Genomic DNA, 72,089 nt, shown 5'->3' on the forward strand with positions numbered 1-72,089 from the left:
AGCCGTGAATAAGTCCCTCAATACAATCCTGCAAAGGACAATTGATAAAAATCGCTCCAATTGGCATCTCATGTTGTATCTGGCTCTTTGGGCGTACCGAACCTCGGTAAAGACTGCCAACGGTTTTACACCTTTTCAGTTAGTTTATGGGCTGGAATCTATCTTTCCTGTTGAATGCGAAATTCCATCTCTTAAACTAGCTGTTGAGCTCCTTCCAGAGACCTATAGTCTCGAAGAGAACCTCCTCCATTTGGAACATCTCGATGAGCAGCGTCGAGATGCCGCCACAATCAATGAGGCTCATAAGAAAAGGGTTAAAACTTAGTACAATAGAGCTATTTGTCCTTGAGTCTTTTCTGAAGGCAACCTTGTCTTGGTCTATGACCAAGATAAAGATGCCTTGGGGGCAGGAAAATTCAAGTCTATGTGGTATGGTCCCTTTATAGTAAAATGAGTTTTAGAAAAAGGGGCTTATGAATTAGTCGATTTTGAAGGGAACAAGTTGGCGGAGCCCCGAAATGGGCTCTACCTCAAGAATTACTTTGCTTAGGTTACAGCTGAGCAAATGGCTTCTCTGTATATTTTGTATTTTTGTACATATCTTATCGGGATTTTTTGTGATATCGACACTTTTTTGATCCGCTTTGGCAGGTGTTGATGGATGATTTGGTCTATTTCGGATTCGCCGATGGTGCTAGTCGGCACACTCGAAATCTTTCTTCCACAGCTTAGATAATTTATTATCCAACTAGTCAGTTGATGGTGTCAAGGGGAGTATGTATTGGTTCTCTGTCAAATAATATTGCCGAATATACTGCCGTCATTAATTTACTATCCGAAGCTATTTCTTGTGGAATTGATTCGTTGGTAGTGTATCTTGACTCACAGTTAGTGGTGTCACAATTGAATAACATTTATCGGGTTCGGGATCCTTATTTATATCGCCAATTTTTTAGAGTGAGGGTGTTGCAAAGATCAGTTGTTTTTATTACTTATTTGCACATTCCATGATCTAACAATTCATTAGAAAATTCTATCGCTCATCAAGCATTAGATTGGCATATCATTCATTCATCAAGATAAAATCAAACATCAAAAATCTGAAATTGTATATATATATCATAAAATCGCCCGTGTGTACATAAAGTGTTTCAAAAATAATATACAAAATCGGGACTAAAATGCTCATAATCATGTCCAGTACATCCAATGACCCAGCTCAGGATGAGCGGCTAAGTAGGTGACTACTGCTTTGGCCACATGCCAAAAAAGGCAAATCCAGTCGCGTGGCACTCCTACCACGCAGTGTTGTATATCCTCAGGAAGATATTCTATGGCCTCCATCGGTACTCGGTGAGTCAATCTCACCAAGTTTTGTTGGACCGCATATAGTACCCTCTCTGTCTCTGCAGCCGCCTCTTCAGCACCTCTTCTGCGACGCTTGTGCCGTGAAAATCTGTCTGGTCATACCGAACCCACATCTAGAACATGATCATTATATCAGTATTTTAATCCCATCAAAAATATCTTTAAGTTCATTTTCATATTTAAAAAACACAAAAAAAAAAAATCTTAAAAATTGATAAAATTTAAAAAATGGTTACCTATCTCTCCCCATGCTGCGTTTGGTGGCAGCACCAGATCTGGATCTCCTCTGAAATCCATGCCAGCATAGGGATAGTCATCCACAGCAATGATTTGTTGTTCCCACCAGGAGAAGAACTCATCATCGAAAGCAGTCTATGGCACGTCTCCACCTCCCAGGCGTTTCATCAGGTCAGCCCACTTGCCCATCCGAGGATCTCGTGGGGTACTGATAGAAACTGATACTCTGGGACGTAGCCCTGGAACCTTCTCGAAGAAGAAGGAGCACAAAATGGTCCCGTATCCAAAATTCTTGGTCTGTCCTTTCTGAATGGAGGACAACTGGCTCTTCATGTTAGTGAGAAGAGGTGTACACCAATCAAAAACTGTAGTGAGACACTCCACGGCCAAGCTCATGGATAGTCGTGACGCTTGGTGCAATGAGGCTGATCCATTTATCCTAGCTATGGTGAACAGTAAGATCCTCAAGGACAAACTCTCTACATGTTTGATTGGAATCTGGCTTCCAATCTTCTCCGGATGCCCCAGACAGTATATATGCACGTAGTCTTCCACTGTAAGACTACCTCGTGTTCGGCCAATCAAATGTACCACTTCTCCTCTCCAGGAGAGACCAGTGATAAAGTAAATATCTTCTACCTCTATCCTCAAAGGCATTTGATCAATCATAAAAGCATCATCTTCGATACTCCAGTAGTGGATCAACATTTCAAGCAAGCAGGTGTTGGCCTTCATATTTGGCATTTTGAAAAATTTTAATAAACCGCATCCCCTCAATGCATCTAAGGCCTGCTGATCATTCATAACTTCATTATCAATGGTAGTATGCATCCTCTCTCTCCAGGTGATTGTCATCCTGAAAGAAAATTTATTTCCAACCATTAGTTTTTTGTGTTTAAATTTCAAACCGCATATACGAGGGTCCCTTTCATACACAGTGGCGTGTAGGGCCTGCATATATGCAAGTTCATAATATCGAACCCGCGTATACGCCACGTTGAAATTTTTAACATAAATTCCTACGGTAAAATCCCAATTAAAATTTCTAAAAACAATCATAAATCAATGCAAGCTAGAATTGGGGGTTACCTGATGATTTTGATGCAAATTGAGCGGTCCAATTCTTTGGGGGGCAAGTTTGCTCCTTTTTTCTTCACAGCTTTTGCTCTCAACACAAATGGTACAAATGGTGAGTCAAAAAGTCATTTTATAGCTTTGAAAATGTCAAATTTTTTTTCAAAACTTGATTTTTTCTGTCTCATGAATCTTTTAACTTGTGAGCTTGGATTGTCGAGAATAGGTTGTTTTTTCAGGGCATTTTGGATGCTTCTTTGGAAATTTCACATCAGTTCCATGACTACTGACCAGTCATGGCAGGTATCGTTTAATCACTGGCATATAGGTTAGGGAAACCATTTTTCCGTTGCATTTTGCATACTAGCCTCCATTTGTCGATACACTTTCCATAGGGTCAATCCCATCGTGTTATGGTTAGTAAACCATGTTCACTCACCGATTTTTAAATCATGACATGATGGTAGAGCCATCCTTTACATGGGCATCATAGTTAGCACCTCACTAATGTTGGTTGCCCATGTTGTTTCATTGAGTAGGCTCGGGAGTCCTCTCTAGTCCCGCCATGACTTGTGCATTGAAGACTCATTCCTCTTTGCTTCTTCGCTTTGTTCTAGCCTTGTACCCTAGAGGCTCCTTTGTGTTGAGTTGTACTACTACATTGCATTTTGACCATTTGCACCCTTTTGGCCTTGAGTCGGCTTCACTTGGACTCGTGTTTAAGCCACTTTTTGACCATGTCTTCTGCAAAAATCAAACTTGCAATCCCTTAGCTTCTGCAACTTGACACACCCTCAGACCCGTGGAAGGAACATCCCTTTGAGTGTCCTTGACCAATGTCGCCTCCCTGCATTGAGCATAGGAATGTTCCTATCCCGGGAACTAGATCATCTGTTTCACTGGCACTCGTTCTTTCCACTGTACTATAGCATTCTTTTATTCTTTTTCTAGCTTAAAGAAAAGGAAAAAAAAAATACATATTCCAAAAAAGAGCGGGAACGGGACAACATTTCCATATATTGTTCACAACTAGAGTCAGTTGTGTCGCCCTTGAACAAAGCACTCAAAAGAAAGTCTCTCCTCCATTTGGACGGGATTTAGTTTGACTTAGGTACGCCTTAACCTTGTTATTGAGTCAGTTCTCCTCCGGTTGGTTATCTCTTCCAATCATATGGAGAGTTCGTTCGTGCCTCTTGCATGACGAGCTTATACAGAGTCATCATATGCTGCCACATGGTCATCATTGAGTCGTGCTTTTGTTCAAGGGAAGTAAGCCTGAGTCGGCCTCTCTGCGGTGTCTCTTGACCTATTTTTCAGTCGGCCATCCTTGGTTGTCAGTGTCTTGTCTATCATCACATCAGTTATATTGGTCCTTTACTCGTGCCAGTTTGAGAACGTCTCCATTGACTTCTTGCTAACAGGTCTTGTTCTTATCAATGATGACATATTGCTCTAAGGATAAGCCTAGAGCTGCACCTTGGCCCTATTTTCATTATTGATAGGTCACCTTGTACTCAACATTGATCAATATCGTGGGTCTTTGACTGAGTGGTTTCCCTTGTGTTCGACATCAGCTTTCATTATCACACATTGGGATTCGTGTAACGCCTTGATTTCCATTTGAACCTATTGGTGGATTCCTCACCTCTGTGTTAGCTTCCATTATTGGTTGGTTCAGAGGGTTTCTATCGTGCGCTAGCTACATCTTGTGTATGTCGAAAACGTGCTTTAGTCGAGTTACTACATCTTTTTTCATCTGATTCCTTCCACATCATTTGCCTACGGGTTACACTCGCGCTAGATTAATGAAGGATGCCTTAATTCCTTCCTTCTAGCGGATCTTTCCCTATCGACTACAACTCATTGCTGTGGGGAAAAGGTCTAGAGTCCATTCGGCAGTACCTTGGGTTTTGCAGTCATCAATGGCAGATCCTTCACTATCGACAGTGGGAAACCATCATTATCTCCTGATTGATAGATTCTTCCAGGTGTTCGACTTCAGTTCATCTATTCGCACTTGTTAGATTGTATTGGGTACCTTGACTCTCATTATCATTATCGGTGAGTAGTCTCGCGTTTGTTAACGGTATACATCAATGACCGATAATCAAATGACTTCTCACATGGTCGACTTCAAATCATTTATTCCCATTGTGTAGAAATGTACCGTGGCGGTCGGTGAAGACCTCAGGTTACATCAGCATTCTTTGGTTCACTTATCAGTTTCTCCTATTGCTACTAGTTGACACCATTCCACATTATATGTTGCAGTCCTTCACAACGACATCCTATATGCTGGCATCTGAGTTGCGATGTAGTATCATCTTATTCCATCATGTTCATTTGGTACTATTGGGATCAGTTTTTGACATCAATGATTAGCTTCATCTTTCATATTCATTGATCATCTTCTTATATGTGATATTCAGACATGTACTTGTTTGATCATGATCAGATGATCCGTTATGTACTTTCAGTTCCTTATACTTGTATACATAGTGGATCCACTTGTACTTGATATGCAGACATGCTTTACTTTCTTTGAGCATGGGTATGCCCACCTTAGACAATTGTTTCTTTCTGATCTTCTTTTGATGGCTTGGCAGGCTGAAATCTGGTGAAGTCCATCTCAGTTTTTGACAGGTTTCCTTTCCATATACTTAATACATTTCGGCCGTCATGTTCCCCTTCTAACCTCATATATTAGGGGGCATCTGTTATAGCTCCAAATATCACCCTTGGTATTTGTGATGCTTGGTTTATGGCCTAGGGAATCCCCTCCTTCCAGACTTGGTCCAAATATTTTAAATACAGTGTTTTACTCCCTGTACGCTACTTTTCCCTGTGTTAAAAGCATGTACACGTGGGTCAGTCTATACCCAACACACGTATATGTGTTAAACACTTTAAAAAATTAAATTTCCTTAACTATGGGTCGATATCACGGGTTTTACCTGTTGATTACCAATTAGTGCACGTGGCCCAACTGTTCCCAACTGTTTCCCAACTAAAAAACTAATTTCGGAGAAGTATAAAAAGACTTCAATGGGAAGGCCTTAAGGAGGAGAGAAGAGATAGAATTACTACACTGATATTATTCCCTGATCAAGTCTGAAGAATCCCTATGCTTCAAGCACGTCCTCAAGTTTAGGAAACCCTTGTTTCCTTGAGTGTTGATGTTATCTCATATGCTTGGAGATATCATGGTATTGGTTATGGAAGGAGGTTGTTGAAGACTGGGACTAGACGGACCTGGAGTACGGTTCCACTTGGAGCCGGAAGAGAAAGACTCATGTGAACTCTTTCCATGTTTTTATTATAGTTTTCTACAATAAAAGAAACGTTGTCTTGTTCCCAATATCAACTTTGTTTATGCATCTGATGTTATTGTTATGCTTTATATCTGAATGACTATTTCGATGTATAACTAACCATCTATATATATGAGTTGATTTCACTATAATGCTTTATCTATAAGCTACTATGTGTATTCGAATTGGCTGATATGCAGGTTCGAAGATCATTACGAGTTGCAGAGGGTTTGAACCCTGGCTGGAACCACCCAAACGAAGGACATCCGGGTATGTTCATCCTCGCATAGTTAGTTTGTTTAAGCATGTTTCCTGAGTTTAATGCTTGTTTCTTGCTCTAGAATACTCCTACTCTGCTAGGGTTCTGACCCAAAGCCCTAGGGGACTTATTCCCTTAACAAATTTTCCTTTATTTTTAATAGATTAAGAAGAATTATGCATGGTTTACTAATGACGGTTTGGCCAATTCAAGTTTTTGCAACTTAGTCATTTCTGTAGTTATCTCCATGGCTAAGGTAGTAGCACCATTCTAGAAGGAAATATAACACTTAGACTTTGTTTCTAGAAGCTCCAATATGGATTTGTATTGGTCAAATTCCACCCAGCTCACACGTGTGGACCTCCAGCAAGAGATCAAAGGAAAAACGCAGTAGTTTTGACTAGTCAACTTCAAATGTGTTTTTTTAGCAAATTCAAATGAATTTTGGAAAATGAAAACATGGGTTTTTTCAGCACAAGCCCAATTAGGTTCCTATCAAGTAGTTTCCTCAAATTCATTACTGTTTGAGATATTTTCATGGTTATTTGGAGCCCTATTTTGTAGATTATGTGAGCAAACAATTTGGTAATTTCATAGTCAACGCTCAGTCACTAAAAAGATTGGAACGAGATGTTCTTTAGAAAATTCGTGGCAAGGAGATAAGTGTGATCAGATTTGGACTGATATTTGATCCTAAAATCCTTCAAAATATATTTGATTTTATTTTCAAACTGATTTACTGAGATCTCATGGCCAGAATTCATGCAATGAAATTCTGAGTTTCTTGTTGCTTCAAAGCTCTATAAATTGCAATATCTTTGATGAGAGGAGGGATCAAATGCCAAGGATGAATCTTAATTTGTAATTGTTGTTGCTGATTGAAGGAGAAAAATCTTTGCTTTTTTTTTAATGCAATCTTTGTTGTGGCGCAATTCTGAATGTGATTGGCGATTCCAGCCTTGTGATCCAAGTTTCTAATAACTCGCACTCATTGGGAGGGTCCCTGAGGAGTGAGAGATAGTATAGATGTTATTTGATTCTTTGAATTAATTTGTTTACACTCTACAATCCAAGTTTCTAATAACTCGCACTCATCGAGAGCGTCCCTAAGGAGTGAGAGATAGTATAGATTTTATTTGATTCTTTGAATTAATTTGTTTACACTCTACAATTAGATTATAGTTTTTTTCTTTTTTTCTTTTTTTTTCTTTTTATTTTTTCAGTTAGTTCTTTAGTTTATTTACATGCTTTGTTTCCAATTCATTTCATGCTATGTTTTCAATTAAGAACTTTTCTCATTGCTTTTGTTTCTTGGCAGAACAAACGCTTGATAGAAATATAAAAACACCAAAAATATTTACCTCGAATGCCACATGTTTTGAATGTTTTAGCTTAGTCTCAAATTCATGATCAATTCTAGTTTTGTAGGTGCACATTAGTAATCTTTGAAGGCTTCCAACACTTTACTTGCTCTTTGATTCCTATAAAATCTTAGATTAATGTTGCTTTCACAAGTTCGATAGTTTAGACTGCCTTTCAAGTTTTATAGATTAAATTTACTTCCATTTTTGTAGAATACATTTCCATTTCAAATCAAATAGATTAAATTTCCTTTCAAACCATAATAGAGTAATTTGTCTTTCAATTTCATAGAATAAGATTTCATTTTCTTGTTTGATAAAATATGATTTTGAAGCTTTCACATTAATGTAGAATTCATTTAAATTTCAATGTCTTGAATTTTGTTATTTGTTAAATTTTGGTCTTTGAGAAAGAACATATGCATGTGCTTACCAAAATCACATAAATAGATTGCAAATTTCATTTTGAAATCAATTCATTAGGATAATCTCTTCTCTTTATAATTTAGATTGAAAGCCAACTGTGTAGCACATATAGTGCAAGTATGCTTCACAAGTTCACGAACCCTAGGTTTGACAATTTAATGACAAGTAATTTAACTAACATTTAAATTACCAAACACCATTCATACACCAAAATCTACCATGATTTATTTATTCCACCCTATGAAATCATGTTTAATGTACTGACTTTGTGCATGTATAAAAGGGCTAGGCAGGTGATGTCCAAAGTTGGTGATTGGTTTGTTGATTAGGATGGGACATATCTAAGGATATTTAGAGTGACCAATCCTCCTCAATTATTGTCCACATTTCTAACTGACTAAGTAATATTGTAGGAGATAACATATCATGTATACAAAAGGGTAGGTGGATCCTTGTCATGGGAGAAGAAGAATCCATGGCCACACATGCCATTACATGTAAGTTCCTATTAGTTGAAGGACATGAAAGAATCCAAAGTAGAATCTAACACCCTATCACTCTTTTGTTTTTGGGATTTGATGTTCCATATATATGATCCTACCTCATTAGTGAAAACACATTTCAATGCACACAAGTACAGGTGGTAATACCAATCAAATACATGGGCTAAGGAAGAGATACAAAAAAATCCTTAAATATATCAAATTTAAATTTTAGAATAGGCCATAACACTTCCTAAATGAAAAAGGAGAAAGCTCAAGTTGGTAGAGAATCCCTTGCTGGGAGGCATACTACCTAGCAGGAAGTAGCAGAAGTTGCATAGGAGAAGAAGCTAAAATAGGAGCAATAAGTGGCCTAGATAGCTCGAGAAATTGAGCTCAAGGAAAAATAAGAGGAAAGGATGAGGAGGGAGAAATAATGAAAGAGAAAGAAGAGGAAGAAAGGAGAAAACAAGAATAAGAATAGAAGAAACAACAACAAGAAGTTGAGGCCAAAGCTAAAGAAGAAGCTTTCAAATCCTAGCAAGAAGCCACAAGAATAAGATTCCAACTAAAGAATAGTTTCAATACATTGAACCAACTCAACTGGCATCCCCTATCATCACATGTATTCACTTACTAATTACAAATATGAGAATCACACCAAATAAGAAGAAGAAATTGGTTAACCTAGGCAAATTCATATATGATCACACTCTGAATAGGATAGTGGGCCATAAGGAGAAGGCCTTGTAAACTCCTCATCTGCCTCCAGTTTTAGTCACCACAGAAGGTCCCATTATGCTAAACACTATGAAATATCCACTTATTATGGCATCATCATGCATAACATTCTGTCAAGCCACCGAGAGAAATGTGAAAGACCTACGAACAATTGAATATGAAAGACAACCATATAGTATAACTAGAGCATCATGTCAAGATATTGAAGGATGAAAATAAAATGTTAAAGAAAGAAAGCACTAACATGGAGGATTACAGTTCTTGTGCTTTTGAAGTGCATGAGTCTTACAATTCCATGGGAAAACATGTTTACCCATGCCTCCAAAAACTCCAAAATATCTCTACCAAGATATTGCCAAAATTGGCTAAGGAAAGAGGTACTCAACTCTAAAAGGTAAGGAACATTGTGAATAAAATGGAGCAATATCCCAAGGAATATACCTAGGCCCCACAAAAAGTCCCTAGGATCGGTGAAGCATAACTGACATATGACTTCCCTACAGATTCGAGAAAATCACATAAATGTATTAATTGTTAATGTGTTTTGAACCAAGTAATTGTTAGAAAAACAAAAAGGAGGAAAGATTTTCTTATGTATATAATTACTTGTGATATTATTATGTTCTTATTAAAAAAAAAGTTCTTTACATAGCTTCTTCTCATCAAGAAATCATCAAATAAAAAACATGAAGATCAGGGACACCAAAAGTAGGCATTCAACTAAGTTTAAAACCCCTTTATAGGGGAAAACCCAATGAGAACTCTTCCTTCAATAAATTCAAATTGAGACAGACTAAGACACTAGACCCAAAGACCTTCCTTCTCCACCAAGTCATCTCTCAAACTATTCTTCCAACCTTCAAAGATTGATTGCAACGATATTGCATCAACACTGCTTCAATACTACATCAATATTGCATCAAGGACGGATTTTTGACCCTACTGTATCAAAATTTCAGCCCAACTTCAAGACTGCAATTTCAACCCTCGAGTAGCTTTAGTTCCTTCACATGTTTGAGACAAGATAGAAAGAATTTCAAATTCCTTAGCTAGATAACGACCTCCTTCTCCTTCGCTAGCCCTTTCCTTCTTCCTCCTTGAATTTCACACTTTTTCTTCTTCTAGCTACTGCAATTCAGAATTGTTGAGTGTGTGTCACCAAATGAGTTGAGTTGGTTTAATATATAGTGATTATGTGAGGTCAAATTTCTTTGTTGAGGCTGAATCCTCCTTTCTTGAGGCCGACTCGTCCTTTGTTGAGTCTGACTTGGTGGAGGAGGCCTAATTGACCTATTTTACATTAAAATAAATTTCTTTCTTGAAAACGAAATCCCAAGAAGGGTCTTTTACAATATGAAATGGACAAGGACACTTGACATAAACCCTAGAAGCCTGCAATGGAGGCTTTGACCTAAAAAAAATTGACCCAAGCATGAAAACCATACTTTAATAAGTCAATTTCTTTAATAATAAAATTTCTTCTTATTTTCTTTTGAAAAATGCATTACATGATGACTCAAATATAATTATGAAGACTGGCACTAGTTACATCCTTCAACACTCCCTCTTAACTAGGGAGGTATTCATAATTACATATATACAGAGGTACATGGAAGATGTCAAAATGAACTACGAAGAGTTCTAGCACACTCAATGTTGCAGACTAGATGCCTGACTAGGGTATTCTATCCAGGTGGGACTAAGGGGACTCAAGCATTTAGCCAACTCTAGTTACCATAAAGATTTTAATCTCTACCACCAACCTAGGAATCTAGGTGTGTATCCACAGTCCAAGCTCCATGACCAATGCCACCCTCCCTCTTTAAGATCTAGACATCAACACATAGATCAGTTGGATGTCCTCCCAAGCATCTTGCCATTAGATGCTTCATCTCACCCTAATAAACTAAATCAAATATATCCATTTGTCCAAACATGATTCCAAAGTCTTCAACCTTTTTATGGAGAGATTTACCTATAAAAACACAACCCCAATCAATAATAAACTTTAAAATATATATACAAGTAAACACAAAACTTTGGGGTTCTCATTCTGATGCTACTTTCATCATCAAGTTACAATTTTCCGGAAGCTTTCTTCTTCCTTCATTTCTTCAACAACACCAAATACATCTTCAGATATTCTTAAGTCTTTTTTTTTCAACTTCATGAACATTTATCGATAACACTTTTGCTTACTTCAAAGTATTCATTGTCATAATATTCCCTTCCTCTCAACTCGGAAGATATACCGTTTCTTATATCCAGAATCCCTCTCAACTTAGGGAGATCAACCACTTCCTTCTTCTATAACATCAAAGAACCTTTCATGTCTCTATTCCTTCTTACGACATCAAGGTCATCCTTATCATCATCATTCATATGACTTCCTTCATCATGCTTTACCAATATCATTCGAGTATATTCATTATCTTGAAGATTATGTACTTGCAAAACTTTGACAACAAGTACAACCAAATAGAAATATACAGAAGCATGAAGTTAGTTATATAAAAAACATGGAAGCACTTAGACTTTAGTCATAAAATACTCAAACCTAGTTAGGTTCATAATCAACAAGAGACATATCTTTTTACATATTAGACTTCAACTTCTTGCTAGGGTTTTGTCATAGACCCTAGACTCCATCTTCGAGTAACAAAACCTTAGATATCATTAAATCAAGAATTATACTATACATATAAGGTTTCAACAATATACTTTTATAATTTCATGTCATACTCTATTAGGGTTTGTTGCAAACCCTAGATTTTATCATCAAAACTAAATCATATCGCAAGACAATATCATCATATCCTAAAATATCAATCTTTACTAGGGCTTTGTTAAAAACCATAGAATTCACAAACTAAAACATGAGTATCAAAAATTTGGTTAGAATACTCGCATATACATATCTAGGATTTCATACACTATCATCTCATATCAATATTCATACGTACTAGATAAACCCAGGCCACAAACATCAATACATCAAAGTTAGATATACAACAATTTTTCTTCACGATAGGGTTTCATTCCTAGGATCTTACTATAGATATTGCAGGGATTTTTCTCATACACCCTAGTTCACCCTAAATATATAGGGTTTTAATACATAACTTAGACATTAACAACAAACCTTAAAGAACTAGGATTTCTATCATAACAATTCCAAAACCCTAAACATGAAAAGAATAGAATTTCTAGATTTCATCAACAACCTTAATAGAACTAGGGTTTCATAATCAATATTGACATGCCCTTAGCAACAAGAGGCTAGGGTTTATAGTGAACCCTAAACGTTAGGGTTACACAAGAATGATCAAATAATATCATGAGGGTAAATTCAATCTAATGATTAATCACCCTAACAAGAATCTTTGTGATTCAAAACCCTAGACACAGTGTTTTTAAAACCAGAACCGGTGACCGGACTGGTCCACCTAATGAACCAGTTTACCGACCGGAACCAGTCTAACCGGGACTGGTTTGGTCTAAATGAACCGGTTTTAGAAAAATACATTAAATAATTATTTTTTAATGAAAAAAACTATTTTTAAGATTTAAAACCATGATTCCAAGCCAATAGAGACAAAATATGCAAAAATTGCTCATTTATATACCATGTAAAGGTGAATATATCAAAATGGCACCGAGTGCAATACATATAATCGACAAAATACATAAGAAATGAGGCTCTAAATGGCCTCTAGAGTGCAAAAACAAAGCCTACAAACTATGGGGCCAGTGGCCTACTACAAGACTCAAGTCTACATATATGATAATACTATAATAGTGATCAACATTATCACTTGAAATTTCTCATGAGTCATCATGATCAAACTCAGTTGGTTGAGTCTCGACTCCCAAACTTTGAAGTCACAAACTTCTCTATTGGTTCAGTGACTTGAGTCTCAAACTTCTAAAGGTATTCTGCCCTAATATGCCCTATTATTTCATTTGGTGCTCCACATGGCTTTACATGGCCTCCTATCCCAGCCAAGTGTTGCTTGAACTTGTTAATACCCCCTCCTTGAATGGCTTTTTGGCAATATTTGCAGATCATTTTTCCATCAATCATATCACAATGAGCCCATGCAGTATCTCTGGCTTTTAGAGGCATAATGACTGCTACTTAGCTTAAACTTTGTTGTTCCACTACTCCAGCAAAAACTCAACACTCTCCAAGCTCCCAAGCAAACTCACCAACACTCCAAATGAGATGTGTGAGGCAAATGAGAGGGAGAGGGGCCTCTTAAAGGCTTGGAGAGGGTGTTTTTGGAGGGAAATCACCCTTAGTTTCCCTCCAAAACCCCTAAAACACTGTCAAAAAGTTTCTTTTTTAGTTGACGATGGGCATGCCTCCTAACTGGCCGGTTAGGACTGGTTTTTTGCAAAAAAGGAGAAATGCCCCCCCTGACCAGGTTTTTTGGCCGGTTTCAACCGGTGGGCCTGCCAACTGGCCGGTTAGACCAGTAATCGGTTAGCAAGGCCGGCTTTGAAAACTATGCCTAGACATAACGATGTCAGTAATGCAAAGAAAAATTTCAAAAGAGAATGAACATGCCTTTTACATGAAGAGAACTTAATAACATACATTTAAATTGTTTCTTAACAAACCTTGTAGGACATCAATTCTTGAATGGCTTCCTCTGCAAAAAAAAGTCTATCCTTTGAAGTCTCCTCCATAACCTTGAGCATTCAATAACCATTCCTAACCAAGGAAAATATAAATAGAAGGTTATTTGCATATAATGTAAACAAATCTTGATATGAAAGTGAAACCAAACACAAAAGAGGAGACGAATAAGAAGATACTTATCTTTGGTAAAATCGTGAGGGATCCCTCTTAATCCAATCTCAAGGGATACCTATAACTTAACAAAATAATTCAAAAATGTTTTAACAAGACATGATAGAACTACAAATTCTAGAAATCAAAATATAAAGGAAGACAATACAAGACTAAGAAGGATATGTAATACAGGACTTGGTAGTATAAGTTCTTGACTTCCTATTCTTTAGTCTTGTTCTTCGTAGGTGGAGCTTCATCGGTAACATATTCTTGATTCCTATCTTTCTTCTTATTCCTTGGATTTTCCAGACGCTAATTTTTGTAATGATCCATCTTGTGACAGTTGTAACATTCAATTTTGGATAGGTCCGCTTTCTTCTTTAGTCCTTTTGAACATCTTGAAAGTTCCTTTCTTCTTATGTTGAGCAAAATAATTATTGGAGGTGTTTTATTCTTCATCCTCCTTTTTTTTATTACCAATGATATTCGAGCTTCTTTTTTACTACATGCATTCCACAGTTGTTCAAATGTTGGAGTATCCTTCGAACTGTTAAGTCCTGATGCAAAAGGACTCCAAGATTTTGGTAGTCCTAGAAGAGCAATAATTAAAAGCTCTTTTTTTGGGACAACTTCATCTATTGCTTGGAGTCCATCTCTAATTCTAGATATCCTTATAAAGTAGGATGATATAATATTGTTTTTTGTCATCTTAATAGTCCTTAATTCACTCTTGAGGCTTGCTATTTGACCAATGTTCTTGATGGTGAATAATTTGGAGAAAGGTTCATACATTTCTTGAGAAGAATCTATTTTGGATATGTATGGAATTAGAATCTCCTTAACTCCATCCACTATTAGGTTCATAGTGAGGATTTCGATTTCTCTAAACTTTTCTTCCTCTGTTTCATTTTTCGACTTCTTGATTTTTCCTTGAACAAAACCCAAAACTTTGTTCTTTTCGAGGATGAGATCTATCCTCTGTTTCGAGACCCTGTATTTGGAGGCTCCTTCTAGTTTGTTTTCTCCCTTCATTGAGTTTGACATAGTTCCTATAGATAGTAGGCTTATCTCTTTATATGCTTCTTTTTCTTTAATGACCTTCCTTTGATCTCATTTTCCTCAATAGATATTCAACCTATCTTTTCTTCCTTTTCACCTTAGCTATGATACCATGTTAGAAAATCAGAAAGGAAGAAAGTTTTTCTTATGTAGATAATTACTTGTGATATTATTATGTTCTTATTAACTTATTTTTCTCTTTCTTTAGCTTCTTATCATCAAGCAATCCTCAAAGCAAAAACATGAATATCGAGGACACCAGTAGTAGGCACTCAGCCAGGGCTAAAACCCCTTTATAGGGGAGAACCCAGTCAAAACTCTTCCTTCAGTAAATTCAAATTAAGACAGACCAAGACCCTAGACCCAAAGACCTTCCTCCTCCACCAAGTCATGTCTAAAACTATTCTTCCAACCTTCAAAGATCGATTGCAACTATACTGCATCTAGGATAAATTTTCGACCCTACTACATCATAATTTCAGCCCAACTTCAAGATTGCAATTTCGGCCCTCCAATAGCTTCAATTCCTTTTCATGTGTGAGACAAGATAGAGATAATTTCAACTTCCTTAGCTAGATAATGAACTCCTCCTTCGCTAGCCCTTTCCTTCTTCCTTCTTGAATTTCACACTTTTTCTTCTTCCAACTATTGCAATTCGAACTTGTTGAGTGTGTGTCACCAAATGAGTTGAGTGGCTCCAATATATAGTGATTCTGTGAGGTCGAATTCTCTTGTTGAGGCCGACTTGTCCTTTCTTGAGGTTGACTTGGTGGAGGAGGCATAATTGACTTATTTTACATTAAAATAAATTTCTTTCTTGACCAACAAATCCCAAGAAGGGCCTTTTACAATACGACATGGATAAGGACACTTGGAATAAACCCTATAAGCCTGCAATGGAGGGTTTGACCTAAAAACAATTGACCCAAGCATGAAACTCATGCTTTAATAGTCAATTTCTTTAATAATAAAATTTATTTTTCTTTTCTTTTGACAAATACATTACATGATGACTCAAATATAATTATAAAGACTCACACTAGTTACATTCTTCAACACTAATGTTGTTCACGAACAAGACAATTAGATGAAAAGAATATAATCCAACATGGATATAAAAATAATTAAAAGAGAAAATCAAGAGTCAAATAAATTAACTCAAAAAAAAACGGTCTAAAAAATAATATATTTAATACAAAATTTTATAATAATTACCTTAAGAGAATTTATTGTTCTAATAATAATTCAATATAAATAATTATAATTAAGTGTCGAAAATTAATTCTAAATATTTTATAATTAAATACTAATACTTTAAAATAAATAAATATATAAATATTTATATAACTATTATATTTATAAGTATTTATTTAGTTAATATAAATAAAGTTAATAAGAGTAAAATAAAATTAGAATTAAATATCCAGTATATAAAAATGCTATTAATAAATAAAAATTATAAAGCAAACTAAAAATAATAACTAAATAAAGATAAAGAAATAATATTATTTAACCTTAAATAAAGAAAATTACATCAAATGAAATATAAATTTAATGATAATAATAAATATTAATATATAATAAAATTAATAGAAAAATTAACCTGGTGTAAATTAAATTAATTTTATTTAAATATTTATTTTAGTTTATCTTATGTTTTTTATTTATTAATAACATTTTTATGTATTAGATATTTAGTCTTAGTTTTGTTTCAACTTTATAAATTTTATTTTTATTATAATAGGTAAATAAATATGTTGACACCTAATCTTCATGATTGGGGGAATTTGTAAATAAATAAATAAATTAGGAATGTGAACAGTCATTGGGAGATGAACTGAACAATCACTCCTATTGTATATAACAATAGCCTACCTATGGAATAATAGACGAATCAGTTTTACTGCATTTGGAGAGTTACTGCCTGGCCTGACATGGTATCAGAGCCAGTTCTCAAAATAGTTGTAACTCCCTTCAGTTTTGTTACTGTGGGATATACGCTGGCCTGAGCTCTGTCCTCAAACGCCTCTGTCGTTCTGTCCACTGAGCATTGCTCTGCCTCTGTCCTGAAATAATTTGCCACTGCCATATTCCCTTCTGTCCTGATGATGGCCTGTCCGAGCTCATTTCGCTCTCTGCGCTTCTATGCTAAAATCTTTGTCGAAACTCTGCAAATCTCGTTCATTCTTGAATACATCCGTTGAAGCGTGTCATTGCATGCTGTGCTGAAGGGGTCGAAGAATTAGTGTGAGAGCCTGGTCAAAACTTGGAGGTGTTGCGGTGTTTAGATGATCGGATGGGCAGACCTGAATACTCCCTCTATCTGTTCTCGCTATCCTCGTAGGCGAACTATTGCGAGCAACAAGAGATCTTGAAGATGACTGCGAACTATTAGGTGAGCAAGGATGAAGGGCTTCGAGGGGAGACGAAAAGACATCGGCCTGCTGCATTGTTCAATTCTAAGCGGCATTAATGCTCTTGCTTCAGGGGTTGCCTCATCCATTTCTGCAGTCATTTGCTCCTGCATACCCGAAGATAATATAGCCGTTGGTTTCTGTAGGTTAAATTTTTCACCAGAACTTGCGCTTTGCCCTTGCTCTGAATTCAAACTGTCATGAATCCCTGAAGTATTGGGTTCTGAGCTTGCAGTTAAAACCTGTTCTACTCTAAGCGGATTCCAAAACTGGCTGTCTGGGCTGGACAGTGTTTCTGCAAAGAGGACAAGTGGATTGCGAAAGAACCCACCTGTCAATACAGTGTACATGAAAAATATGCTCATAGTTGGGTAGAAGCCGGACTTCCTCATCCTTCGGTCGCACTGTATTAAACTGGACTTACTTAAATACGTTGTTCCATATTACCTAAATACATTGTTCTATACATATATAATGCTGATATACATTAGTTAGTTGTTGCTTTTGGCTCCGGCGTTTGGCTCCCACGTTGTATATGAATGTTATTAACGTTGAACGATTGGAATGTTGTTGTCGTATTGGAATGTTATTAACGCTCTTGCATTTGGCTCTCACGTTGTCCCCCATATACCACGACAAAATAATACCTCTGTTTTTTAATATATTTGAGTACAATTTCACTGTACATCAGTAGAAGTTTTTTTATCAGCAGAAGTTTTTTTATCAGCAGAAGTTTTTTATCAGCAGAAGTTTTTTTTTATCAGCAGAAGTATTTTTTACAGAATGCATTCAATCATCTCTATGGTAGGAATAGTTCTCACTGGCAAGGAGAACTATCCTGAATGGTCCCGGATGATAAAACACACTCTCATCTTCAATGAGTTGTGGAAAGGAGTGTGTGTTGGAGAAGCAGACAATGACCCAGTGCAGCCTACATCAGACAAAGAGCTCGTCATTTGGGAAAACAAGAACAGCAAAGCCTATGCATTAATCGCAGCATCTGTAAATGAAGAAGTAAGTCGCCATATTTCATCATATTCAACTGCCTTTGAAGCTTTACAAAAGCTGAAAGAACTCTATGACTCACATTCTGCACTTGAAGTTGTTCAGCTCATGATTAAACTCTTCACTCTTGAACTGAAAAATAATGATCCTCTTGCTCTTGCATCTGAAGTAAAATCTATAATGCATGATATCAAATCCACTAAGGTTGAGCTGGATATCCCTCTTATTGCTTTTCTCAAGGCACTCTATCCTACTTACTCCAATTATCTTGAGTCTTTACAAGCAAATGGAAATCTTAAAGATATAACCTTTGACTCTCTTGTGAAAAAGTTTGCTGAAAGAGAGAAAGCCTTTGGAAAGAAGATAGTCCCTGAATCTTCTGAAGAGATTGTATGCCTTGCTCATAAAGAAAAGCATCTTGCTCAAGATTCTACAAGAGGAAGAGGTGGACGAAGAGGAAGAGGAAGATACTTCAGAGGCAGGGGGGGCAGACATTCTCAAGGAGAAAAGGCAGATCTGCATTACATTCGCTGCAAACGAAATGGATCACATGATGCTTCTACATGCAAGCTACCATGGGACAAAATTGAGCAGAAAAGAAACCAGCAGAAAGGTAAAACTGATGATACAGACAAAGGTAAAGCACCTGAATCCGCTCACTATATTGAGGCACAATGTAACATTAGAGTAAATGAAGATTTGTTTAATGCTTCACTTGCTTCTTCAAAAAATGATTGGTTGCTTGATTCAGGAGCAACCTGTCATATGACTCATAGAAAAGATTTTTTTGAAGATTTCATTGACAATGTTGATGGAGCAGTATACTTTGCAGATCAATCAAAAATCAAGCCATCAGGGCTTGGCACAATCAAGCTTAAACTGCCTGGTCTTCCAGACTTTCTTCTGGATCATGTTCTATATCTCCCACAGCTCAAGAGAAACTTGTTGTCCTTGGTCCACATCCGCCAGCAAGGTCACTCCATTCATATGTTTGATGGCAAGCTTGAGTAAGAAAAGCTTCTGACCACTCACTTGTCATGAGGGGAATAGAAGAAGAAAGGCTTCTCAAACTGCAAGGAACCTCTGCTCATGCACAACATTTCTCATATATTTCTCATCATGAAGAAGGTACACTTCCATCAAGTTTATTATGGCATGCTAGATTTGGACATTTAAACTATGACAGTCTCTGTCCGCTTATTGAAGAAAAATGGTGTTGCTGGTTTGCCTACAATTCCTAGGAAACATAAGCAATGTGATGCTTGCATTCTAGGAAAGCATAGCAAACAGTCTTTTCATGATTCACATTCAAGAGCACATAGGAAGCTTGAACTCATTCATTCAGATTTATGTGGTCCAATGCCTATTCCTTCTGCAAATGGAAATAAATATATCATGACATTTGTTAATGATTACACCAGAATGTGTTGGGTTTATTTATTGAAGAACAAATCTGATGCCTTTCAAACTGTTATCTCAAAATCAGGCCCTGGAAGGCTGCTGACCAGGAAGACTTTAAGTAACTATTTCATACCTACTTTAGGCTGAGGCTTAGCCTCCTCAACCTGAGAGGGCTCTCTCTAGAGGGGTTTATGATTTTGATTAAGATAAGATGACTAACTCTTTGTGAAATAACTGTGACAAAAATGAATGCTGGAAATATATTAAACAAGTTTCCATTGGGCCTATGGAGTCACTAACATTTCAAGGTAACAGTGAACTTAATCTTACATGGCAGTCAGGGCATTCTGCATTTGAAGTTCAGAACATAACACATATGGAACCACAGTTTATAGATGCATACAGGAAATCAGAGCACAATCAGTGAATTCTGAGTGATTATACATCTACACAACTGCAAAAAACATTAAGGGAAGGATAAAATCACACATTCTGAACATAGAAATCCTTCATGAATCCTGAGAAGTAAAATTGAAATTATATTACTGAAATGAGTGTTTACATAAGCCAAATACAAGCTGTATCATAAAATTTTCCAACCCTTATTACATTTTTGTTTCAGCTATATATAGAGCTCTTATTCTAATTGATCGAGATTCCTCCTCCAGTAAGAGGGGAATTCGATAACTACCTCTAATGACACCTATCAACTATTTAACTAACTAATAAATACAATAAAGTGATGACTGGAGATTTTCTAAGAGTTCTAAATTAACTATGACTCTAACTCCATTTTCCATGCATACTGGCTTCTCCTTGTTCTTTGACACCTGGTCTTCTTTCGATTTGGGTGAGCTGGATGTTTAATGCTCCATATTGACCTTGAACGCTGAATCTTTTAACTGCTCAGAAGTATTAGGAGATTTCCCTTGCTTCTCGGCTTCAGTTTTCCCCAAAATATTCGAATGCACAGAAACATGCTCTTTATCCTTTAATTACCCAAAATAGAGCAGACTGCCACGTCCTTGATGTGTTGTCCACCGTTTCATGTGTGAAGACAACACCTTTCAAAAAGATTTGTTGATTTGTCAATCATAATTGATCGGCTCAATTGTAACATGCAGCTACAGCAGTTTCGTAGCACGCTACGAAACTGCTGTATAATTTCAAAAACACAGTCTTAGACTCTACTCTGTTTGTATACCTTATCTTCAATTTCATTTCCTGAAAAAAGGAGCACCAGATTTCTCTTGTCTTTTAATATCTGAATCAGGATTGAGACAGTTACCATTGCCAAAAACCTGTTCAAGTATGCCAAAAAGCTCCTGCTGATTTTTTATTTATGAATTTTCCACAAAGATCCACCTCTGACTTATCCTTCAAACTATTCTGAAGCATCATCTTGCCCATATTTTCATCATTTCTAACACCAATGTCTGAAGCAAATTTCTCTGTCAACTGTCCAATTCGAAAATCCTTCCCCTCAGGCTTTTCTGCATCATTAAATTTCCTTCCCTTTTCATTTTCTATCAATAATTCCTCTGGCCCAATAACGTTAATGCTACTCACTGGACTTTGATCATATACTGGAGGACCAGTGGAGTTTAGGTTATTGCTTCTTGGATGTGAAGAAGATAACGCAGATGATAAGACTTGAAGTGATGTTGAAAGAGTAAGGCTATCGGGTAAGAAGAGCCTTGATGTGGTTCTAGGATGAGAACAAGCATTGTTAGACATAGTCTCATTCTTTTCCAAATTAACAAATGGATCAGGAGCCTGTTCCGTAAGGATTCTGGACTGCCTAGGCATCTGATGATGAGATGGAACAGTGATGTTTGAGCTCAAATCTTGATTAAATTCTTTCTAAACGCCTTGTTTTTTTTCCTCTCTTTCTTCTCTGGCATTGCGGAGTTTTTATCACCGTCAACCTTTGCTAACGACTTAGTCAAAGACATCATCTCTTCTTCACCAAACTCTTCTCCTACATCATCTGAGTAAGCATATCTAGTGGAGTTTTGAGATGGAGCCCAAAGTGCACAGATGACACAAAGCAAAGAAAATGAAAGAACATGCCAAAATGCCCTTATAACCCATGCACTCTGCCAACGCTCACTGAACGGATCAGTTGCCTTGAAATACAGCTTATATCCAATCCATGCCACGGAAACAAATACAGCAACTGCCAATGCATTAGTGAACTTCCTGTAAATGTCTAGCTTAGCAAGCGACCTCCTTGCCTGAAGTTTCTCCAATGTTTTAGACAAAGAAGTAAAAATCCAAATAACGATGAAAGCATCCACAATTGCAACTGGCAGAACAAGAAACAATCTGGTTTTTCCTGATAGATCATTGATGGACCCCACATTCTCCACAAGATCAAGCAACTCAGATGCCAGGAAGAATGTTGCTCCCAGAAGAAACACCTTCGAAGTAAGACCTCCTAGAGTGGGCCTTACTACACCATAGCCCATTGAAACAACCAAGATAATGAGTCGGGATATGGTTCTCTTGACAGCACCAAATGTAACAGCCCAAATAGTAATACCTGTGGACCTGATTCCAGTTGCATTGAAATTTGCGTATTCAAAGTACAACAGTGTCATTTCAAAAATACCCAAAGAAATAACAAGAGTAATACAGTTCTGAAGCTGTAAAATTTCTCTCCAAAATCTGGCATACTGGGAAAACCAAACAATCCCAAGGAGAAGGTATGCAAGGGACATTAGACCATAAAAGGTCATTAGTGGTGCCATCCTCCCAGGTAGATAACCTGTGGGATTTTTCCATATCGTCTTTCCAGTAATTACCAGCCCTTTAAGTTTAGGTTCACAGAATATAAAATACAAGTTATACATTCCTGTCATGGTAATTGGCACATTTATAGTTTCCACGGTGACTTCTGTAGCATCTCCATGAAAGCGGACGCTTGTCACATAAGGCCAGGTGGCATCTTTCGCTGAAGGCCGCCAAATGACTTCACCCTGTTTGCAACTTTCTAGCTTTGAAAGATCTGGAGTACAGCAAATAGCCTTCTGACCACCACAATTAAGGTAAATCACACATTCTCCAGTACATCCCTTATTGCCCGAGAATTGTCTTTGGTTTTGGATTGAAATCTCGGTTTGAATAGTACAGGCAAGAATCAAATTTGAAGGCTACAGAACACGTGTCAAGACCGACATGTAAGACTTTGCACATGTTATCCCAGTAAAATTCTTGTAGAAATTATGACAGCTGGGGTGAGATGTGCTGTGGATCAGCACGAATTCCCCATTTTGTAGCGCAGTTAGTGCAAAATCGGTGTTTTCAACTACGAAATCACCTAAAACGAGGTTTATGCGCTATGAACTTTGAAATAGGATTGGCATATGGAGCTTAGGTGCGGTGTGATACCAGTGATGGACTACAACAGAGAATTGACCCCATTTGACATACTAACAAGACTCTTAACAAGACACTAAAACAAGATGAAAAGACTAGGCCCAAAACTGACACCAACCTTTTGACAAATTTAAAAAATTGATGTTCAGAATTTAAACTATTTTTTCTTGAGTGATAACACAAACATTCAAGAATTTTCATAAATGGATTGAAAATGATGCACAATCTCATATTGGGTCTATTCGCACTGATAATGGAAAAGAATATACATCAAATGAATTTGAAAACTATCTTCGCCAACATGGGATCAAACATCAAACAACTGTGCCTTATAATCCCCAACAGAATGGTGTAGCTGAAAGAATGAATAGAACAATCTTGAATATGGTACGATCCATGCTTTTCTTCAAAAATGTAAAGATAATGTTTTGGGCTGATGTTGTTCTATGTGCTGCATATATAAAGAATAGATGTCCATCTAATGCTATAAGAAACAAGACTCCTTATGAATTGTGGTATGGACATGTTCCTTCGATAAAACATCTCAGGGTCTTTGGTTCCACCTGTTATGCTTTGATACCAAAGGTACATAGAAACAAACTTGGTGCTAGAAGTCATAAGTGTATCTTCCTGGGGTATTCAAACACCTCCAAAGCATACCGCCTCTATGATGAAGTAAATAAAAAGTTTGTTGTATCCAGAGATGTAATTTTTCTTGAATCATCCAAATCTGACAATGTTGTTGAGCGGCAACTTGATCGCTTGGATAGATTCGCAAAAACAAAATCATTTCAAGAGTTTGATAATCAGATTCCACATATTGAAGGGGGGATTCCTATACCAGATCAACATGTGGAATCTTCTTCTGAAGAACAATCTCCCCTGCATGAAACTCCAACAATGGATGCTGCTTTAAGTGGTGTAATTGATAGAATTGGGAGACTCAATCTTGATTCAGTCCCAACTCAATCAACAGATCAGCCTGGACCATCTCAGAAAGGTCCCCCGAAGTGGCTGACAAAGACACTTGAAAGTGTTCATCCTGATGAAATTGGAAAAACGGGAACCAGAAACTCAAACCAACAAAATGGAGGTGATATAGATGACTCTAATTTTCCTGTTGATATGGATGTTACTTATGATTGTGAATTGAACTTGTCTACAGATTTTGAACCAACTTCCTTCAAAGAAGCTGCTTCTCATGATGAATGGAAAGAAGCAATGCAAAAGGAGTATGATGCCCTCATAAAGAACGGCACTTGGAAGCTGGTTGATCCTCCATTTGGAACCAAACCAATTGGCTGCAAGTGGGTCTACAAGAACAAGTAAAAAGCTGATGGCTCACTTGACAAGAACAAAGCTAGGCTTGTGGAAAAAGGTTTTGCACAAAGGAAGGGGTCGATTATGAGGAAACTTTTGCCCCCACAGCAAAATGGGCCACCATCCGGACACTCTTTGCACTAGCAGCTCAGAACGGTTGGAAAGTCCATCAAATGGATGTAAAAACTGCATTCTTGAATGGAGATCTAAAAGAGAATGTTTTTATGTCCCAGCCTGAAGGATTTGTTGTGAAAGGACATGAACATAAAGTATGCAAACTTGTGAAGTCCTTGTATGGCCTCAAACAAGCACCGCGAGCCTGGTATGAAAAACTAACTAAGCATCTTCTGAAACTCAACTTCAATCATTTTGATCTTGATGATGCAACTTTATTTGTCAAGAAAGTTGGCAAAATAGTTGTGTATCTTGTGGTATATGTAGATGATCTTTTAATGACAGGGAACAATGAAAGCTACATTGCATCCATAAAGAAGGAATTGGGGAAAAGTTTTGAAATGACTTATTTGGGCTATGTTCATTACTATCTTGGCATTGAAGTAACCCAACATCCAAAATCCATATTTCTTTCTCAAAAGAAATACATTGGAGATTTGTTAAACAGATTTGGCATGACAGAGTGCAATCCTCTTTCTACTCCAATGGAACAAAACTTAAAGCTCACATCTGTTGAAGGAAAGGAATTTGAGGATGCAACAAAGTATAGACAGCTTGTAGGAAGTCTCATCTACCTCACTACTACCAGACCAGACATTTCATTTACTGTTGGAATCCTCTCCAGGTTCATGCAAAAGCCTTGTGAGGGACATTGGTCTGCTGCAAAAAGAGTTCTAAGGTACTTGAAGGGAACTCAAGACCTTGGAATCAAGTATACACAGGTGGACGACTTCAGCTTGATTGGATACTCTGATTCAGACTTCAATGGAGACAAAGAAACTGGGGTATCTACTTCAGGATATGCTATGAGTCTTGGATCAGGAGCTGTCTCCTGGAGATCACGTAAACAATCAGTTCCAGCAGATTCCACAACAGAAGCAGAATACATGGCAGCAGATGAAGCAACGAAAGAAATTGTGTGGCTCAGGAAAATTCTTGAAGATTTGCAGGTAAAACAAGTACAATCAACTCCACTCATGATTGATAACACCTCTGCAATAAAGTTGGCCAAGAACCCAAAGTTCCATGATCGAACAAAGCATATCAATACTAAATATCATCTGATTCGACATCATGTTGAGGCCAAAACAATCCATCTCCGTCATTGTTCCACAAATGAGCAAATTGCAGACATCTTCACCAAAGCACTTGGAAAGGAAAAGCTTGAACGATTCAGAATGATGCTTGGACTCACCAACATCCCTTCAGATTAAGGGGGGGAATGTTGACACCTATTCTTCATGATTGGCGGAATTTGTAAATAAATAAATAAATTAGGAATGTGAACAGTCATCGGGAGATGAACTGAACAATCACTCCTATTGTATATAACAATAGCCTGCCTACCTATGGAATAATAGACGAATCAGTTTTACTGCCTTTGGAGAGTTACTGCCTAGCCTGAAAAAACATTTATAAATATAATAAATACTTATATATTTATAATATTTATTTATTTTAAAGTATTAATATTCAATTTTAATTCGTTTAATTCTAATATTTTATTTTTAATTATTTTCAAATTTAAGCTTTTGTGATCTATATTTTGATTTGAAAATAATTTCAGAAGAAATCACATTGGTAGATTTAGACCGACGCATTTCAAACCAATTCATCGTCAAGACAAGATGAAAAATCAGATCATAGCGATAAGTTAAATAGGGAGTTAAGACCTTCTAACAACTATAGGGAAAACGACTATTTTTTACTTAATGGGAAAAAATGGACAAAAGATATATATATATATATATATATATATATATTAATTTATTATTTATGATTTATTTATTTATTATTATTATTATAAACTAAATTAAATAATAAATATATTATATAATTATATATAACTAACATGACCCTTAATATAAGAATAATAAGATAAAGGACTATAGCCTAATCCAAACTAATAACAGTGATCTTCAAATAAAAACAACAATTAAGTCAAAGGGAAAAAAATCAATTAGAAGGAAATAATATTGAAATATTATTAATTAGTTATAAAAAAAAAAAGAGAGAAAAATTAATTAAATTGGTTAAACATTAAATTTAAATGAAATATGTATAATAAAATTTTATTTTAATTTTAATTGTTTATTATTATATTATTTTTTAGTTTATAGTTATTCAAGAAGAAGAAAAAAAGAGGGATAAATAAACAAACCTCACCGGGGAAATTAAGAATAAAATAAAAGCCTAAAGGAGGACTCCCTATTTAACTTCCCAGTAGGTGTTAGAAGGTCTTGACTCCCTATTTAACTTACCGTTATGATTTGATTTTTCATCTTGTCCTGATGATGAACCATAGGTTGGTTCGAAACGCATTGGCCTAAATCTACGCATGTGATTTCTTCTCAAATTGTTTTCAAATATTAATTATCTTATTATAATTAGTTATATTTATTAATATTGAATTATTATTATAACATTAATTCCCTTAATGTAATTATTACAAAATATTGTATTAAATTTATTTTCTTTCTTTACGGTTAACTGGTTAAATTTATTATTTTTCCTAAAATTTAATTTATTAGACTCTTGACCTTATCTTTTAGTTTTTTTTTGTTGAAAATGCAGCAATAAAATCTAGTTTTGACTTTGTCTCGGTAAAACTAGATTAAAAATTGACTTTATATTTCAGTAGAATTATTGAAGGTAGTTAACTGAGGTGACATGGTTCTTGTCACTTAGTTAACTCAATAAATTCAAGTTGGAGACACTTTAGTTCAGTTCTACATGATTGATTGCTAATTTGTAGCAATCTATTTCAGTTAATTTGAGTTATTGTTAGTTTAACTAGTTCTAACTGTTAGAAAAACTAGTGGAGGTCAAGTTGTGGATGTGTAACTTCAACCACACTCAGTGATCAACTAGTTAACTGATCAATCAGCCCAAAATAATTGTTTCATGCAGAGAATTCGAGTTACCCAGTTGAGATGGAGATTCCAAGGCAGTGTACTATCAGTTGTAGCATATTCCCATGTGTATAGGTGGTGCATGCAGTCAAAGATTGACCTAAGGCTATTTCACAATTCCTTGGTGTGAAATTCCTAAAAAATAGAGGCAATTTCCCACGGGAACAACGCAATGAAATAGGAGCTTGGGAAGGCTTGAAATTGGCTAAGTAACAACGCAAGGAAATAGGAGCTTGGGAAGGCTTGAAATTGGCTAAGTGTTGGGCCAAATTCAGATAGTCTGGCAGAGGGATAGACTATACACTTGCAAGGTGTGCTCAGGTTTGAGTAAGCATTTGTATTTCTTCTCTATTCTCTGATTAATGCAATATAGATAGTAAGGGGTTTTGAGCAGTTTCTTTCCCCTAGATAAATCTCTATGCATGTGTGATGTTTTCTTTTGCATGTTTATGATTCTTGTTTTAGATGGTGAATTAACTTCCGCAGATGAGTAGAGTCGCTTCAAGTCTTGTGATTTAGTCAATTTCATGAGAAGTATTGAATCTACACACTAATTTTTACATGGTATCATAGCTAGAATCACTATAGAGAATAGATTTTGAAGTTTTCGTTGCAGGAGATTCAAATTTGAAGATCAGTGTTACAGGTTTTCTTTAGGACTGAGAAGATGGATTTCAATGGACTCAAGCTTGAGTATGCCTTGGAAGGAACCTCAAAATTTGTTGCATGGAAGGACAAGATGGAGGCAGTATTCAATAATAATGGGTTTCTAGAATACATCAAGACAGATGTAGCAAAACCCCAAGCATCTGATGCCCAAAATCTTGCTCAGTGGAAGAAGGATGTGGCCAAAGCGAGGAGAATCATATTGGAGGGAGTTCAAGATCATATTGTCTCGAATATCCATGGAAAAGAGACTTCGTTCGCGATGTGGAAAGCACTGACCGAATTGTTCGAGAAAAATAGTGACCACAGGAAGCTGGCACTCAAGGACAAGCTTCGAAGTATCAAGATGCAAAAGAACGACACAATTTTGTAGTACTTGATAAAGTTTACACAGTGTCATGATGAACTTGATGGGGTCGGTGTTACTATCCCTAAAGAAGACTTGGTAGCTCTAGCCCTTTTGGGCCTTCCCAAGAGTTGGCATAGCTATCAAGATTCGATAAATGGTAGAGAGAAACTACCAAGTTGGGAGTAGTTATGGTCTGATCTAGTGCAGGAAGAAATAAGGTGGAACACCAGAGATGGGACCTCATCCAAGGGCGAGGATGAGGAGAATTGTGCCTTGGTTGGAAAGGCAAAGAAGGGAAATGGAATAAATCCCAATCCAAAGTAGATTCGAGTCAAGGGGGAAAGAAGAAAGACTTGTCTAGAATCAAGTGCTTTCATTGTCATGAATTCGGGAACTATGCAACGAAGTGTCCACACAAGAAGGCAAGCAAGAAGACCGCAGGAGGATCCGTGAGTGGAGCCTTGGATTCACAATTCAAACTTAATTTTACCCTCATTGCATGCATGGCAAGCAAAGTGATGGGTAGTGTGTGGTATCTCGACAAAGGTGCCTTGTTCCACATGAAAGGGAATAAGAAATTTTCAGTGACTTGGAGGAGAAGTACCTACAGATGCACATCGATATGGGAGATGATGGAAGGTATAGCATGATTGATATTGGTACAATTACTTTTTAGAGGGAGTATGGCTCCCATCTCAGGCTCAAGGATGTGATGTTTGTACCGATTCTAAAGAAGAATCTAGTTTTCATAACTGTGTTGGAAGATCATGGATACAATGTGATATTCAAGAAAGGGAAGGATTTCCTTAGACACATTGCCACGAGACAAGTGAAGCAGATCAGGGTTCAAGTGAAGAACCTCTACAAATTAGATGTGGAAGATTGTGCAACATTGAGCACAAAAGTAGAGAAGGTGTAGAGTCGAGATGTCAGCGAATTATGGCATAGAAGACTTGGCCATTTTCATCATCAAGCTTTGAATATCATGTAGCATATTTCTACAGGCATCCCCAAAGGAGCACTAGAGTAGCATGATACATGCAAAGGGTGTATGTTGGGGAAGTACACAAAATCCACCTTCAATGATCAGGACAACAAGGCACATGCAGTCCTTGAAAGGATCCACTTCAATGTCTGTGGACCTTTCTTGACAACCTCCACTACCAAGCATAGGTATTATGTTATATTTGTAGATGATTTCTCATGGAAGTGTTGGATCTACTTCATGCAGAAAAAGACCAAACATTCTCCAAATTAGTTAAGTTTAAGGCACTTGTTGAGAAATAAACTGGTAGGAAAGTGAAGGTTCTCGGGAGCGATAACGATGGTGTTTACATGTGGAATGAATTTAAAAAATTATGTCAAAAGGAAGGCATTCGACGAGAGTTGATAACACCCCATAACCCACAATAGAATAGGGTGCTTGAGAAGACGAATAGAAGTATTGAGGGAGCACCAAGGGTGATGTTGCATGACCAAAGCCTACCTAACACAATGCTCTATTTGCAAAACAGGAGTCCTCGCAGGATTCTTGCCATTAGTACACCATAAGAAGCTTTTTCAGGGAAGAAACCAAATGCGTCACACTTCAGGATGTTTGGATCATTAGTTTACTATCATGTTTCCAAGGAAGCAAGGAAAAAGCTAGAATTGACAACAGAGTTGGGCATATTTGTGGGGTACACAAACATACCTCGCAACAATAGTGTGTACTTTCCATCTCTTAAGATGGTAGTGATCAAGAGGGATGTGAAATCTAATTAGGAGAAGGAAATGAAGTGTTCTCTTGAGAGGGAGCTTTAGTTGCAACCTGATCAGGAGCTTTTGGCTCCAAAGGAAGAACCTCAGGAAGCTGTGGAGTATCCACAAGCAAAGGAGTAGAGAGTGGAGATAGCCACTCAAGAAGAGACATCTAGAGATGGAAGGAAGCAAACCAGGGAAGCTGAAAGGTTATTGTAAGATGCCAGAGAGAATGTGGGAGCACCCACATCACAACGCAATCATAAGAGGTCATTGTATTGGTACACTGGATACATGGCTATGATGAGTGAGCTTGTAGAGATTGAGCCATCCTCATTTGATAAATTTGTAGAGAAACTAGTATGGATTGATGATATGGTAGAGGAATATGATTCCATTGTCAGAAACAATGTTTGGGAAGTGATCCTGAGACCAATAGATAAATTAGTGGTTGGTTCGAGATGGATTTGCAAGGTAAAACATGCAGCAAATGGTAGCATAGAGAAACACAAGACCAGATTTGTGGCCAAGGGGTTCTCTTAGGTTGGGGGAATTGAATATGAGGAGACCTTTTCTCCAGTAGTAAGGTACTCATCCATCAGGTCAATTCTAGCATTGTCAGCACAAATGGGGTGGAAGATCCACCAAATGGATGTGAAGACAACATTCCTCAATGGAGTTATTGAGGAGGAGGTGTATATTGAGTAGCTAGAGGGGTTTGAGACCTTTGACAGAGAGTCGCATGTGTGCAAACTCAAGCGAGCATTGTATGGACTCAAGCAAGCACCCCGTGCTTGGTATACCAGGATCAATAACTATCTCACCGGTTTGGGATTCACCAAAAGTGAAGCAGATGCAAACCTTTATCACATTGTGGTAGAAGGTAAATTATTGATTATTGTGTTATATGTTTATGACTTGATCCTCACTGGTGGTGAGTGTCTTATCAGATCTAGCAAGGAGGACCTTGCAAGAGAGTTCAAGATGAAGGACATGGGCCTCATGCACTACTTCCTTAGTTTGGAAGTATGGCAAGATGATGGGGAACTATTTGTCTCTGATGGAAAGTATGCTAATAAGATACTTTAGAGTTTCCACATGGATAGGTGCAAACCCATGGATACTCCTCTAGCAGGTAAATTGAGGAAAGAGGATGTTACTTTAGGTGAAGTAGTGGAGGCCACCATTTACAGAAAGCTTGTGGGTTCACTCATGTATTTGGTGAACACATGACTTGACATGTGTTGTGCAGTTAATCAACTTAGTCAAGCAATGGTTAAACCAACCAAACTGTATTAGAAGGCAACAAAGCATGTGTTGAGATACCTCATACACACTAATCAGTTTGGTCTTTGGTACAGATAGATAGAGGGAGTGAAGTTGCAAGGCTTCATAGATGCAAATTGGACGGGGAGTCCATTAGACAGGAAGAGCACACCAGGAGAAATTTTCAGTGTTGGGTAAGCAACGGTTTCTCGGTACAACATGAAGGAGAGATTTGTGGCGCTCAGCTCCGCAGAAGTAAAGTACATGGTTGCAAGTCAAGCAACATGTGAGGCTATTCGGATGAGAAATATTCTTGTTGGGTTATTTGGTCAGAAGATGGATCCTACCGTGATTTATTGTGACAATCATAGTTGTATCAAACTCTCTGAGAATCTAGTATTTCATGATCGATCCAAGCATATTGACATCCGATATCACCATCTACGAGATTGTGTGCAGAGGAAGATTATGTTATTGCAGTACATTCTGATAGAGGAACAAGATGCATATATTTTGACAAAGGCCTTGTCAAGAGGAAAATTTGAGTTCCATAGAAGAAGTATTGGGGTATCTAATAATCCCTTTCTTGCTGAGAGGGAGTGTTGAAAATGTAGCAAGAAAATATAGTTTTTACTTTTCCTTGGTCAAACTAGATTAAAATTCGAATTTTTATTTCAACGGAATACTTGGAGGCAATTAACTGAGGTGACATGGCTCTTGTCACTTAGTTAACTTAGTAAATTCAACTCCAACTTGAGTTTTGTTCTACATGATTGATTGCTAATTTGTAGCAATCTATTTCAGCTAATTTGAATTATTGTCAGTTTAACTAGTTCTAAAATGTTAGGAGAACTAGTGGAGGTCAACTTGTGGATGTGTAAATTCAACCACACTCAGTGATCAACCATTTTATTGATCAACCTGTTAGTGCCTAAATCTATCTCAGGCTGAAGGAACGCAGGTCTAGGGTAACATCAAACCACGCCTAACCTGGTAGCTAGCCCTACCAAGTTGGGAGAGGGCTCTCTCCTTGTCAATCTCAATTAGGATATTAGCAACTAGGGCTTGAGATGACTGAAATGAATGTTGATTTTAGGCTAGGTATAGTAGATTAGGGTTTCTGGTTTGATTTTAAGTTTTGGTTGCTGGATCAATTGGAGAAGGCAGATTGGGTCCGGGAAATCAACTCAGGGATACAGTCATGTCCTGTGGGGCAAGGTAGACAAGAGTTTATGTACTAGCAATGGATTGAGATGGTAGAGTAAGATAGCTGAGGAGTTGAGGAGGGCATAAGAAACTATGAATCCTCTTCAAACAGTGAAAACATTGAAAACCAAATGCATTCCCAAGACAAAGCATTGTAAATTTAGTGTATTTTTTCTATTCACCTTGATTCATTTAGTTTAGAAGAAAGAGAGAGATGTGGATACATATAAAACATCAGGAAAAAAAAAAAAACTCACTGTCACAAGAATCCCACAAAAATAGTTGTGAAACCTGGTTTTATTCCTTGCCAAACTACTGATACAAAATGTTTAGTGAGTCCAACACTTCTGCCAAAGTCCAACCTTTACAAATGAATCAAAAAGTACATGATATAGGCAAGGAAACTACTCAAGCTAGCTATCAAGGTCGAATCCATGAGAAAAGGGGTGGTTTCAACCATATCTAAACTAAGAACAGGAATATAGGTAGTGGAACAGCTTGCCTCTAAAACCAAGGAAACCAATTCATTCAGTTCAAAACCACCTTTGACTTGATGTATCTACCCTATTAAGTGTTTTACATCCATAATTACATCAAATTACACCATTTACCATGATAATCTCACCAATAGAGCAAGAAAAAGTCAACTACAAAGAAAACTAGGGGAGATCTGGAAAATCGGGCAAAACTGGCAAATTTCCTCCTATGTGCAGCGCTTTTTCTAGGCCAATTTCGGAAGGCTTCCCGGAGTCCAAATCAGGTGCAGGATAGCTCGTTGGAAATCTTGATGAGTCTACTTTCTGGAACAACTTGAATTTCTGAATTTGGAGTCCATTTGCCACTCCAAAAATTGATTCTCCCAAGACTTCTTCCTGTGTGGCAAAAAAGTGGCAGAGAGGGCACTTTTTGGGTGTTTTTTTCCCTTTTGGAGACCTAGAACTTGTCCAAAATTCTCAGCCATTTTTGAGCTTTCATATTTTTCCATGCTGATTCCAAAAATGTAAACCATTTTGCAAGAAGATGTCCCCAACAAAAGCGCAGCGCCGGTGGCATTGCGCACCTATTGGAAAAGCCTGTTTTTCAATTTCAAAAATTCAAAAATGACAAAAATTTCTCCAAATTTCTTGAAATTTGACATGAATGATCCTTGTTATGTGCTTTTCTGGGCCAATGATGCTTCAACCAAGATCTTGAGTTTGTCTTGCTTTTTCTTGTTCCTCAAACTCTTCTTAGCTTGGCCTTTAGCCTCTTTGTCCTTGCATTACAAATATTTTTCCTTGATGATCAAATCTTTGACACTCCTTGGATTTTGAGCATCCAAGTCCATGACACTCACCTCTTGTGCCACCTCATGGTCCACAAGGACAAATCTCCATAATCATTGTCCATTGGCTTGATTGACTGTAAATGTTAGTGAGGAAAGAAAGGTAGTGTGGGTGAATGATGAGTATGAAGAGATTTTCAAAAGAAAGGGAATGAGTGGGATGAGACAGGGATATGAGTGAGATTTGATGTGATGTAGGGTTTGAGGGAATAGGGTATGAAGGAGATGACTAGGGTTTTAGGAATTTAGGGAATAGGATTTCAGGGATAGTGTAAAGTTTGTGTATGTGAGGTAGGGTTTGGGAGTTTTATGTGTGGGAAGAGGGTATATGTAGGATAGGGTTTATATGGGGGTAGGGTTAGGGATAGTGTTGATGATGTAGGGAGAGGGAATGGGATTTGACAAGTTCAATATGGATGGAGTGAGAAAGAAGAGCAAATGACTTTCAATAACTTGCAAGAGATGATTTAGCAACTAGCTAGGGTTTGGGTTAACCATTTAGCTAGGGTTTGCTCTTCAAGAAACCCAAACACATCCAAGCCACCAAACATAAATTTCCTGAGCAAGGAGGAGTGATCTACTTACTTGGAACAGGCATCAATTTGTTTTATAGGAAGTTTGGAGGTGTTTTGAGGCAATTCTGCTTCTTGTAACAGGTGCGCAACGCCTTTTTGCAGACCGATTTTTGAGGTCTTCTCGGTGTCCAAATTAGGTGTAGGATAGCTCGTTGGAAATATATTCGAGTTGAATTTCTAGAAAATCTTGAATTTTCCAATTTGGAGGGAATTTTCCCTGTCAAAAGTCCAATCTCCCAAGACTGGTCAAAATGTGCAAAACGAGGCTGCCTAAATGCATAGTGTTGTTGCAGTCAACTTTTGAAGGTCTTACTCAACTCCAAATTGAGCTCATGATAGCTCATTGGAAAAATTTGTGTCTAATTATCATTTGACTCATCAATCAAGTCATTTTTCCAACCAAGCTAGGAGAAATCTTGATTTTCCCAAGGCCACTATAGAGGTGCAGCAATCCTCCTGAGGCAACTGTATTTTTGACATTTCTCTAAAACCATTACACCTGTGTAAAAAGTGAAGGAGATTTTTCTTCCTTGGCCTAGTATGGACAAAAACCCCTCTCACTTTTTCAAAATTCATTTTTTCATGCTCAGAAACATCATTTGAGTAAAACCTATCCCGATGTGTGGAACGGGGGATTTGTCGAAATGAGGTGAGATGAAAGGGACAAGGGGCTTCTAAATTCTTGAGAAAATTTTGGGAAGTAGGGAGGGATGTTTGGAAACAGGGGAAAGTGGAATTTCAAATATTGAGTGAGGGGAAGGGGTCCAAAAGGGAAAAACACAGGCTTAGCCTAGAAAATTGTCAAATTGTAGCAAGAAGCTAGGGTTTGTGGGAAAATAATGAATTTGAGGGATATCAGTGATGGGAAGTGTTTAATAAGGTACATTAAGGATAGGGGAAGGTGTATGAGCATCAGGATGCAAGCTTTGTTGATGATTTGACCATACAAGAGAAATTACCTTCAAAACCCTAGGAGAGGGAAATGAGTCTTACTCAAGCACAACTAAAACACGAACAAGGTATAAAATGACCCATTGGAACCTGAAATGATGATGACAACTCTCTAAATGATGGTATACTCATCTGAATGGTGACATGGACCAACATTTGGACAACTTTGAAAGAATTGAAAACAAATCCTAAACCTAATACCTAATGACCAAATTTTACTTGAAGATTCACTGAAATGACAAAATTTGACTTTGACACCTTAAAATCATTTTGTAAGAGCATGTTTGATCACTGGAGGAAGGCTTCAAAGACTGACACTAACACAACCAACCCAAAATAGTTTTTGCATGTAGAGAATTCGAGTTACCCAGTTGAGATGGAGATTCCAAGGCAGTGTACTATCAGTTGTACCATATTCTCGTGTGTACAAGTGGTGCATGCAGTCAGAGATTGAACTAAGGCTATTACGCAATTCCTTGGTGTGAAATTTCTAAAAAAATAGGGTTAATTTTCCAAGGGAACAGTGCAAGGAACTAGGAGCTTGGGAAGGCTTGAAATTGGCTAAGCGTTGGGCCAAGTTCAGGCATTCAGGCAGAGGGATAGACTATACACTTCCAGGGTGTGCTCAGGCTTGAGAAAGCATTTGTATTTCTTCTCTATTATCTAATTAATGAAATACATATAGTAAGGGGGTTTTTTTAACAGGAGCGGTTAGATTTTATTAAGTGTTGAAAGGTTGGGACGAAGCCAAAACAACCTCTGTTACATAGAGATTCCGCAGAATGCTTCCAGTCGACACAACGTCAACAGAAACCGATGTTCCATTGTCCATGCGATGAGAATCCCTCTTCATCATTAGTTTCTGATGTAGTTACAAAGGGTACCTTGAGGACGATGCACAGGGAGCAGCTTGTGGTGCATTTCCGATTCTCGTTGATAGGAAGAGTTGAAGACTAGAGGTGCCCAGGAACGAATCCTTCAATATATCAGCTCTGATTTCATCTACCTTCATGGATGTATTAAGTTGATCTGTTATTTTTACACTTGCTTGATTTTTGAATGCATAGATGCTACCTTTGGCGCTCAGGAGCATTGGCTGAGACAAGAGGGACAAGAAGGGAATGAGATCCTGGCTATAATGTTGAAACATAGATCTTGCCTGTGATGCTAAAACAGAAGTTCAGAAGAGATGAGATCATTTGATTGTTTCCTGCGAGGATTGTTTGAAAAACGTGGAGATAGATACTTTGTCGGATGGAGGGCGAAACTATGATCTCTTTGCCACCATTGCCCTGATCTTGAACAACTTGGTTACTTCTCACTTATGGAATGGGTTTCCATATAGATTCTTCATCATTCTTTAAAAATTCTCCTTGGGCTAAGAGGCAACCCATGTTTTCCCTTATGTCAGCTTCCTTATTTAGATTTCGAAGGATGCGGTAGAATGAACTGACGGTGAAACTTTGTAGCGCTTTCCTGAGTCTCTGCAAGGTCCTGTTGAACGCTGGATTGTTGAGTTGATCTCTTGTGTTTAAGATTTTTATCAGTATTTCCAAGTCCCCGAAGACTTAGGTTTTCCCCTCTGTTCCCCTAGGCAAGCTGGCATGCTTTGAGAAATCCTAAGATTTCTGCCTGGTTGTTAGTGCTCTGTCCTAGGCCCCAACTGAAACTGTCTTTGTTGTGCCCATCTGGGGAGTAGATTACCCCCCCTACTCCTAATTTCCCCGGGTTTCCTTTGGTGGCTCTGTCAAAGAATATTGTGACTTTGCCCTGTTTCTTCCACCACTTTTGAAAATCCAATTCAGAGATCTGGAGCCACCACTCTGGGTTGGAGCATGGTCAAGAGGGGTTCTTTTTTTTGTTGGCACACCTTCGAGAATCACTGAGCCAGCTGATCTCTTCAGGGAGGAGTGCATTATCTGGCTTATGAGGTCGGTTCTCGATAGTTTCCAACAGCAATGCTTTGGCTTTGGCAGCCACTACAGTGGGAGAGCATAGATTATTTTTAAAAATGGCTTCATTTCTTGCTAACCACACTTCCCAGCAAATGAATTTTGGTATTGCATACTAGATTTTGGTGCACGTGGATTTTCTCTTCAGTGCGTGAGGGGATCGTCCTTTCTAGGAGGTGAATAGATTAACTACTGAGAGCTGCGATGATATTTGAGTATTAAGTCTGTGCATAGCCTGCATCCATACTTCTTGAGTAAATGTGCAGTTAATAAACAGATGATCAAGCATTTCCTGAGCCAAACAACAGAGAGGGCATATATGGGGTCTGATGATTCCACGTTTCGTTAGGATGTCTCCTGTGAAGACCCTTATGTGCATGAGAATCCAGCAGAAGAAGTTTATCTTTGGGAGGTCAAAGGGGTCCCAAACATGCTGCCAGAGCGAAGGAGAATGGATATGTGAATGATGTTCTTAGAGAGCTTCAAAGCCCTGCGATGTTGTATAAGCATCGTTCTTCCCCCAACCCCATTTGTCCTTTGAACAAAGATGCACAGGAGCCAGTCCTGAGATCACAGCTAGGAAGAGGTGGTGTTGAGGGTTCAACCTATCTGGGAGGCATTGGAAAGCCCAGACAATCCAATTCCCACCAGCGTCCCAAGAAGAAATATATGCTAGCTTGTGGATGTCTTGTTGGATTATCTAGTCATGCAGATCTGCAAATTCAGGGGCGAATTTAAGGGGTTGGAAGCCCATGATCTTGTCTTCCCACAACCCGATTCTTTTACCATTTCTAGGGATTCTTTTAAAGAACTCCCAGCCTTGGCTACATAGCTTCCAAAGAGTGGTTCCTTTGTAGGAGACCCCTTCATCCATAGTGTTTATTGATAGCCCATGAAAATACTTTTTAATGAGAACTTGACTGACTGGATGTCGATGATTTGAGAAGATTTTCCAAAGAATCTTTCCTCCCAAAGCCAGATTGGCCAACCCAGGGTCTCTTACCTGAAGACCACCTTCTAATAATGGCCTTTTCTTAATGTCCCAGCTTACTAGGTGAATTTTTTTTTTATTCCCCTTTCCTCCTTGCCACAGGAAATTTCGAATCAGCTTAGAGAGTTGCTTGATGATCATTTTTGGAGCCAAGACAAACGAGGCCTGATAAATTAGAAGGGAGGAGAGAACAGATTTTACAAGGATGAGCTTCCCAGTTGTGGTAAGCCACTGGCCGCCCCAAGCAGTCATTTTCCTCTTTACTTTGCTGATAATTTCGTGCCAATGAGGGGCCTTGCTGGTTCCCAGAGTTAAAGGTAGTCCTAAGTACTTGACTTTGTCCCAAGAGGCAAAGCCCATGAAGCCCAGGGCTTGAGCAATCCGAAGAATAGTTTGTTGGTCTACCGCCTAGCCATACACTACACTTTTCCTCTTGTTGACCAAAGCTCCAGGTACTCTATAGAAGCTTTGAATAACATCGTTAAAATCCCTTGCAATCTTAATGGAGGCACCTCCCATAAGAAGAGAGTCATCGGCGAACAAGGCGTGGTTGATTGGGTCTGTACCTTTTATCGCCCTAATGCTGGGAGTGTCCCTTTTAATTTCTCTACTATCAGCTTTCGGCTTAGGGAATCTGCCATCAAAATGTACAGGAAAGGGGACAGTGAGTAGTCTTGCCTTATGCCCCTTGAGGCTTGAAATAGTTGGTTGGCCTACCATTTACTAAAGGGGCTACCCATGGCTCTCCTATACAAGCTTTAATCAATTTTATAAAATCAAGGATGAAACCAAAAGCGGAAATAACTTGGAGAAGGAAATAATGCCTTACTCAATCAAAGTCGTTCGCTATGTCCAGCTTAATGAGCATCCCTTGCTCTTGGCATTGGTGGCTGGAATGAATGATTTCCTGCACCAGGATCATATTGTCCAGGATATGCCTTCCTTTAACAAACCCCCCTTGGTTGGGAGAGATGATTTTTTCCAGCAAAGGCTTTATTCTATTTGCCAAGAGTTTGGAGAGAATTTCGTAGGATGCATTAGAAAGCGAGATTGGCCTAAAACAATCAAAAACCACCAGATTCGATTCTTTTGGGATTAGCACTAAGAAAGTGGAGTTTGTTCTTCCTCCCACTTTGGTTATTTGGAGAAAGCCTTTGATCATACGAAACAGATCAGCATTGATGATGTCCCAGTAAATTCTATAAAAATGAATGGATAACCCATCGGGTCCTAGAGCTTTGTCTGGTTCCATCATCCAGATGACATTTCTGATTTCATCTTCAGTTAAGGGCTTCAGGAGTGTTGATTTATCCTCCTCGCTTACCAATCTTGGAACATGTGTGAGGAAGTCTGATGATTCCTCAACATCGTCCATGCCTTCTTCTTTGTACAGCTGTTGTTAATGAGAGGTTGTAGCCTCTTTTAACAGAGTTGTGCCTTTGAGGATAGACCCATTTGAAGAGGTAATTTCAGCAATGTGGTTTCTAGAAAGATGAGTTCTAATTTACTTATGGAAGAAGGCAGAATTTTTGTCTCTAGAATTGAGCCATAAATTACGTGATTTGAGCCTCACAGATTCTTCCTCCACTCTGAATGACCAAAGAGTGTTGAGTTGAACTTCTTGATCATTCTGAATTTATGAACATGTAATGTTTTGTTGCTCCATGCCCAGTTGCAAATCAAGCAGCTGCTTGATGTTCTTCTCTCTGAGCATAGTTGGGGAGTCTGCAGTATTTTTTATTCATTCTTTCAAGGTTGTTTTGGTGGCCTTTATTTTTTGTTCCCACACATAGCTAGGCAATCCGAGAACAAGGATGGACCAAGCCTTCATGACTGTGTCCATAAACCCTTCCCTGTCAGACCAAAGAGGGATGAACCGGAAGGGGATGGGCTCCAGTTTTTCCTCTTCTTCAAACAGCAAAAGAATGGGTTTATGATCAGATGTCAACTTTGGCAGAATTTCAGTGGAGATAATCAAATAGGAAGGTGCTCTAAAGTAAAAATATGTCCAAACGGGCTGATATATTCTCCGCCCCTGCTCTGTCGTTTGACCAAGTGTAGAGCCCTTTTTTTGGCTTAAAATCCAGTAAGTCCCATTGTTGAATCATGTCTTCCATGAAGGGAAGTAAATGGTCCCTGGTGTTGACTCCTCCTCTATTTTCCTTTGGGTCGAAGATTAGATTGTAGTCTCCCGCTAGAATTATGTTCTTGGGGGAGTAAGTGTCCAAAAAATCTAACAAGGTTTGCCAGCAATCTTTCTTTTCTGCATAGAGGAAAGGGAAATAAAGGTTAAAGAGTGCGAAGGTGATCTTACTTGCATGGTGTCGGAGTTCAGTATAGATCCAGTGTTACGTTTGGAAGGAGCTCTCGAGTTGATATTTTTCTTCCTCCCAGAGAGTAGCAAGCCCACCACATGTACCCTTGCACTTATTGCTTTTCTAGCTTTTGTTTTCCATTTTACTTTGCTGAGATCAAGAAGGGCATCCCTTTCTATTTTAGTCTCTTGGAGCATGAGGATCTCGGGGGTCTCTGATTTCAATAGGTTATTCATCGCTTCAGCTTTTAAGGGATTCCCCAGGCCTTTGCAATTCCAAGAGACTAATCGCATTATTTACTAGTAGAGGGAGGAGCAGGCCCTCCCTTCGGAGGCCTAGTTCTAGTATTTCTGCCTATGGACATCTCAATCGTGGCCTGGCTACCTTGCATTTTTTGTCTCTCAGCCTCTTATTCCCTTGAATCTTTGTGTGATTTCCTCCCAACTCTTTTCAAGGGCCTCTGGTTGTCTCATCTTCGAGGATCCAAAAATCTCAAGAGACTTCTTCCTTGTCATCTCTGCATAGGATGGGGGGCCAGAGGCACTTTTTGGAAATCTGTCTTGATGGGGGCTTGTTTCCTCCCGTCTTTTATCTTCTTCCATATTAATGGGTTGATGTTCAGCCTCTTCAACTGCTGGAGCTAGGGGTTCTTCTAGTGTGTTGAGTATTTCAAAGGGGTTGTTGTATATCTCTACTCTTGGAGGACCTATGCTCCCTTCCCCTTGTACCATTGGAGGTGCTTTGCTCCCCGTTAGCACACCTTTCCCTTTGGTTCTCTGTTCTATTTAGCTACTGCTAATTTCTGGCCCCGAGTCCATTGTTACCCTTTCAAGTTCTCAGCCTCCTCCTCTGATTTCTTTTTACAATGCCTAGCAAAGTGCCCGTAGCCATGGCAATGCCGACATTTAAACGGGAGTTGCTCGTAGTCTAACACTTGAATGTGAGACCAATCAGCCACTGTAAGCTTTATAGCTTTAGGGAGGCCTTCCTCCAGGTCGACTTCTACACAAATTCTCGTGCAGGAGTACTGATCCCTCCTTTCAGCACGATCTATGTATTTTCCAAGCTTATTGCCTATGGTTTCTAGAGATTTGGGGTTCCAACAGTGCAGAGGTAAATGAGGCAGATGTACCCATACGGGGATAGCCGAGGGAACATCCTGTGTTAGATTGAAATCCATAGTCCATTGGTTCAAATACAAACCCTGAGGGCCCATGAAATACAGGCCATTTCTGAATATGAGATTCATATCCTCTATCGACTCAAAAACGAGCACGAAGAAGCCCTTACCAACTAAATGACTTTTGATTCCTTCTTTGACCAAAGGTCTCCAATTCCTTTGCACCCAGGCATCAACAGCTTTGGGCAAGGGCCATAGACTGGTGAACTGCCCAATGAGCCCTTGTTATGCCAGATTCATAGCCGATCTACAGGGTTCTTCAGTCGGCAGGGAAACCGTGGGGATGGTTTCCATTCTTTTGACAAATTTATGTTGGTTTTCATTTACTAGGCATTTGTTGCATGCATCTACAAGCCTTCAGAACGTCTTCAGCTCGAGAGGCAGAGAAGAATCGACCTCGAGGCCCCCTCCTGGGGCCATTGCGATGGAGCAGCACATAGGTGCTCGCTATGATAGTCTTTGTTGCTCCGCGTGCGCTAATTTTTGTAAGGGGTTTTGAGAAGTTGCTTTCCCATAGATAAATATTTGTGCATGTGTGATGTTTTATTTTTCATGTCAATGATTCTTGTTTTAGATGGTGAATTAACTTCCACAGATGAGTAGAGTAGCTTTAAGTCTTGTGATTTAGTAAATTTCATGAGAAGTATTGAATCTACACACTAATTTCTACACTTTTTATATCCATATTGGATTAGATTATCTTCATATAATCATCCTGATGATGAACCACATTAGTTGGTTCAAAACATGTTGACAATTAATAAATTTATGTGATGGATCTAGAAGACATATATCTAAATAAATCTACTCATAAAAGCCTAAATTCAGATAGATTTGAGAAAAAATGGAAAGGGATATCTCCAAGTATTTGGATTAGTACTAGTAGATTTATTCCTTAGTTGATATGTTAATCAAGATGAAGATGTTGCCAAATATTAGGGTCTAGTGAGAAGCCAGACCAGAAACAAAAGTGAACAAAGAAATGGAAGAGATGCTAAATGCTAGAGAATTATCTTTTAGTGTCTTCACCAACAAACTCATCAAAGACAATCTCAAGCAACACATTGTGGAACACTACAAGAAAAAGCCAATTTTGAATTCTTTCATGGTCTCATTTACGAAGGATGTACAAGCTTTGTCCAAGCACACATCAAAATTCCATGTCATCATGGAAGAATTGTTGCCTGATAGGATTAACATGATTTCATCATATTATGAGATTTGGGTAGCCTATCTTCATGAAGTTCTGGGATCGTAATTGAGGATCCAATCTTATTGTAGCAGTTATCAATTTCGTTTTCTAGGTGTTTACACATTATTTTCCTTAATTATACCTTAAAATAATGAGAATCTAAAGAGATTTTAATTTCCCAAGGGAAGCCAAAATATCCTAAGAGGGAGTTACTGGTGTAACCTATAAATATTGTAAAACTCCTAGCAATTGGGGAACTTTATATCGTTAGTAAAATTTTGCATATTTATAAGACAAGATCTAGGAAGCTAGTGAATTTTTCATCTATTCATAAATAATATTGAGAATCCTAAGAAGGAAACTACAATAATTGTGACTTAGCATACATTGTGATTCTGTGTTAGACTAAACTCAAGTAGTTTCATTCAATTGTGCATTATGTGAGATTTATTACAGTTATCTAACGAACTATTATGTGAACTAGATAGTTCATTATCACATTATTTTCATTTCTTTACCATATCTTTCTTCAATGAGTATTGATTAGATCAAAGCCTAACTATTCTTTATTTGCTCTAATGGGATAAACATCCATGTGCGAAGAGAACAACTAACATTTTTGTTGATTCATCAATTGTTGTGTTTATTTGCTTATCTCTTCTTGTCCTCATCTCTCTTTCAATATTTTATTAGTTTATAGCAGTTTCATTTTTGCAATTATTACGTTGTTAGTTTAGTTTTCACATTTATGATGCGGTGATCATTCAATATCTCACAACATTCAAAATCAAGCATGGCTATTGGGCCAAAATATGGATAGGTCTCTTACCCCAAACAATGTGAGGTCTAATTGGGACCTCATACTAGAGAGAACCCTTATAACTATTGTTGGATCAATTATCCCTATCAATAGGATGTTAAGAAAACCTCAATAAGATATTGAGACAATAATTACTTGTTAGATTTGAAATACAATTTTTGTTATATCCAATTCTAATATGCATAAACATGCAAATTACTATACTTGCTAAAATTTATATTGAAATGTGAATGAAACAAACATGGAAACTACACATTGAAACATAAACATGTGTCATATGCCAAAACACATTTCCAAGTTGAGATTGTTGTATGCTTTGCTTATGCTACCGCATGTGCACTCTCTAGCAATGACTTATACACTATTAACATGGGGAAAAAACGAACAAACATTCACTTCCCCTCCTTTTTTCATAGCCTCACTTCATGCCTAGTGAAATGGTTCGATTTCTAATCCTTCTTTTCCCGAAAGCCAATAAAATCAACTATAATTTTCCATTTTGGAGAGAAAACAATTAATCCTCTTTCTAAAATTTTGTGGGAATATTAGTGCAATTCTTGTGTCAAAATTTTGATTCTCAATGGATACCTCATGGACAAATTATGTGAAAAATACTTTTTTGTGTGTGTTTTTCAATTTTTAACAATCAAATGAATATTTGGTTGAATTTTGTTGGGAAACTACTAATATGTGTCAACTCATCATATTCCAAATTTCATCCAAGTATCACTTCAAATGACCATGATATGTCCAAGATAAAATTTCCCTCCACTTTAAGATCTTATAATAAAATCTAACCTTGATAATGGTTGTATACGTTTGAAATATATGTTAGAAATACCCATGTTTAACTTTAGATGTAGATCTTGCATGAAGATCATATTTTTCAAATCATTTTAGACCATACCTCCCTAATTAAAAGGGTTTTGGTCCCAAAAATCTTATAGATGAGCCTATTTATATTTTATGGCCATTCCTTAGTAGTATTCTTCACATAGAAACATAACATGATTCCCAAAATGAGTATGGGAATGCTAGCACTAAAGTTGCCTTAGAAGTGTTGAGGTCTTAACACGCCCCAAGTTTACTAAAACTTGGGGGCCCTCTTTTCTATGTTTTGAATGGTAAATCCTTGAGTTCTATCTTCATTTGATTTTTGTTTCTGATTCGTAATAGGGAAGAGAAATCTCTTTATATATTTGGCCACAAATTTTTCTTACATGGCCTCTTAACTAGTTTTAATTTAGTCACTTAAAATACTTATAGAAAGTGTCTTTTAAAAGAGAGAGTATTTTATCTCTCTATTTTCTAATTGGGATTTTATTTACTTTAAGCATTTGATTCATTTTCTTGACTTGGAAAGTGAGCCCAATTGGATAATTGGACCTTATTTTCTTTTGAATAACTACACCTTTCATAATAGACCCCAATTCTGAAATCATGTTAATTTTTCAAATCATTTGATTTTTTAATCTCAAATATATGTCTAATTCTTGGATCAATCACATTCTCTTGATCAAGATCCTTTCTATATTCCAGACACAAATCTTGATAATTGGCAAGTTAGCCCCAATTTTGAGATTACCTTTCACTTTTCCCCCTTGATTTCCCAATTGAGTCCACTTGAATGATAGAACCCCTTCATATAACTGAGCATTCAAATGATGTGTTTTACCAATTCCAAAATTAGGGTTGATCAATTGATCGTGCCATATCCTTCGGAGACATTTGTTTGCATTTACGCTTGATTTTTAGAATATTTTGAATTTTGGTTTGACATGTGATTAGCTTAATTAAAAGATTAAGCTCTTTTGTTTGATTTTTTAATTAAAATCAAGCTTGATTCCTTTATCATCCTTCTTTACATTTCTTCCAAGGATGATTGAGTGTCAATTTATCCATTAGGGTCAATTTCCTTATTATTTCCCCTTTTACTTCACATTTCAAAGCCTTATTATTTCCCCTTTTACTTCACATTTCAAAGCCTTTTGCCTTTGATTTTTCAATTGAAATTGGTTTCCCAATTCATCCTCGTGTTTAAGAATTTGAAGGACATTGGTTTGGCCCCTTACTTCTCTGATCAAACATAATTATCTAATCATATACGTTTTCTATTTCATCACATTTTTCAATGCTAAAGAAAAATGCCAAGTGACCATAGTTTTTTGAAAAGACATTAATCATATACATTTTCTATTTCATCACATTTTTCAATGCTAAAAAAAATTCCAAGTGACCATAGCTTTTTTGAAAAGACATGTGAATGTGTGCAGTAATGAAATATACAAACACCTTTCTAGTCATAATTCCATTGCGTATCCACCAATTCAAATGGAGCATGACATCATTGAGCCTTCAAATTAAATAACAACTTTTGAAACAAATTTCTCATTGCTACAAATGTTGAGTTACCAGTGGTCATTTAGAATCCTTTTCCCATTCCTGTAATGTTTCAAGAGCATAGGATGCCGATTAAATTGTTAACCACGTCTCTTATTTTCTTCCTGCACGTTAAAGTAGTTAATTACATCCTTCATAATGAATCTTCTACTCATAATTTTTAGATTGATATACTACCAGTGTTACTCTTCACAGTGCTTATAATATTTTTAATTTGAAATTTCTTACCATTCGAGGTGATATATTTTGAATTATTGAACAAGTCTCACATTTATTCAAAGGATAGGGATTCTATTAAGATAATTTCAAATCACATTTTCATTATTTTATGTTTGAATATCGGTATTCAACTTTAGCCATTGATTCTATTATGTAACTTTCAAATGTTGGTTTGCATGGGGCTACTCTTAGAGAAGCTTATGTTTATGTTTCAAATGAAGGAGTGGCTAAATATATGAAGGCATGTGGAGTTGCTCTTTTCCCATTAGAATGTGAATTTGTTTAACATTCAATGGTTTTAATCTAACTCAAGTTTAGAGTCAATGTTTCTTCATGTTGATTAATACTTTGCTATTCTGAGAATAATCTCATTATGCACAATTATTTCATTTTGAAATGAGCTATAATACTTTTGAAATAAATCAAGGTAGGCCCCATGTTATTTGAATGGGTGAAATGCAAACTCATTTATATGGCACCCAAATGACAAGGTAGTAGAAAAAATCAAGTGAAAAAAAAGTCAAATAAACAAGAGAAATTGGCCAAAGAGAAACTACTAGCCATTGAAGTAATAGCCAAGGATTTTAAAAGTCCAATATATGTAGATACCTCACACCAAACTAGAATTAGTAATGTTCATCATTATGGGGAACTATTATTGCTTATCAAATATGGGGTAATATTATGCACCACCTCTTATCCAAATTAAAGTTAATGAGACATCATTGATGGGGTAAGAACCTTGTGGAAGTCTTATATCATTAAATTTCTACTAGACCAAGAGTTGTGCCATGTGCATAAATGACTCGGTGGCTATTTGATCATATTGTTGTTAAAAAGAAGCAAATGTATAATGGACAAGTCAAATTGAGAACATCCCTCTTGCCTATAAATTTAGAGGAGCATTATAATTTTGCAAAGGTTGAAGCATATTTGATGAATGAATGAGTGTTATAATTCACTCACACACATGATTATCATAACATCCTAGCTAACTGGTATGAAGATGGTAGGAAATTTTGAAGCCATGAATACTTGAGCATTTCCCACAATCAATTTCAAAGGCACCTACATGTTGTTGCTAAGGTGGTCAATAGATTGTATGGATAAAATTCATTTGCACATTCAAAAGTATTTGGGGTTCCATTTATCCATGATATCATAGAACAAGGAACTATTTTCAACTAGGCAACTATTCTATCCTATTCACTTGGGGGAGATATCAATAAGTCCAAGCCTAATGCATCCACCAATTCCCTAGATTTTTATATGTCATCCTATCTATTGGATTTGGTGTGTGCCTCTAATTTATTTGTAGGCATGGGTTGGTACTAGACACCTAGTAAACCTCATATTCATGTCTATTATAAATACCCCTAGGAGAATAAGTACATGCATAACTATGCTCATATTTTTTATCACTTTTTTACATCATTGTATGAGCCAATATTTTGCAACTCATGCCCAATACTATCTAAATAAGTTATAGAAATTTTACAAAAGTTTGGATATTGGTACATATATGAATGATCATTTTATACTAGGATTTATGGGTTAATAGAACCTCCTCATACATTACCATCCCATGTGTCGAACAGGGTAGTAATTAAAGACATTAGTCATAAAAAACTATATATGGTTTCAACACCTATCTCTCAAAGCATTAAGAGAAAAATGATCCATTGGGAAACTGAAAAACATATGTTTGATGCTTTCACCTATTCTTATGAAAATAATGATTTTGAAGAGCCAAATAGGGGCACTCTTACATATGATGAGGTGTAAACAAAGTTGCAAGCAATAACACAAGAAATGAAGAAGTAGAGAGGATTTCTATAGAAGACCAAGCATTACAAGTGAAAAGAAGAGACTTGAAGCTTAGGAAAAATCCAAAGTAGAAGTTGAAGCTAAGAAAAGGAAAAATGCACAAGAAAAAACAATAACAAAAGAATAAGTATCAAGGAAAAAGTATAAAGCAAATGTCGAAGGAAAGAAGAAAGCAAAAGCTCAAGTAAAGACGAAAGAAGAAGTAGAAGAAAAACATAAGGTAGATAAAAATGATTGGAGACTTGTAGAGGAAGAAGAATTAAAGAAGAGAGTTTAAGCTATAGTTGAAGTATAAAAGAAAAAGGGAGAAGGAGAATTAAAAAAGAAAGTTGAAGCCAAGAAGAAAATGAAAGAGGAAATGGGAAAGAACATGGAGAAATGGAGAATGGTACTCTATAAATAATGGGGATAGATCCAACAGGGAAAGTATATCATCCTTGGAGCTTTACTAGTGCGACTATCATAAGAATGGTCATTGTAGGGGAAATATTTTTCCCATCACCAACTAATGAAGTGACCAACTTAGATGTCTACCTTTAATGGAGAAGTAAATTGTGAGGTAGACTTACAAGAGAAGAAAAAACATTATTCATTAAGAAATTGTAATCACCATTGAGTTTTTTTGTGATGGACACCCATCAATTTAACCCAATATTAATTGATTTTATAGGACTTGCATTTGCTCATAGCAATTTTGACAAATTAGCAAATGTAGACAAGTGAATGAAATCATATGAAGCTAAGATAACATTGTTAGAAAGTAAAATAAACTATTATAAGTCTAATCAATATGATGTTTCAAATTCCATTGTCTTGTTATTAGCCATCTTTATTGGGCATATATTAGAATATTTTGCTATATATGATCTTAGCAAATTGAAAACTTTTTACAAACTAATGGAGATCCAATGGTACATTCAGTCAAAATTTGCGATACATGTATTAGTTGTACCCAGTGCATACGAGCTTGTCCCACAAATGTATTGGAAATGATATCTTGGGAAGGATGTAGAGATAGGTGAATTGTTTCTACTCCAAGAACATAAGACTGCGCAGGTTGTAAGCAGTGTGAATATGCTTGTCCAAATGATTTCTCAAGTGTACATGTTTATTTATGGCATGAGACAACGCACAATATGGGTCTAACTTACTGATAAAAATGCACAATAAAAATGGTTAAATCTATCTCATTTTTTTTCTCCACTAATAAAAACCCATACTTGATATCTTGGATAAAGTGTGGTTTTTTATAGAGATATGGAAAGTATCTTCTATAATGGGAAAATAATGAGCAAATTACCTTTGGCTCAATCAACAATATTTGTTGCTTTTCATATGTCCACAGGTTCCTTAATCCCATTAATTCCCCACCCATAGGAGGGAATGAGCTTATTCAATGGTATACTCCAAGTATTTGCTTTTTAGAACTCCTTTTCATTACCTATACATTTTGTCCATTACCATTTCCAATTCGATTTCCAATTTGATAATTCATTGATCCAATTGAAAGAAGAAAGGGTTTAACTCGATATATCTTATTGATTTTCAATGGAGATTGGGAATTGAAGAACTTTCCATTAGACCCATTTGATGGGATTTGTTACAACTTTGGAAATTTTAGTTGCTTGGTTGGTGACTCAAAATCCTCGATTTTTCCATTTACTGATGTTATTAATATATAGTGGTTAATAAGGATCATTTGATCCTTGAGATATTATAATTTCCTTTCCTATGCTAGAATTGGAATCAATTTCCACTCGCGCACTTATATCCTTACATAGGGAGGTGGGGGGGAAGACGTTTCCATTTGGCCACAATACACTGTGAGTGATTCTATCTTTCCATTAATTGGAGCTTTAAGCATAGGTCTCTAGGGATTTGATAGACCAACATTAGGTTCAGGAATATTGGATAAGAAACATTATTATGTAATACTTGAAATAATATTCTATTTAGGGTTCTTCATTGCTTATATGATAAAATCACCATTTTTTTCCTTTACCTAATACTCATGGGTAAACGTATTATAGTACATATATGATTTAGTAAGAAAATTTCCATTAAAAAATGGGAATGGGTTAATTCAAACATGGAATTTTTACCTCATGCTCATTTTATATTTCTTTTCATTGTGGTTGGTAATAATAAGAGTGGTTTAGATTGTTTATGCAGCTCCAACTTCTTTGGGTCAACAAAAAGTGGAAAAGGAGGATAGTATTCACTATCATATGGGTTTTGCAATTATTGGTTCCACGATAGATACAAGTCTCAATGGATCCATTTGAAAATGATCTTTCATGAATCAATTGATGCAACATTTTTATTCTTAACGGGAACAGTAATGATAAGTACTCTTCTTCTTGATGAAATAAATGGTAAGGCTATACTAACTATGTCCAATAATTTTGAGATGGCTTATCTTGCATTATTAGAAATCAATGGTTTTGTGGCAAAATCTATGATATTTTCTTCCCAAGAGAAAAAATATATTGAATATTCTTCAACCTTTCAAATTGAATCATTGTTACTGCAATAGAGACAATTAAAACAATATGAACTCACATCCACTTGTTGTCTGTGTTACATCAAATGTTCTATATAAGTTGAAAATATGACGAATCCTTAATTAACATATTATGGACTAAGAGAGATCTTCATCCTGATTTGTCTCTTTCTTCCCATAATAGGTGGTTATTAGTGATTATCTCAATCTGATTCTCTTTCTATCGGGTGATGGGGTAAAAGTTAGCTCATCTTGATCCTTCCATCCATATATTGAATGAAAAAAGTTTGTTTTTTTGTACTTTCTAACTATTATCTATATAATCTAATCAATTCTCTTTCTTCACTTTTGAAAATTTAATGAAATGGACCAAATCGACAATTATTTTTCTTTTATTTTTATTTTTTTAAATGAAACAGATAGGAGATTATATTAAAATTGTCTAGATGAAAGGCCATAACCTTTTACAATGTGTTGACTTGTTGACTTTGAGTCTAGTTGTAGACTCCATTCTAAGATTACTTTGACCTTCCTCCTTTTACAAAAGAAATGTCCATACAGATTATACTTATATATCTGTCAAAAGGCACCTTGAACTTTGACAAAACGACACTGCATAAAAATTAATTAACTTAAATGACCTCTGCCACCTGTCAATTTGCATTATTCTTCATAATTGCTTATTGGCATAAACATGTACTTCATATTTAGAACCAAACTCTTCATGGGATTGGACTATATATGGGACCTTCCTCATTAATCACTATTAATCCTTGTGCCATAGTTGTTCCTTTATTTTCCAATTGGTCAGCACAGGAATTGAGATGAATTTTGACATGAATAAATTCAATATGATTATCATAATTTAAATATTATTTTTCAAAACCTAACCGTTTAATATAGTCGTTACTTAATAATATTTGTTTTTAATATATTAATAAATTAATATCATAATTTAAATATTATTTTTCAAAAACTAGCCATTTAATATAGTCATTACTTAATAATATTTGTTTTTAATATATTAATAAATTAATATCATAATTTAAATATTATTGCTCAAATATAGTCGTTACTTGAAATTATGGTCTCTACATTGTTCTCTATTTAAGCCTTTGCCATGGTCTGCCTCTTCATCTAGTGCTCATGATGAACCACACTTGTTGGTTCGAAACATGTCAGCCAAAAATTTTTCTTATGTGATTTCTACCGAAAGACTTTTCTTAATTCATTATGGATCACAAAAGCCTGAATTCAGAAATGATATGTTTGTTCAATTAGGAGATTTAGTATTAATTGCATTGCATAAAGGTTCTGAGAACATTCATTTCGAATTTTACCAACTTGGTAAATAACAAGCATGAAGTCAACCATTAGATGTCGAATTGACTTAGATATGGTTCAGTGAAGTCCTTGCCACAAGGCTGCTTGGTTGTTAGTCGATGTGCCTATTCCCTAGAAAATTTAAGCTATGTTTCTTGATCAGGTCGAAGAATTAGCCCTCCTGCTCCAGCCTCGTCAGGGTTACCCTTTGACGCTCCATTAAAGAACAATAAATATTGATTTTGGTCTCCAATCCACTATTGAAAGTTGTTCAATTCCATTATGAGAAGACAAGGCTTGGATTTAGAAATTAAGTATTTGACGCTGATAGCATGCGCTGGAACTAGACTTAGCTCGAGTTATTCTTTCTCTTGCTAGGCTCTAAAACCATATTCGTTCAAACAGGCCGATGTGTCCCGAATCCGGTGAATCGGACACGATTGCGCCAATTTGTGCCCATAAATCGGGACACGTCATGTCCGATTTGGACATGATCGAATCTGGATTGTGTCCCAATCAGACACATCGTGTCTCGATTTCTGGACACGAATCTAGAAAAAAGAGACCCGCACGGACATAAAAAGGCGAAAATTCATGTTCTTTTCATCATTTTCACTCATCTCTTTTGCAATAGGTGGTTATGGGTTTGCTGTGAGGAGTTTGGAGCAAGGAGGAAAGGGTATGGGAGTGTTTTCAAGGAGATTTAAGCAACAAGTATGTGCATTTCTTCTTATTTTTTTGCATTTGTATTACAACAATTTGCATATGAATTTCTTTTACAAATTTGTACATTTTTTGTTTATTTTTTTTACAGTATTCATGGCTTAATCAAGGGCAGCAGGTAAGGGGCAAAGGAAGGGGAAGAATATCCCCATTGGAGATGCGCCTCCTCCCCCAATTTCGTCAAATTTTGCTGCAAGTATTCCCTCTATTGCAAGTAATGTTGAGGGAAGACTTCCTCCTAAAGGTAACATTGAGAAATATCCCTTGTGGAAATATGTCACAAGAGAGGAAGGCCAAGCAGCAAGGTGAAGGGAGGAGGTAATGTGAATTGGAGATGCAACTTTTACCACAATACTTTCACAAGCACATATTTCTGTGTGAAAGGCCATTTGTTGGCTTTACCATGTTATGGAGTTGGAGCTTGTATAAAAGTTCCTTTACACAAGAGGAAAGAAATGGAAAAAGAATTCAATGTTGGTATGGAAAACGTGGCTACAAAATAAATAAAAAACCAAGAATGATGACCCCCTTCCATATTTTTAGGAAAGGCAGCAACAAATTCCCATTTGAGAGTTCTAGTGGGGGACAAGCAGCAAAAAGAAAGACAATTTCACTTGGTCCAATGGACAAGATTTTTCAAAGGAAGAAACGTGAAGAGCTTGATCTCACCATTGCCTTTTTCTTCTATCAAAACTTCATATCCTTTAATTTTGCACACTCACCTCTATTTATTGAGATCTGTCGAGCTCTAACTCAAGGGGCTCCATCATGGTATGTGCCTCCTGGTCCAGAGAAGCTTAGAACCACATTGCTGACGAAGGCAAAAAAATAGGTGCAAAAAATGCTTGAGCCTATTAAAGAATCATGGCCAACATCTGGGGTTAGCATTGTTTCTGATGGATGGACAGATCCATAACGAAACCCACTCATCAACTTCATGGTTTCTTCCTTGAATGGTCCAATTTTCTTGAAAGAAGTGGATACACTTGGAGAATACAAGGATGCACGATATATGGGTGAGTTGTTTATTAAAGTTATTGAAGATGTTGGTGTTGGTTCTTGTGTGCAAATAATTACAGATAATGCACATGTTTGCAGGATGTTGGCATGATTGTGGAAGCTAAATATCCACAATTGTTTTGGACACCTTGCATTGTCCATTAATTGAACTTAGCACTGAAATCCATTGCTTTTGATGCGCTTTCGATTGGTAACATTATTGAGGATGCACGACATATCCATAACTTTGTACAAAATCATACAAATGCCCTCACTGTCTACAAGGAGTACATCAATCTATCATTGTTGAAGATTGCAGATACACGGTTTGCCTCTTCATTCATCATGTTGAAGAGGTTGAAGGAGGTCAAGACCGCTCTTGGGGCCATGGTTATTTTAGAGTTTTGGTCTTTTTGGAGAAAGACAGATCAAGTAGCCTCTAAAAGAGTGAAGGACACAGTGCTAGATGATGATTGGTGGGAGAGGGTAGATCTACTTATTCAAATCATGGAACCTATCATTTATTTGCTTCGATTTATAGATACAGACCAACTCATCCTAGGAGAGGTTTATGAGGGATGGGATTCTATTATTGATTCTGTGAAGAGCCTTATTTTACAGAGTGAGTGCCCCAAGTATGAGACATCATGAGAGGCTTTCTGTGGTACTATATAGGATATTCTCGTCAGCAGATGGGACAAGAATTGCACACCTTTACATTGTTTGGCTCACTCATTGAACCCAAAATACTACAACCATGAGTGGCCGAATGGTGGACCTTCCCACAGATTCCCTCCTCACGTGGATGGTGAAATCTCACAAGGGAGAAAAGGTGCATTCAGGCGGGATTTTCAGGATAGAGCATTGCTTGATGACGTGGAGGATGCCTTTGCGGATTTTCCCACTGGCACTGGTCGATTTGCAGGATATGATGTGATTAGAGACATGAGGGCTAAGAAGTTCTATTCTTGGTGGAAAATCATGGGGCAAAAAGCCCTCCTCTACAGCAGTTAGCCATGAGGCTTATCTCTCAGGTGACTTCATCCTCTTATTGCGAGAGGAATTTGATCACATGTGGGAATTTGTATAATGTTAAGAAGAGCAGTCTTGAGCAGTCCAGGGCAGAGACAATCGTGTATGTGCACACCAACCTTCGTCTTATTTATAGGTAGAGGGAATACTGGTTGAAGGGAAAGACAATGATGTGAGATGTCTTCCTTGATGATATGGGTCTGGACAACAATATTGAGTTGGCATTGGCCAACATGGATCTCAATGATCCAGTGCTAGAGCCTGTTAGATTTTATGATGGTGATACTGTAGAGGGGTCATCCTCCACACCAGCAGATGCAGAGGCGACTTTGGATACAAGGGAGGAGGATGCACCAGAGGAGAGCACTGGTGACCATGATGATGAGGACAATGATGTTGGTTTTGATGATGACTATGAGGATTGATGACTCATAAGTCATGAGCTACCTACTACCTTGAGACTTGTATACTTGAACATGGTATACTTGAACATAGACCTGTACCTTGCTTGAACATGGTATACATTACTCTTACATCTATTCCAAATTCGTCGATCCAACTTTGACGTGGATACTGGAGCATATCCTTTCAACGCATTGACCGGCGAAGGCCAATGAGATTGGAGATTGGATGGGATATCAAGACAAAGCCATCCAATACAGGCCTTGTTTGCATTCCAAATGGATATATCCGTGAGCCTCTTAATCTTGTTAGCTTACATCAACGATACAAGGGATTCCATCTCCGCGTTGCCTGATGCTATCCCATGGACGAGATTTTGTCCTTCCATAAATAAGTGCGAGCACCATTACCATATTTCCACTCGAGCTTCTCCAAAATAATCGGGGCAACCTTTTGACATGGCTTCTAGATTTTTGAACCATAATCGGGCCAAGATTCCTCTTCAGGTCTTATCAACTGATTTTTATGGAAATATTTCCTGAGGAAGGCCAATTTCCACCATTCTGAGGAATCTGAGAGTAGTTGCCATATGATCTTTGCTCCCGAAGCTTTGTTCATTAACTCTGGATATTTGACTGTGAGACCACCATTTTCTTTGGGAAAGCACACAATCTTCCAATTAACCAAATGAAATTTGTTGTCGTAATTCCTCCGTGCATGCTAGAGAAATTTTCTGAGGAGGCTTCCAATTTGACTCAGTATTCCTTTGGGGGCCAGGAGACCCAAGAAAATGTAGATGGGTAAGGTTGATAATATAGAATTGATTAGAAATTCCTTACCTGCGATGTTTAATCATTGCATTCCCCACGATTGAATCCTATTTAGGATTTTACCCAACACATCTTCCTAGTCTTCCGCATTGGTTTCTCCCATAGAGATTGGGACACTGAGGTATTTGAAGGATCTGCACTCCCAGGTTGAGGAGAATCCCAAAAGCCTCTTAATCTCTGACAGCGTTACAACCAAGCAGTTCCATCCATAAACCTGAGACTTTTTCTCATTAATATTTCCTCTAGATAGGTCGAGATAAGTGCTTAATATCCGTTGGAACCTAATTGCAATGATATTTGACACTCCCCCAAGCAGCAGAGTGTCATCAACAAATTGAAAATGGTTGATGTTTTTGACATTGCAAGCGATGTTTAGTCCCACAATTTTCCCTCTTGCTTATCTTTTTCCAAATTTTGACTGAAGCTTTCCGCCAGTAAAATAAAGAGGAGTGGAGACGGAGGGCATCCTTGTTGTAGACCTATAGAAATGGAAAAAAAAGGAACTTGTCTCCCATTGACCAATGGAGCAATCCATGGATAACCTATGCAAACTTTGATCCAGCTTATAAAGCTTGTACTAAATCCCAATTTTTCCAACATTTAAAAGAGAAAGGAGTGCCTCACTTGATCGAAAGCATTTTCCATGTTGAGCTTGATGACCAACCCCACTTCACTAGTGTTCTTGCTCGAATGGATAGCTAATTGCACTAAAATGATATTAGCCAAAATATTCATGCTTCTCATAAACCCCCCTTGATTTTCATATAATCCTTGAGACAATGAATTTAATCTGGAGGTTATTATTTTCGTTAGAATCTAATAGGTTGAGTTACACAAAAATATGGGACGAAATCTTGAGAAATTGACTGGATTTGAATCTTTGGGGATGAGAGCAAGAAAAGTTGAGTCGGTGCCACCCCCAAATTTTTCTTTCCTCCAAGAATTGTTCATCATCCGCAATAGATATTTTTTAACCATGTTCCAAAACATCTTGTAGAAGCTAATGGAGAATATGTCTAGTCCACGGGATTTATCTGGCTCTAGAATCCAGATCGCTTCAAGGACCTCCTCCTCCTCTATATCTTGGATCAATGACTAATTATGGGCTTCAGAGTCTAGGGTGGGAAAAAACGATAGGAACTCTTGCACTTTGTCCATGCTGATCTTCAGTTTCCTAATGGAGAGACCGATAATGGTGATGGTCTTCCTATTTGATATCTTCATAATTATCAATTTATGGTTGCCCTTCAAGAGCAATTTTTACAGCCTTGTTTCTTAATTCCCTGAGTTTAGCTTTCTTGTGAAAGAATGATTAGTTTAGGTCACCCGCTTTAAGCCACAGGCTTCGGGATCTCAATTTCCATTGGGCCTCCTCCTACTGATTCAATATAAATATTTTCTTAGAAATCTCCTCTTTTTCGATGTGTGATGTCTCCACTATGAAATTTTCTATCGCTTGTTGGTGTTGCTCCAGCTGCTTTATTATTTCATCTCGTTTTTGGCCCGGAGGGCGATAAGACTCCCTCAACCATTTCTTTAATGCATGCTTGACATTTTTCAATTTAGTTTCCCAAACATAAAATGGGGATCCCACGGCAGGTATCCTCCAAGCATTTTGAATTATATCAATAACCCTGTCTTCTTGTGTCTAGACTAGGTTAAATCTAAAGGGAAAGAGGCCCAGGTCTCGCTTGATATCAATTAGATGGGCCTATGGTCTGAGATTCTGCTGAAAAGAATACATGAGGAGCATTCTAAGCTAGATGTTAGCTAATTTCTATGGATTAAAAACTCATCAATCCTCGCTACAATCATTACAACAAAACCTTGTGATCAACATCCAATTTTGCTTCCTTTTTTGCGCCTAGAGCCCATTTTTGGTGCTATTTGCGTCCATTTATTAAATATGGTGCAAAACGTGATGCAAAAATTGCATCGAGTTTTGCACCAAGTCTTACACCAGGTTTTGTACAAAGTTTTGCGCCATCCTTTGCACCAAGATTTGTACTAGATTTTGCTTCAAGTTTGGCACCTAATTTTGTTTCACCTACTTTTGCATCTCTATTGTATCCACTTTTTTGCACCTATGTTTGCATCTTCTTTTGCTTTGTTTTTTGCATCCATTTTTGCATCCCCCTTTGCGTCAAGGTTTGTGCCTAGTTTTGCATCTATTTTTTCATCTACTTTTGTTGCATCCACTTTTGCATCTTGTTATGCATCCACATTTGCATCTTCTATTGCATCCATTATTGTGTCCACTCTTGCACCCACTTTTGTTGTGCCACAATTTACGCCTAGTTTGGCACCTACCTTTGCACCCACTTTTGCTTCTAATTTTGCATCCACGTTCACATCCCCATTTGCGTCTAAGTTTTCATTTAATTTTGCATCTATTTTTGCATCCTTTTTTTTTATCCAATTTTGCATCAAATTTTGCATCTTGTTTTGTATCTACTTTTGCATCAAATTATGTTTCATCCATTTTTATATCAAATTTTGCATCCACTGTTGCACCCATGTTTACATCCACTTTTGCATCCTTTTTTCATCTCCTTCTGCATCAAACTTTGCTTTATTTTCGCATCTATATTTACATCCACTTTTGTTGTGCCACAATTTGCGCCATGTTTTGCATCTATTATTGTACCCACATTTTCTTCCACTCTTGCATCCACATTTCCATCCTCTTTTGCATCAAATATTGCATCTTTTTTTTGCATCCACTTTCGTGTCAGGTTTATGCATCAAGTTTCGTGTCTTGTTTTGTATCTACTTTTGCATTTGCTTCTGTTGCATCCATTTTTTCATCCAATTTTGCGTCCACATTTGCACCCATGTTTACGTCCACTTTTTCATCCTTTTTTGCATCTTGTTTTGCATCCTTTTTTTCTCTACTATTTCATCCACTTTTGCATCTAATTTTGTTGTGCCACAATTTGTGCCATGTTTTGAACCTACCATTGCACCCACATTTGGTTCTATGTTTGCATCCACATTTGCATCATATTTTGTGTCCAAGTTTGCATCGAATATTGTGTATGTTTTTCATCCCATTTTGCATCCACTTTTACGTCAAGTTTTGCATCAGGTTTTGCATCTCATTTTACATCTACTTTTGCACCTACTTCTATTGCATCCACTTTTGCATCTAATTTTGTGTCCATTACTACACTCATGTTTGCGTCCATGTTTATATCCTTTTTTGTATCTTATTTTGCATCCAATTTTGCCTCCTTTTTGCATCCAAGTTTATGTCCTTTTCTACATCCTTTGTTGCATCCATTTTTGTTTCACCACAATTTGCGTCAAGTTTTGCACCTACTATTGTACCCATGTTTGATTCCACTTTTTCACTCGCGTTTGCATCATATTTTGTGTCCAAGTTTGTATTGACTATTGCATATTTTTTTTGCATGCACTTTTGTGTCAGGTTTTGCATCTTGTTTTGCATCTACTTCTATTGAATCCACTTTTGCAACCAATTTTACATCCATTGTTTGCACATGCACAGTCTATTGTTATGGTCATTGCTATTTTTTTCTTAGGGTTTGATCTGAAGTGTGTATATCTCCTTTCTTTGTAGAGTTTTAAAGGGCACAGATAGGAGCATACATGAGAAGAAAAACAATGGAACAAGTTGGGGTGGTTCTATTAACCAGGTTTATGTTGTAGCTGATCATCGCGGTAGGTAGGGTTCTGCAACCAATCTACAACAAGGTTTTGAAGACAAGGTATTCTCCTTCTCAGCCACCTTAGTATTCTCCTCCTTTCCAACATGATCTTGGATTAGCTGCTAATTAGGACCGTGGTTCAAACCTAGCCTCCCATCATCAAACACCATTTGGTCACCAGTTTATTGCCCCATTGTTGCAAATAGTGAAACTAGTGTCAAGTTCAGGATGGGTCATGGCAGCTCAACAATATGTAGTTAGTATATCTAATGGGCATGCCTTTTTATATGCTATGATAGCTTCAAATGCCTAGGATACTCCCCGAGAAACAAATTCATCAAGAGATGAATTGGCTAGAAATGATAATGTATTGGATCCACCTTTGTTTGCATAGATAATTCCGTCAAGATTCTCTCAGGCTAGTGCATTTGACAAAATAGTGCATTTGACAAAATTTCATCTTGCAGATGGAGGTCTAAATGACCTTCAGGTGTTGAACATAATTCTGAGCAATTTAGAAACTATCATCAACGTTTAGATTCATTGCACAAAACTAGAAAAGTTGGATTGGATTCTGGAAATTTTACCTATGGGATTAGTGAGCGTAATAACATTCACTAATGAGCTAAAACCCCAACTAATGTAGAGAAAAAATTCTAAAATGAAAAAGAGAAGTATATTTTTGATGATTGCAGAATAAATCATTACAAGGACACTTTTCCAGATACTGTCAGAGATTTGTCAACTAGTCTGGCATGGAATAATGCAGCTGAACCTTGTCTTAGAAATAAAGACGACGACAGATTTGTCTTTGCAGAAACTAGTAGAGAAAATTATGGAGAGTTTGCACATGAAAAGATTGGTCATAATGTAGAATACTCTGGCTATGGGGATGTTAGCAGGAATAATGTTGAAGGGCTTGCAGACATGGATAAGAATGAAAAAACCTTTCTTACAAACATATTCACAAGAAAATGTCTCTTGTATCTGACATTATGGAAGGTAATCATGTTAAAAATCACCTCAAAGGGAGGACCTCACTATCCCCTCAAGATGAAAATGGTTTTGAAGCTACTTGGTATTACTATAATCACTGCAACAACAAAAAGTCATTGGTGAGGGTCATGCCTGTGATGGACCTTTAAGGTCCGTCACCAATATCACATATGGTGACAGTCCTTTAAAAAGTGTTATTGTAAGTGCATATAGTGATGTTCCTTTGAGGTTTGTCACCAAAGCCATTTTCAATGACACTTTTGGTGAGGGTCATTAAAGGCCCATCACTAATTCTCTCTTTGGTGACACTTCTAGTGATGATATTTTATTGACCCTCACCAATGCTCTTTTCGGGTACTTTTAACAACGGTCAAAAAATGTTTGTCATCATTGAATTCAAACCTATTAAAACTTTCAAGCAACAGTTCTGCCTCTTTCACTTTCAGTTCAAGGAATTGCTTGGATGATCAATTTGAGTCCTTTTTTTGTTTTTCTTAATTCCCATATTTAATCTAACCTTGAAATTAGAAACTGAAGATCAAATGGTCCCCTTCTGTTTTATTTATTTTCCACATTTATGCTAACCTTCAAAGTTTAAATTGAAGATCAAAGCTTCTATTCAAGCTTCATTTGATTTTGCCTCCACTAAGCCAATCTATTAGTTTTGAAGGTCATGCTAATTTTCATTCATGATAGCTCCTATTTTCTTAATAATTTTGGATTTCCCTTTGTCAATAATCAATTGTAGCTCACCTACCAAAACCCAATTGATTATGGGGTTCCAAGCTTCCCCTTCCTTTGAACTTTGGTGTATCCTTTGTGTTATACATGTGTCTACTCTTTGTAGGTGGAAGTCTTATCCTAGCACAAAGGGGGTCCAATTTGGTTTGTTTTTGTGCTTTTTAAACCAATGGTTTCTCGACCTATTAAGTATTTAAACAAAAATATTGATGTAAGGAACGGAATTGTGCATTTTTTAATGGCTCTTGAGATTATCTTTTTTGGGGTAGTTTAAATGATAGACTTGACTTATTTGGAAAATTACAGTTTGGAATATGTACTTGTTTTTTGACATGTAGGGAAGGTTAGTTATAGTGAAACTTGCAGTTGAGGGCCAGAAGGAGAAGGCTGATTCACAACCTATACCATCCTCTCAAGTACAATTGGGACCACGGGTACAATTAGGTTATGCAACAATGAACCCAAACTTTCCATCATATCCAAGGTCACAACTACCTCCTCTTACTCCACAAACATATCCTACATGACTACCTTCATATGCTCCACAATCTTCTTATGTTACACAACCTTTATATGGACCTACAATTGTAGGACAACCTACATATACAGAGCTATGTGTTGGTCATGGAGTTGTAGCACCAACGCAGTACAACCCCCACTATAACTAATATACAACCTTTCAACTTCCACAATCTAACCAACCTGGATTGCCTAGAATAGGTACCACAACTGCACCTATCCCTCCATACTATGGTACCTCATGAAGTGATTCTTGAAGACATGACGATCAAAGATTTTCCTCCTTATCGAGGATTAAGAAAGTTAATTATGGTCTTAGTACTTGAAGTTCCCATTTTACTAGAGAAATAATTGAAGCTCTATTTTAATTTTTGGCGCTTTAGAAGTGTCATTTTTTGGAGGTATGTATATTTGGGAAGCCCATGCTAGTCCCATGCACAAGATCTCGTCTACTCCATATGTTCAATTTTTAATACCGAATTTACTTGTCCTCTAGGATTTTGAATCTTTATAGTTAAGTTATAATGTCCATTTTTTTCCTTTATATATTGGAATTCTATATTAATTTTTGGGGGATTATGAATAGTTACATTCCAAAGGTATGTATATTCATGGAGCTCATGTGAGAACTGTGCACTGAATTTCGTGTTGGCATCGTGTATAACTCAAAATTGAACGTAACATTAGACACAAAATGGGATGCAAAGGTGAATACAACACAGGCTCAACATAGGATGAAAATCTAGATGAAAATTTGGATGCTCAAAAAGATGCACACCTTGATGTGATAAATGGTGTTAATAACGATGCAAAATTGGATACAACTAATGATGCAAAATATGGTGCAAAAAAGGGAGAAAAATCAAAAGCAAAAGTGGATGTAAAAATTGGTGCAAAACAAGATTAAAAAATGGGCACAAAATTGGATGCAAAAAAAGGTTCAAAAAAATGTACAAAATTAGAAGAAAAATTTGGCGTAACACTAGATGCAAAAAATGGTGCTAAATTGAATGCAAAAGGTGGTGTAAAACCTTATGCAAATGATTACGCAAAACTAGAAGAAAAGAATGGCACAAAATTGGAAGCAAAAAAACGACACAAAAACATATGCAAAAATTGGCGCAAAACTAGAAGCAAAACCTATCATAAAACTAGATGTAAATCCTGGTGCAAAATTGGAAGTAAAAGTTTTCGTAAAACAAGGTGAAAAACTAGATGCAGAAAGTGGTGCAAAATTAAACAAAAAAAACATGATGCAAAAAAGGATGCAAAACTTGGTGTAAAAAAAGATGCAAAATATGGCACCAAAAAAGGACGCTTTAAAAATTGTACAATAGAGTCACATTTAGCGTCAAGATTCCCATCCCAATTGGAAAAAAAATGCACTAAAATCTGGCACTAAATCTAGTGCAAATTGCCTGTTTTGTTGTAATGAATATGACTATCTCTAGAGTGCATATTGCACCATGTGAATTTTCCAAACTTAGGGAAAATATCCACAATTTCCCATTGTGAGATTAAATCCTCCATCTGCTCTCGATATGGGTCATGTACTAATCCACCTCCCCTCTTTTCTAACGATCTAAGCATTGTATTTAAATGCCCTCTAAAATCTTATTGAGTGCTAGTCTCAGGCCTTAAAAATTTGAAGAATTTCCAAAAATTTTATTTCTCCATGTATTGCACTACCCCCTACACACATATTACAGGAACTCAATCTCTAGTATCCCTCCTCTCCAAGAGAGTCACTATCTAAAAAGGAGTTTGCATACTATCAACTAAGGAAAAATAAGAATCGGACCAAAATATACCTATTCCTCCTGAGGCTCCATTTGAATCTTGCGCAATCCCTGAGCTTTGTCTCTAGAATGATCTCGCAACTTGGAGTACTTATTTACCTTCTTTCTTCATTTATATGATGAAAAATATCCATGGTTTTTCAAGAACTACCATATATTTTATGGCTAGGGATTACCGGGGTTATCCATACCCCTTATATTCCATGATAATGCTTTCACTGATTCTTAGAGGGGATTTGTTGAGATTCACCTCCCACTTATGGGTTTTCTGAACCTTTACTATATTTGGATTTCATAACTTCTGATATAATGGGTTGGTTACCAAGTTTTTTATTTTGCTTTGCTTCACACTCTCTTACTATTTTTTTAATGACCTCCCTTTCTTTTTATTGGTTTCAGTTTCCTGGCTTCTTCCTTCATCTACCCATATTAGATTATGTGCCATATTATGAGTTTTCATGCTTGTCACTACTTGACTTCCTCCTGTAGAAATTACCGCACCCTGAGAGGGTCCCTCATTTTGTTCAGATTTATCCTATTTTTGAATCCCCTTATCTTCAAGGTTCAAATTTCCTTTGTTTTCTTGTTTTTCACCAACCCCTGCTCGGAGGTTTTGTAGATTCATCCCTAAATTACCTTGATCTAGAGACTAGTTCTCTAGCTCATGTTCAGTCTCTTCTAGATCTTACAAAGCTTCATAAGGATTTAAGGAGGAAGACGGACCTGCGTTATTTCTAGGATTCTGATGTTTCCCTCCTGCCAATTTCCCTTTATTCCCACCACACCTTTGAGTTTGCCATTGTTCTTCATGCTCCACATCGGGGTCAGGTCCTTTACTGATGGGGGATTTTTCACAACTTGAGCAAAATTACCATATTCATGGTAATGTCTGCACTAAAAGGGAATTTTCTCATAAAATAGGGTTTGACAGTGGGTCCAATCCCCTAGGGTAAGATTGTTCTTTGAGGGCAAGCCCTTCTCCAAATCCACTTTGACATATATCTTCACGCAGCAAACTGATATCCCTTTGGCTCAACCCGATCAAGATAATGCTTGACCCCATTACCTACGACATAGAGGCAATCGTCACTCTAACAGGAGAGAGGAAAGCGGGGGAGTTTTACCCAAACTAGGATTTTTCGTCAAAATGTCTTCATCTATATTAGAGTCTAAAGTCCACTTATTGAGATACATACCTTTGGATCCAAAGAAATAGGGCCCGTTTCGAAATATCGTGTCTCTATATTCTTTGATTTCAAACAAGAATTCAAAGAAACCATTCTCACAGGCATACAATCAGATTTGGCCCTTTATCTTGTCTCTCCAAGTTTTTTCGATCCAGACCTCTATTGATCGAGGGGAAGACCATATACCAGTAAAATTTCCAACCAACGTTCACTCTGAAAAATCCAAAGAGGTTTTTTTAACTCCATTCGGCAAGGCTATAAATGGTATCACTTCAGCTTGCTTGACAAATTTTGTCTGAGAAGATTTTTTTTCCGGTCGATTCGCAATATCAACTACCAACGCTTTGAATGTTACAGTCTCTTCTTCGATAGTAGGAGAAGGAGGGGAAGTAACCCCTTCCGTGGCGACAATGGAGAGTTTGCAGATCAGTTATGGTTGCAGCACCACCAATCTCCTCAGAGCTAGAAAAAATCTCTTTTACTTTGATCTAATATAGTTCAAGTTATTTCAAGTAGTGATTCCATCATTCTATAATCAATATTTGAAATAACTTGGACTAGTTATTGAAGCCACTTATCAATTACATAAAGGAACTGGATTGAATCTATCCTTCCTTTTCTCTCTAGGGATTCAGTCCATTTATGGCTCCAACCATCCATAGTTGTGTAACCCTATTCCTAATAGATTAACCCCCAAATAACAGTCCCAAACTACAAAAAATCCTAAATAACCCAAAATTGTTGATTTCTCACCCTATGAAGACTTATTCATTCCAATATGCAAATATATTGCAAATATGGTCCAACTAACTAATACCCAAGTTTCTTTTGGATCCCAACACGAATAATATTCACATGCTTCATTGGCCCATATTACTTCAGAAAGAGTACCTATGGTTGAAAGAGAAAAATCGAGACCAATCACACAATAACTTTGATGATCTAATTGTTTAACTAATTGTCATTTACGATAATTCATTGATGAAAAATCAAGTGTATTGCAAATCACCTTTTTTTATGCTAGTTTATGTGAGCCTTGAGATGACTGACATGACTAGCCTTGAGTAGTTGTGACCTAGGGGCATCTAAACCGTCAAAATCACCTGGGGATCACACCTAGCTTTGGCCACATTGACCCTTAGCATGGTTGGATTTTTTCCCATAGAGTTCTGAATTGGTGACCTTTACACCATGGAGTGCCTTAATAGATCACCTTGTCACTATCTTTTCTACGCCCTGTGGGTGTATTGCAAATCATTTTTTTGCTTTTCATTGAATAAAAAAATTTCATCGGGGAGGATGGATGAGGAAAATAAATTGTCCATCACATCGGAAAAAACATGTCTATTTACTCTATACATAATCATTAGAAGAGCTATTGATGCTAGGGATCCATATAAAAGGGTTATAGCTAAACAATAGCATACTTACATGCATCATTGACCAATGGGATTGTGGTGTGGGTGCTACCATTCTAGATCTTTGCATTTTGATTATTCCTTGGAAATTTAAAATGAATTGAATAATGTACAAAGAGAATTCTACAAAAAACCCAATAATTGCAACGAAAAAGCCAAGATATATCCAACATCAAAAATCACATATATGCCTAGAATATATCTTATGAATAAGCACATTTGTAGCTTAACTCCATCAAAACATGGCATATCTATCTATCTTTAGAAATCCCATAATTGAATTAAAAGGATATGCTTGATATTGAAATTGGCCTTAGATATTGGAGAGATTAGAGGAATTCTATTCAAAATGCATTACAGAGTCTTCAACATGACATTGTGCCACAATGTGGCAAGTAACAAAAAAACTTGCAAAACACCATCACCTACCCTCATTTGGTCCACAATATGTTTTTTTTTCCCTCTAGAGGATGTATTGAAGTCCCTTGAAGATGAAATTCAAAAGAAGATACAAGAGCTTCCCTTAATTCTAAGAATCAACCAAGCATGTGTGCAAAGTTATGTTGAATACCTAACAAGGGATGTTACATTAATTAAGACCTACTTGTCAAAGTTGGATAAGTTTGAAAGACTAATAGATTAAATATAGTTTCTTTCAAGGCTCATTTTTAATTACATCATTTTTCTCAAAATGATATTGTTGAGAAAACTTTTGTGGCGTGGAAAGTTTATATTGAGAAATATAGAAAAGAAATGAAGCAAAGGTCCACAAGTTGCATGGAGGATATCAATAGTTGGGGGAGATAAATTGTTTCAAACCCCATACTCTTTATATAAGTAAAATGAATTCTCAAGAGAAAAGATTTTTTTTTCTTCACACTATAAACTAATTTCAATATAATTGAGAAACCAAAATTGCCTAATTTTTGAAGATTTGTTTTGGCATTTGTTATTGTATGGGACCATTCCTTTACTTTCTCATGTTGGAATGATTGTAAGAAAGTGTACTTATGTCGTAGAGTTTTCTTGTGCATCTATAATTTATTCTTAATGTTTTTATTTAGTGGTTTCTAACATATGAATGTGAAACTATGATTTGTAATGAAATACATGCTTATCTTATTTCATTATTGGTTATTCAAATATTTCTATCATTAACATCCAATAAACTATCTTCTATTTGAATGGAAATCATAACTATTGGTTTCATATCCATTCATTTCTCTTAAAATATTAGCTAAATGTTTTTATCCTTAAGGTAGCATCTTGTTTTATATTTAGAATTGCATATAGAACCGAAAATTTAATAGCTTAATGCAAAACCTAGTATTGGTAGTTGGGACATTAAACCAAAGGATTTTACTAGCTCACATAGAGAGAAGGATAATTGTACCTTAGCTTTGGTGCACTCCCTTAGTTTGATGATAGAAATTTGTTTCTGTAATATGAAGTTGATCCTCTTTAAGTTACTTCCTTATTGAAATTCTCTACAACTCTTATTGTAACACCTTTGCTTACTAGTACAATTAATGCTCCAATTCCCTTTATCTTGGGCACCTATATCCTCTTAGATATGGCCTTGTGCTTATTAGGGAGAAGCTCAATATGGATCTTTTAAAACATCATCCCAATGTCCAATAATCTAGAAATGATTTGATTAATTCTTTTGGTTTGAAGAGGAAAAATTCTTCACATACCTCCTTGACATGCCCTTGTGCTTATTATCTTCATTGATTATATTCCAATTATTGGGAAATGCTTAAATTCTTATGTAAACTCCTTATTTTCCTCCTCAAATCTTGCATAGATTTACAACATCAGTTATTTGTTATCTTCTATTTGTTCATATTTTGTGGCATGCTCTTTGATTGGATTCAATTGGCATCCTCCTTAACCTCTTAGGAACTAATCTTGGTGGTGTTGATACCTATCTTAGCTATATTTTGTTATGAGATAACATACATTCTCTAACCATGGGAAGTAAATCAACATCGGGTTTCACTTAATCATTCACCCATTGTTACCTTTCCACCTAAATACCATATACCTACTTGTAATGGCATGGGTTCTAACTTAATTAGATACCTTATTCCTTGACCATTTTTGCTAAGGCCTCGAACATTAAAAACCAATTATGAACCAAATCCTTTCGAGTGTATCTCAAAACTAAAATATTCATTCATTGATTCAAATTGAATAAAGGCCTAAGCAGAAGTGCTTACCATGCTACATTTGTAGTGGATACAAACCTATCGAGAATTTGATATTTGTTTTCCTTGTTCTTCATCTCTTCAATTTCTTATTGCAACTTAGCCAAGGTTTCTTCTTTGTTTGTCACTTTGTGGCACATCCATCGATGGGCTCTCTTTCCTTCCAATTGATTTATGTTTTAGATGTTGATCCTCTTTAAGTTACTTCCTTATTGAAATTCTCTACAACTCTTATTGTAACACCTTTGCTTACTAGTACAATTAATGCTCCAATTCCCTTTATCTTGGGCACCTATATCCTCTTAGATATGGCCTTGTGCTTATTAGGGAGAAGCTCAATATGGATCTTTTAAAACATCATCCCAATGTCCAATAATCTAGAAATGATTTGATTAATTCTTTTGGTTTGAAGAGGAAAAATTCTTCACATACCTCCTTGACATGCCCTTGTGCTTATTATCTTCATTGATTATATTCCAATTATTGGGAAATGCTTAAATTCTTATGTAAACTCCTTATTTTCCTCCTCAAATCTTGCATAGATTTACAACATCAGTTATTTGTTATCTTCTATTTGTTCATATTTTGTGGCATGCTCTTTGATTGGATTCAATTGGCATCCTCCTTAACCTCTTAGGAACTAATCTTGGCGGTGTTGATACCTATCTTAGCTATATTTTGTTATGAGATAACATACATTCTCTAACCATGGGAAGTAAATCAACATCGGGTTTCACTTAATCATTCACCCATTGTTACCTTTCCACCTAAATACCATATACCTACTTGTAATGGCATGGGTTCTAACTTAATTAGATACCTTATTCCTTGACCATTTTTGCTAAGGCCTCGAACATTAAAAACCAATTATGAACCAAATCCTTTCGAGTGTATCTCAAAACTAAAATATTCATTCATTGATTCAAATTGAATAAAGGCCTAAGCAGAAGTGCTTACCATGCTACATTTGTAGTGGATACAAACCTATCGAGAATTTGATATTTGTTTTCCTTGTTCTTCATCTCTTCAATTTCTTATTGCAACTTAGCCAAGGTTTCTTCTTTGTTTGTCACTTTGTGGCACATCCATCGATGGGCTCTCTTTCCTTCCAATTGATTTATGTTTTAGATGTAGACTTATCCATATTTTTGGAGGTGATATATAGGTTCCCTCAACTACTCCGTGGGTTTATGAAGGAGTTTATGTTGGTTACTTCATTTGAAAATATTTGTTCTCCTCTTTTGTGGGTTGCAACATTGTTCACATTATTTGGTTATTTTCATGAATCTATTGATTAAAAACTTTAGCTTCTTGAAGTCTTTGTCTTTTCAATGCTTTACCCATGGTTGAAGTAAGACAACTATTCTAGTTCTAAAGAAAACAACTTTAGATTTTGTGCGTTCAACCCATGCTACTACATGCACACTATCCAACAAGGACTTAAATAGTTTTAACATGAAAAGGGTCCCAAAATTAATTGCCCCTTGTCTTTTCATAGCCTCGCGTTCATGCCTTTTAGGATGGTCAAGCTTTCAAACCACCTTTTTTCATATAAACCAAAAGAAAGGACTATAGGTTTCCATTTTGTAACACTACATGATAAAATATCCCTCTAAAATTTGGTGGGAAGATGAGGACATGTTACATATAGATGTGGTCAAAATCTCACCACCAATGGACATAGTATGGCCAACTTATGGCCAAACTACATTTTAAAAGTTTTGCCAATTTATTTGGTAAATGGAGGAATCTTTGGGTGATTTTTTGTGGGGACCTATGTACATGTATTAGCCCAACACAACCAAAATTTCATCTAAGTATGACTTCAAATGACAAATATATGTTAAAAATAAAATTGTTTTATTGTATTTCTTCAATGGTTACTAGCTTGTCATTCAAAATTTTAGTAGTTTTATTTACTAGGTTCTTTTTAGACTAGTTGAGTCCCTCTATTCATACATCACTTTTCTATTTTAATGTCCATGGCATCATTTCTATGTTTCTTTCTTTCCAATTCCATCGCTTCTATGTTTGGTTCAATATCTAAACATTCACTTGGTGATCAAGATTGTGACCATTTACATATATAACAATATTACTTCTTGTATTGGACAATCTCTCATAAAATATTCCCATACATTATAAATTTTGCACCATAATATTAGTGTACCTCTACTATCGTATTTATTTATGGTCTTTGAACACCTAGTTTTATTTGGATTAATCTTAAATTCTCATATCCTTCATTGTTTGGCTATGTTTACATTATTACATGTATTGGTTGATCTACAACACATCTATTTAAACCCCAAGTTTTAAAATATGTAATTAAGGCTAATAATGTTAGATTGGCCAACATGGGTATTTTGACAGACTTCATTTGATGTAAATATTGATTCAATATATTGCTAAAGATGAAGAAGAGAGACACCAATGTGGATCTCTATAACCAAGGCAAGAAGTTGTAAGGGGGATTCAAAAAAAATTCTATCTTACCTAAATTAAATGTACTAATTTTTCATTTTTTATTTGAACCACCCAACTACCAGCATGTATGGGGAAAGAATGGGAGTGGTATTGATTTGGTCTAGGAGTATGGGCCACTTACCCATTTTGGGGACTTCCGATTAACCATGCAACCAGAGGAGGGACCCAAAAAATTCTCATGTTGGGAGTGTGTGTGGGGTAGAGAAAAGGATAGAAACAAGTAGTGGAGGGGAGAATGTGTGAGAGAGACAGATAAGTGCATGGTAGTGAACTACAAGAAAATGTGAGTAGAAACTAGAGCCACATGCAGGGCTGAAAATGTGACTTTGATTGAGGGTGATAGAGAACCTTATAAGTCACAACATACCTATATGGAGTTTGTGAACTTACTTAATTAGACAAGGAAAATAATGTGGAAGCCTTGAGGCTAAGCTAGAGGCCAGAAGATTTGTCCAGATAGTTGGTCTTAATTTAGAAAGTAAGGCACCGAGAAAAGGAAAGGACGACACTGTGAGATCAATGAAGGTCTCCCTTTATGCCATGCAGGCCCATA

At 36.8% G+C, this 72,089-nt stretch overlaps 1 protein-coding gene across 1 annotated transcript; it reads right to left on the bottom strand.

Annotated features, from left to right (window-relative positions):
• Window positions 1–21,777: 21,777 nt before the first annotated feature.
• Window positions 21,778–41,294, bottom strand: LOC149250162 (uncharacterized). The gene is made up of 2 exons (XM_089453567.1): window positions 41,058–41,294; window positions 21,778–23,091 (listed from the first exon to the last, which is right to left on the bottom strand). Exons 1-2 carry the CDS (start codon window positions 41,292–41,294, stop codon window positions 21,778–21,780), a joined length of 1,551 nt encoding a protein of 516 aa, XP_089309693.1.
• Window positions 41,295–72,089: the final 30,795 nt, after the last annotated feature.

This window comes from Pinus tabuliformis, chromosome 7 (genome assembly GCF_031772625.1).
Source record: "Pinus tabuliformis cultivar Carrire ecotype Pingquan chromosome 7, CPIR1, whole genome shotgun sequence".
Classification (NCBI taxonomy): Eukaryota; Viridiplantae; Streptophyta; class Pinopsida; order Pinales; family Pinaceae; genus Pinus; species Pinus tabuliformis.

Coding starts and splice junctions, on each gene's coding strand:
- LOC149250162 (XM_089453567.1), bottom strand. CDS start 41,294: ATGAATAACCTATTGAAATCAGAGACCCCCGAGATCCTCATGCTCCAA. Junction 23,092..41,057: donor TGAACTCCGACACCATGCAA/GTAAGATCACCT, acceptor CGTGTTCTGTAG/CCTTCAAATTTGATTCTTGC.